This window comes from Vicia villosa, linkage group LG4 (genome assembly GCF_029867415.1).
Source record: "Vicia villosa cultivar HV-30 ecotype Madison, WI linkage group LG4, Vvil1.0, whole genome shotgun sequence".
In the NCBI taxonomy this organism is placed as follows: domain Eukaryota; kingdom Viridiplantae; phylum Streptophyta; class Magnoliopsida; order Fabales; family Fabaceae; genus Vicia; species Vicia villosa.
The window spans coordinates 148450511-148522599 of record NC_081183.1 but is presented as its reverse complement, the minus strand read 5'-3'; the positions used below and the strand labels follow the sequence as shown (position 1 = coordinate 148522599).

At 35.5% G+C, this 72089-nt stretch overlaps 5 protein-coding genes and 1 non-coding gene across 6 annotated transcripts; 3 read left to right on the top strand and 3 right to left on the bottom strand.

Annotated features, from left to right (window-relative positions):
- The first annotated feature begins 27252 nt into the window (after positions 1–27252).
- LOC131599912 (probable serine/threonine-protein kinase PBL23) lies at positions 27253–29377 on the top strand. The gene is made up of 5 exons (XM_058872149.1): positions 27253–27571; positions 27700–27881; positions 27963–28152; positions 28240–28637; positions 28784–29377. Exons 1-5 carry the CDS (start codon positions 27442–27444, stop codon positions 29066–29068), a joined length of 1185 nt encoding a protein of 394 aa, XP_058728132.1. The 5' UTR covers positions 27253–27441; the 3' UTR covers positions 29069–29377.
- Positions 29378–31547: 2170 nt separating this feature from the next.
- Positions 31548–34456, top strand: LOC131595454 (cardiolipin synthase (CMP-forming), mitochondrial-like). Its single transcript, XM_058867802.1, has 8 exons — positions 31548–32037; positions 32122–32188; positions 32278–32352; positions 32454–32505; positions 33565–33650; positions 33749–33823; positions 33905–33999; positions 34104–34456. The coding sequence occupies exons 1-8, from the start codon at positions 31619–31621 to the stop codon at positions 34192–34194; spliced, it is 960 nt and encodes a 319-aa protein (XP_058723785.1). The 5' UTR covers positions 31548–31618; the 3' UTR covers positions 34195–34456.
- Positions 34457–39150: 4694 nt separating this feature from the next.
- On the bottom strand, positions 39151–40779 carry LOC131595453 (small ribosomal subunit protein mS86 (rPPR1)-like). The gene has a single exon (XM_058867801.1). The coding sequence runs from the start codon at positions 40686–40688 to the stop codon at positions 39504–39506; it is 1185 nt and encodes a 394-aa protein (XP_058723784.1). The 5' UTR covers positions 40689–40779; the 3' UTR covers positions 39151–39503.
- A 51-nt stretch (positions 40780–40830) lies between these two features.
- TRNAW-CCA (transfer RNA tryptophan (anticodon CCA)) lies at positions 40831–40902 on the bottom strand. Its single transcript has one exon. It is a non-coding gene; the product is annotated as a tRNA-Trp (tRNA).
- Positions 40903–45276: 4374 nt separating this feature from the next.
- Positions 45277–49413, top strand: LOC131595451 (tobamovirus multiplication protein 1-like). The gene is made up of 11 exons (XM_058867799.1): positions 45277–45547; positions 45635–45725; positions 45825–45877; positions 46600–46692; positions 46844–46915; positions 47411–47483; positions 47604–47649; positions 47778–47841; positions 48439–48492; positions 48693–48770; positions 48864–49413. The coding sequence occupies exons 1-11, from the start codon at positions 45422–45424 to the stop codon at positions 48954–48956; spliced, it is 843 nt and encodes a 280-aa protein (XP_058723782.1). The 5' UTR covers positions 45277–45421; the 3' UTR covers positions 48957–49413.
- A 2437-nt stretch (positions 49414–51850) lies between these two features.
- Positions 51851–55073, bottom strand: LOC131595452 (derlin-2.2). Its single transcript, XM_058867800.1, has 6 exons — positions 54750–55073; positions 54386–54485; positions 52724–52938; positions 52548–52631; positions 52349–52402; positions 51851–52257 (listed from the first exon to the last, which is right to left on the bottom strand). The coding sequence occupies exons 1-6, from the start codon at positions 54846–54848 to the stop codon at positions 52075–52077; spliced, it is 735 nt and encodes a 244-aa protein (XP_058723783.1). The 5' UTR covers positions 54849–55073; the 3' UTR covers positions 51851–52074.
- Positions 55074–72089: the final 17016 nt, after the last annotated feature.

Sequence of the window (72089 nt, the reverse complement as noted above, 5' to 3'; positions counted from 1 at the left end):
ATCTTTAAATAATAAATTTGTATTGAAAAAATAATAAAATTATTAAATATGAATTTGTATTAGATTCCACGCATAATTTTTAAGAATTTTTTATTATATTTATCTCTTAACTTAGATTTGTCTTGCATTTTTTTGATATGAAATTTATTAGAAAGAGAAGCTTATAAAGACAGACAAAGGTAGAACTTCTTATAGTATATTTAGATGGGATAATTAAAAAAAAAAAATAGAAATATTTCACTTTTGCCTCAAACACGAAATGTTTGAGATTATAGAAAGAATTTAGTTTAAACATGTGGCGTTTAAGGTGAAACACATAAAGATAGGATGAAGACGTGAGGCATTTGATATAAATAAAACACATTTTGTTTTGTAATTTGTGTCATACTTAAGGTTTTTTCGTCATTTTTTTAAGATATGAAGTTTTCTAAAAAGAAAAATTTAGAGAGATAAACAAAGAACTTTTTATGACATATTTAAGGTGAGGTAGTTCAAATTCATTTACTTAAATAGGATATTAAAATTAGTTACTGTTAACATTTTGGGATCATTTTCTAATTTATAAAAGTTGAGTCAAATTTTAAATTTGAAAAATAGAAACCAATTTTCTAATTTTAAAAATTTAAAGTAACTAATTTAGAAATGATTAGAAATCAATTTTTATTTATTTTTTTAACTTTAGGAGTCAGTTTAAATATTTTGAAAAGTATGGACACCAATTTTGCAGAAAATAAAATATTAATAATAATCAATTTGACATTTATATTATATGGAGTATGAGAGAAATTTCAAATTTCCATCATTTTAATAATTCTCCCTAATTTTATCCAAATAATAATAGATTTTGTCCAAGTCATTTTTGGATAAGACATATTAATGAAGGAATGTAATGTTTTGAGGAAATTTAAAATAATTTGGACAAAATTTTATGTTTGGATAAAAAAATTTGTTAAAATGAAGGATATCTATAAAGTATTTTATCAAAGTTAAATTTAATGATTTTGAAATGACTCATAAAATTAAAGAATTTAAAATTCCAGTCATACTCCATTGAATTTGAATGTCAAATTAAATACTATTATTATTATTTTAAATTTTGCAAGTTGATCTCTGTTTTTTATAAAATTTTCAAATTGTCCTTTAAATTTTTTTAAAAATTGTAAATCGGCCCTGAATAATCTTTAAATTTGTCCTTTAATTATTAAAAATTGCAATTTGATCCCTATTTTTAAAATTTTAAGTTGTGCTAAAAAATTAAAATTTATAAAAATGACTCCAAAAATTTAACAATGAATAATTTTAATACTCTATCCAAACAAAATAATTTAAAAATAAATAAATTTCAAATGAATCATTTAAACTACTGGAATTTTAAATTGCTTAAAAATTTATGAGGTCATTTAAAATTTTAAACAATTCAAATTATTCAATTGAAATCTATTCATTTTAAAATTATTTTATTTGGATAGGTATTAAAATTATTCTGTTAAAATTTTGGGGTCATTTTATACATTTTAAAAACTTTGGGATATATTTAAAATTTGAAAAATTGGAATCAAACTTCTATTTTTTTAATTTAAAGAATCAATTTGAAAAATTTGAAAATTATTAAGGACAAATTGCATTTTTTAAATTTAAATTATGAGGTAAATTTGAAAATATAATGTTAAAAATATAAAATCTTCCATTTGGATCCTCGTTAAACTATACACATTATTCAAAACTGAATCCTCATGAAATCTTTGCTTGAAATCGTCTTGAATTTTCCATCACCAAGAATGTTGTTCCAAAGTCTATTTTCTACAATGATCCCTCCTTGATCCTATTGGTATCTTGAATGTTGGTATATTCTAAGATTGAGAAGAACTCTCACTTTTTGTGTAGGCTTCCACCAAATACTACTATAGTAATTCGGGAGAAAATAACCTCCTTATTTTGCACCGTACTTATGAAAACAAGTCACGGCCGCACACACTTTGCAAACCTCTAAAAACTCAAGAAATCTTCAAAGAAGTTTTAATCACAATAACATAATCTACTAAATAAAATCATACATATCAAAAGAAGAGATTTAGATTCGTACGAAAATAGAAACTAAATGAGATAGAAGATGAAAGAATTTGTTTGCAAAACACTTAAAGCAGATTCAAAATCCTTTTGAATATTAGAGAAAAAGTGTGTTGTGAAATTTCAAATCAATAATGAAAGTGTGTAATGGAGCAGTGATGAAGCAGTATCAGACACCTTGGAGAAGGTGCACTACTACAAATAACGTTTTTCGTAACGAAGCATTCACGTCATAAAAAAAGGAGATTTTATTGCAAGACGCGCCGTATATATATATATATATATATATATATATATATATATATATATATATATATATATAAACAAGTTGCCTCGATTTTTATAAAAACCGAGGTGATATACTATTCAGGACAAGCTTCGAATCCCAACTAATGCACTTTATGTTTTTATTTGTTAACAACTGTAAAATAAACGATGGAGTAGTATCAGACACCTTGGAGAATGTGCACTACTACAAATGACGCTTTTCGTGACGAAGTTTTCACGTCATTAAAAAAACCGAGGTTTTATTGCAAGGCGCGCCGTATATATATATATATATATATATATATATATATATATATATATATATATATATAAACAAGTTGCCTCGATTTTTATCAAAATCGATGTGATATACCATTCTGGACAAGCTTCAAATCCCAACTAATGCACTTTATATTTTTATTTGTTAACAACTGTAAAATAAATGAAGGATAAAATAATTATATTTTTCTATAAAACACTCTTGAACATATTTTACCCTAATATTATCTTATTTGTAGCTGCTCCACGTCGAATGCATCATTTTTTTAGGATGGATTGCAAAACTAAAAAAAAGTTCTTCTACCTTGAACAAAATATTTTTTTAGCTTTTGCAATCCATCTCAAACAATGATGTTGACGTTGTTGTTGTTGTTGTTGTTGAAGGTTTTGAACAACTATGATTTATTCCTAAAAGTCTTTACTGATGGGTTGCAAGTGCTGAAAAAATATTTTCCAATTTTTGGAACAAACACCTGATTAGAAGTTGGATGCATTCCAAGCTTGCAAATTGTATACGATAGTGAAAGCAGTGATAATGATAATATCAACAATCAATCTTGGTGATGGTATGTTGACATTCAAGACAGATCTCTACAACCTGGTATGGGACTTGGACATGCTGCATTTTTTATATTCTGGATAAACAATCTTGATATTCTGCAAAGATTTGTTGCATACAATGTATATTTGATATTTTGGGTAAACAATGTAACCATTAAAAAAAACTCTAACCTCTCGGTTTTGTTTTAAAATCGAGGGGTTAAATTAAAATAGCAAAAAAAATTAACAAAAATGCTTACATTGTTTACCCAATATTAAAAATACATTGTATGCAACAAATATTGTATGAGACTTGCTCATGCTGTAATTTTAATATTCTGGGTAAACAATATGATATTCTACAAAGATTTGTTTCATACAATGTATTTTAATATTCTGGGTAAACAATGTAACCATTTTGGATAAAAAATATTTTATTTTACTCTAACCTCTCGGTTGTTGTAAAAATTGATATGATAGTTAAGTGTTTTTTTCACTATTTTCAATCAAATATCTTAAACAAATATTTGTCGTCCATTTAAAGGTTATCAATGCTCCAGAATCCACTATTAGTGATCCGCGTTCTCTTATATATGTTCTCTTACAAAATTGGAAATATAAATGAAACATATGAAACCTAAGGAAACTTGGAAAAGTTATCTTTGATGGATTGCAAGAGCAGAAAATCATCTGGGTTTTAGGTTTGTTCTATTAAATGTTTATTTGTACCGAAAATATTTTTTATTATATATTTTAATTATCTTACCTTTTTTTACCAGAAACAAATACATGCAAGATTCGCACATGAAAGAGTTTCCCTATATTTGATCTTGTCCATAATATCAAAGAATTAAAGATCAAACATATGATCTTCGTGGAAAATTAATGTAATATTCTTTACAAACAGTGTAACAAGTTTTATTAAAAAAATGTAATATTGTGGTAAACATTATAACGAGTTTTATTAAAAAAACTAATGACCCCTCCATTTTTATAATAAACCGATTTAAAAAGGCACTAGTTTTTGTAAATAATAAAAGTGGGTTCGATACCCATGCAATAATAAACCTTTACCTCGGTGTTTCAAAAACCGAGGTGTTAAGTCATTACTTTTCACGACGCCCTTCGTTACCTCGATTCTTTTGTCGAGGTTAAATGTATTTCGCGTCTGATGTTAGAAACGAGTTTTGTAGTAGTGATGTATGATAGAGTGCCTAAAGAGATTCTGTGGAAAGCCTTAGAGAAGAAAGGGGTTAGGATTGTGTATATTCTAGCTATCCAAGATATATATATGTGTGTGTGTGTGTGTGTGTGTGTGTGTGTGTGTGTGTGTGTGTGTGTGTGTGTGTGTGTGTGTGTGTGTGTGTGTGTGTGTGTGTGTGTGTGTGAAGGCGTATCGACTAGCGTGCGAACACACGGTGGAGAGACAAAAAAAATTCCCATTACATTAGGTTTGCATCAAGATTCAACCCTAAGCCTATACCTTTTAACCTTAATTTTGGATATTATCACGGAACACATCCAAGAGATAGCACCGAGATGCATGCTTTTCGTAGATAATATAGTCCTACTTGGAAATTCGAAGGAGGATTTAAATGAAAAGTTGAAGACTTAGAGACAAGCTTTAGAAACATTTGATTTTCGCCTAATCAGAAGTAAGACGGAGTATATGGAATGTAAGTTCAACAAAAGAATAAGCATTTCTAACATAGAGGTGAAAGTTGGAGACTGTATCATCTCTCAAGTCACATGATTTAAATATATTGGGTCTGTAATACAAAATGATAGAGAAATAGAAGAGGATGCAAACCATCAAATTCAAGATGGGTGGATGAAATGGAGGAGAGTTTCAGGGATTTTATGTGACGCAAAGGTACCGATCATGCTGAAGGGAAATTTTTATCGGACCACAGTTAGACCCGCGATGTTGTACGCGACAGAATGTTGGATGCTAAAGAATTAACACGGGAATAAAGTAAGTGTAACAGATGTGAGAATGTTGCGTTGGATGTGTTGTAAGACTAAAAATGATAAGATTAGAAATGAAAATATTAGAGAGAGTGTCGAGGTAGCACCTAAAGTAGAGAAGATGGTGGAAAATAGACTTAATTAGTTTGCGTATGTAAAGAGAAGACATGTAAATTTTGTGGTAAGAAGGGTATATCAGATAGAGAGAACTCAAACAACTGAAAAAAGAGGAATATCTAAAAAGACTATAAGAGAAAATTATTAAGAAATATCTTGAGTATAATAATTTAGATAGAAACATGGTTCTCGACACAACATTATGGAAAAAACTGATCCATGCAACCTGTAACATCTCGATTTTATTAGTTATTTTATTAATTATTTTATTGGATGTTTTATTTAATTATTTATTTATTTAATTATTATGTGGTATAATGATTATTTAATTATTTAATTATGTGTGTATTGTGCTATTTTGGTTAATTATGTTATTAGAGAGATATTACTAGTTGGGCCTAAATAGTGAAAATAGAATATTAGATGGATTTGTGGGTTAAGCCCAAAATAATATAATACTAACACTACACCAAAATTAAGATACTAAAGCGCAACTACTAAAGCGCTTTTACATAAAAGCGCTCTCGTAGGTTTCGCATAAAAAAAATTAATAAACAAAGGGAAAATGATGAAAAAAGCGCTCTGGTAGGGGGGTATGAGAGCGCTTCTGAAAAGCGCTCTGGTAGGGGGGTGTATGAGAGCGCTTTTAAAAAGCGCTTTGGTAAGGGGGGGGTATGACAGCGCTTTTCAAAAGCGCTTTGGTAAGGGGGGGGGGGGGGGGGTATGAGAGCGCTTTTCAAAGCGCTGCTGTAGGGGGGGTTTAATGAGAGCGCTTTTTAGTCAAAAGCGCTGGTATAGACCAGGCTATGAGAGCGCTTTTCAGAAGCGCTTTAGTAGCCTTTATTACTAAAAATTAAAAACCAAAACACGCGTTACTGTTTCTCATGTCTCTCTTTCGTTTTCTGCAGAACCCTTCCGTCCACCACTGTTCTTCATCCACAAACCCTCACTGCACGCGAAACCCTTCCGTCCACCACCATCGGCAACCACCGTCGGCGTCCCTCCGTCGGCTTCTCCTCCGTCACTCGTTTTATCCACCGCCGGTGAGTTTTAGGTTTAATTTTCAGTGAAAATTTTATTTGGTATCAAAGATTGAACTTCTGCCTGCAACTTGTTTGATGAAATGCCTGAAAGAAATGATTTGAGTTGATAATTGATGAAATGCCACAATCCTTAGTAGGTATTTTTAAATTCTAAGTTGATTTACTTCCGCTTTTCATGATTCAAAAATCCATGGTTTTTTGGCTGTAGTGTTGATAAAATTCTGAAGTTACTGAATACAAAATAGACTTGCCACTGTTTATCACAAAATTTTGGCATTTCATCAAACAATAGTAACATAGTACGGCTAAACTTGCACCATGAGTATCACAAAATTTTGGCATTTCATCAAACAATAGTATCACAAGTGTAGCTTATTAATGTATTAGAATGAGACTTTTATATTAGAATTGAGTTAACCAAATCTTTGTGCCATCTTCATATCTGGGAAAGCGTATTAAATTATTATGCGTTTCAGGCCAAAGAAGTAGCAGAACTCAGACAAAAAATTGCATTGAAAGAATCTGTTCTTGAAGGTACTGCCTTTTTGCAAAGTCATCGATTTGTTCTCTGAAATATTGGGGCCCTTTTCTTTGAAAAAGTATCTTTTGTTTTCTTTTCCTATTTTCTCTTTTTAATATAAGACTGCCACATTGTTTTCATTCTGTTTCTGTTTTCCAAGATTTGTACAGGAAATTTTGAAAACAAAAAAGAAGTTTATCAAGTGTTTCCTGTACAAATCGTTGGAAATTAGCATCCGTTTTATAATTAAAAATGAAAACGTGAAATAAAAACAAATCACTTTTTCCTCTAAGTAAACAGATCCTGATGTTTCATTTCAACCATTAATTGTGTCATTTTGTGGGGCTCGTACCAAGGTTTATATATTTGTTTCATTTTAACTTGAAAAATATTTTCAAATCTTCAGTATGTATTAGTCTGCGAGCTCTTAATAGAAAATGGCAAAAGATTAGAATAGGCCTATAAAGATAATTTAGGTTAGTAACTGTTAGAAAGCTATGCTAAGTTTGAACTCTTCATTTTCTATTTCTTTGATTCAATGAATAGTTAGTTACAAGAATCTACTTCCTTCACTTTTATGATATTTGTATTTAACTGCATCGTGTGTGTGTGTGTTTAATTTCACAGTTACGTACTTTGAAGTATCTGGTTTCTACTTGTACAACGCCGATTCAAACCTACCCATCTCCCACATCAAGTCTATAACTCAGGTTACTATCCCTTTCTTCTTGCTTATAGTTTGTTATATTCTGCTTATAGTTTATTGTTTATGGTTCTATTTAATATCAATTTAGTGTCTCTCAACCAGTTTTTTGGTTTGTGGACTTATATTACCTTGAAATAAGGTAATGTCTTCTTTAAGAAATCGGGTATTCTGATTAGGTATTCTAATTAGGTATTCTATTATGATGATAGCTATTTATTATCTTGACAGAATTCCTTATAGAAACGAAGAAGCATTTGTTTAGCTTAATTAAGTCATGGATAAGACATGGATGAGATCAAACCGATTGTCGAAAGAGTACGAGAAAGGGGTATGGGAATTCGTTGAGTTTGCGGTTAAGCACTCCGAAGACCCGCTTCGAATGCCGTGTCCTTGCTTGGGTTGCTGTTATGGGGATAAGGTTGACGGGAAACAGTTGGGATCCCATTTACTACGGTTTGGAATTGATAGAAGTTATACATGTTGGACAATGCATGGTGAGAAAAGTAACGGGAATGCTGGGTCGAGTTGTAATAGGAAGTATGCTTCAAACGACGATTGCACAGACACATACGATTGCGATCGAGTCGAGGAGATTGCAGAAGCGCTTGAAGAAGATCTTGCGGATTGTCCCAAAATGTTTGAGAGGTTGGTAAGCGATGCAGAGAAACCGTTGTATGATGGTTGTTCAAAATTCACAAGATTGTCTGCGGTGTTAAAGTTGTACAACTTAAAGGCGGACAATGGATGGTCGGATAAAAGTTTCACAGAGTTATTATCCCTTATGAAAGATATGCTACCAGAGGATAATGTTCTTCCCAATCGAACGTATGAAGCCAAAAAGATGTTGTCCTCTATTGGCATGAGCTATGATAAGATACATGCATGTCCAAACGATTGCGTTTTGTTTCGAAACGAGTATGCAGCGTTGAATGAGTGTCCTAAATGTGGTGCCCCTCGATATAAGAAAAAGTTGTCTCCTGCTAAAGTCTTATGGTATTTTCCTATAATTCCGAGATTTAGACGCATGTATCGTAGTGAGACCGATTCAAGACACTTGACTTGGCATGCAGATGAAAGAATTATTGATGGAAAGTTGCGACATCCGGCAGACTCACCACAATGGATGAAAGTTGATACTGATTATCCTGAATTTGCAAAAGAAGCAAGAAACCTTCGGTTGTCATTGTCTACTGATGGAATGAACCCGCATGGTATTCAAAGTATCTCGCATAGCACATGGCCTGTGATTCTTATGATCTATAACCTACCTCCGTGGCTATGTATGAAGCGTAAGTACATGATGTTATCAATGCTAATTTCTGGGCCTAAACAACCAGGGAATGACATAGACGTATACTTGGCACCGTTAACCGAAGATTTAAAGTTTTTGTGGGACAACGGTGTGGAGGTTTACGATGGGTATAGGAAGGAAAGTTTCAACTTGAGGGCGATGTTGTTTGGAACAATTAATGATTTTCCAGCATACGGAAATCTATCCGGGTACAGCAATAAAGGTCAAAAGGCGTGTCCCGTTTGTGAAGATGAAACCGATACGACACGATTGGATCTTTGTCAGAAGAATGTCTTTCTCGGTCATCGTAGATTCTTAAATTCTAATCATCACTACCGTGGGTGGAGAAAAGCATTCAACGGAAAGGCCGAACATGGTATAGCCCCGCCTTTTTTGTCAGGTGATCAAATTTTTGAAAAGGTGAAAGATGTGAGCACTCAGTTTGGCAAGCCTTTTGCACATTCACTTGTCAAGGGTGGGTGGAAGAAGAAGTCCATTTTTTTTGAACTTCCATATTGGAAGTCGTTGTACGTAAGACATTTCCTGGATGTTATGCATATTGAAAAAAATGTATTTGACAGCGTTATAGGTACGTTACTCAATATACCAGGAAAGTCTAAGGATGGCGTTAACATAAGGAATGACATGGCAAACATGGGGATGAGAACTGAATTGAGACCCGTGACGAAAGGAAGACGAACATATCTGCCACCTGCTGTTTACACTCTATCTAGAAAGGAGAAGAAAACATTGTGTAAGTTCCTCAGTGAAGTTAAAGTTCCAGAAGGCTACTCTTCAGATATTAGAAGACTTGTGTCCATGAAAGACCTCAAGTTAAAGAGTTTGAAGACGCATGATTGTCATGTTATAATGGAACATTTTTTACCAATAGGTATACGTTCTATTCTGCCAGAAAAAGTAAGAAGCGCAATAACTAAGCTGTGTTTCTTCTTCAGGTCAATTTGCAGTAAGGTGGTCGATCCCGCGATCTTACCAACATTGCAAAAAGAGATAGTTGTTACTTTATGTGATCTTGAAATGTATTTTCCTCCCTCGTTTTTTGACATAATGGTTCATCTAGTCGTTCATCTTGTGAAAGAGACACAATTGTGCGGACCAGCTTATATGAGATGGATGTACCCTGCTGAACGTTATATGAAAATATTAAAAGGGTACGTGAAAAACAGAAGTCGACCGGAGGGTTGTATTGCCGAACGATACGTTGTTGAAGAAGCGGTTGAGTTTTGTACTGAATATCTGTCAAATGTTCAATCAATTGGACTCCCCAAATCTCATATTGTCGAAAAAAAAGAAGGAAAAACGCTAATTGGAAATAAAGTTGTGACAGTATCAATGGTCGAACGGGATCAAGCGCACTTGTATGTTCTGCACAATGAGATTGAGGTTGAGCCGTATGTTGAAATGCACAAGGTTGTTCTCCGAGATTTAAATCCAAATAGAAATGAGAACTGGATAGTACGAGAGCACAATCGAAGTTTCGTACCGTGGTTTAGGGATCATATTTATTCAAAGTATCGTTCAGATCCTGCTTCAGTAACAGAAAGGTTGAGATGTTTAGCCTATGGTCCAACTGTAATTGTGCTTTCTTATAGCGCATACGCTATTAATGGATACACATTTTATACCAAAGAACAGGATGATAAAAGTACTATGCAAAATAGTGGTGTTACCTTGGTAGCTGAAGCAATGCACATATCAAGTGCAAATGACTTAAATCCGAAATTTGCAAATTTGTCATATTTTGGGGTTATCGAGCGCATTTTGGTGTTTGATTACGCGAAGTTTCAGATTCCTGTATTTGGTTGCAAGTGGGTTGAAAATAATAGTGGCATACGAATGGATAAGTCAGGATTTTTGCAAGTGGATCTCAATAGGGTAGGATACTGTTAGGAGTAAATTAATGGTAAATTCATGTGTTAATATAAGTGATTTCTTCTCTAAACTAATGCAAAGTATGATAGATCCATAGGTTTTTAGTAAGAATTGAACTGAACAAGTTTAGTTCGTGCGTAAAGCAAATCGAATCACTTGTGGGTGTTATTGTTGCAGGTTTAGAGCTGAATTGAAGCTTGAGAAGAACATGAGGAGGAAAGAGAGCTGGAAGTCCCAAAGGCAGAAGAAAAAGATGAATTTTGCAAAGGGCGCGCCGCGAGACTTTCTAGAGCGCGCCGCGAAAATATCTCTGTTTTGAAGCGCGCCGCGCCAGTCCGATGCCGCGCCGCGGCCTCGGCGTTAAAAGCCCAAAACTTCTATTTAAAAGCCCTAGCTTCCAAGAGAAAAAAGAACTTTGTGAAGAGCGAAATTAGGAGAGCAATCTGAAGGTGCAGCCACAATCATCAATTGAAGACCAATTCTCTATCAAGAGAAGACATTCCTTTGATGAAGATGAATTCTTCCATTAATCTTTGTGTGTTCTTCATGTCTATGGAGAGCTAAACCCCTTTTGTTGAATCTAAGGTAGTAGTTAACCTATGAATATACAATACCATTAATTAATTCCTGTGAACAATTGTTTGAATTCATTATCAATAAGTAATCTTGTTTTTACTCTTAAATTATCGTTGAATCTTTGATCGAAAGAAAGGATTTAACTTTTGCCCTAGGTTACTATATTGATTCAATACCAATTTGCAGAGATGGAATTGGGATTGAGTTTTCATAATTATCATTCTTAATTACTGTTATCGTTATTGATATTTGGAGAGATCGAATCTCGTACCGGTAAAGGTTTTCTAATTTGATTTGCAGACATGGAATCTTATTTGAGGATAAGTGAAGATAATGATTCAAAAGAGTGTTCAATTGTGAATTAATTGATAATTGTATAGGAATAGGTTGATGAACCCTAAGATTCAACATCTTTATCTATAATCGTTAACAACAGTTCATTACTCGCTTTTAATTTATTGTTTACTTTTGATATTATTAGAATCATAAAACAAACCAACTCAATTTTCCTAACTCAAAATAAACAACTATAGAACGGCAGTGATATTAACCAATCCCTGTGGATACGATATATTACCGAAAATATTTACCCAAAAATACTTTCAACAGGTACAAAGATGAGCCTTTCATTTTAGCCTCTCAAGCTAAACAAGTGTTCTATGTCAATGATCCGACAAGTACGAAATGGTCTATAGTGCTTTTATCTAACAAAATAGTAGATGAAAACATTGAAGATCAAGGTGATATTGGTGTTGGCATTGAATCTTGTACAAGAAACGATCAAAATGAGAATGAATCTTGTACTAGAAATGATCATAATGAGGGTATTTGGATCAATCCAACCGTCCGCGTTGTTAAGAGACGCGTAGAACACAATCCTACCAAGAAAAGAAAGAGACGTTAGTGATAAAGGTAATAGTATACATATTCCGACTAATTTGTTTTATTCAATTTGTACCGATTGTTTTAATCAATAGTATAGTACTTATTCAATTTTGGTGCATATTCTCGTTTTGTACATAACTTTTGAACCATGTATCCGTTTGTCGACTTCTTTACATGTAACTATACTATTTTGACGATTCCGGAGCTGCTCATGCACTTATATGTTCATTTCGGGACTGTTTTTTTTATCGGTTTTGCTTCTGCCCGTAATCAAAAGTCGGGCTTAGGGTCTGAATTTCGGAAAACCGACTTTATTTTTGAGTCCGTGGGGACGTTTTACCATAGCCATGTAAATTTCGTTCAATTCCGACAACTTTATTTTTTGACGCTTATTTTGATTTGTACCGATTTCGTTTCCGATTTACTTGTACATGCATGGTTTGACTTCCATTTTACTTGTATAGATTGTTAGCTTATTAATAGTGTACTAATGTGCTTTAGTTTGTTTGATACAGGTTAAATGGCTCCGGATAGAGATGCTCCACCTGAAAACTCACAAGAAAGAGATGCTCAAGAAAGAGATGCCACGGATACAAATGCTCCACCTGATACTGAAGCAAAAGAAGTTGCACGAGGCATCACTATCATGAAGGGAATCGTTCGACATAGAGACCAAGGATTAGTATACCGATTGGAATGGAATTCTGATAAACAAGCAATTGGTCCTAATTCTGCAAAGTTGACAAGTTATATTGGTACACTTGTTCGTATGCATATTCCGGTCTCCGTAGCTAAATGGAATCTGAAAAGCGAAGACTTGGATGCGAAAAAAAAAGAGATTTGGGACGAGCTTCAGGTATATATCATATATGGTTAATTGTTGTTATTATCTTGACGATAAATTGTTTAAATTACTTATACTAACACACTATGAGTATGTTTTTTTGCAGAGGACTTTTGAGATACCAGATGATCGTAGACGCTACATACTTGGTTTGGCCGACAAAAGATATAGAGGGTGGAAAGCTTTTTTGACAAACACTTATCTTAAGGATAAAGATGGAAAATTTCTTGAAGAGGCACCGGGACGGCCAAAAAAGTATGAGATCTTCATTGGTGAAGAAGATTGGGCTAAGTTTGTAGAGCAAAGAGATGAAGATTTTCGGAAAAGGAGTGCCAAGAATAGTGCGAGAGCATCCAAACCCGCATATCCATACAAAAAAGGGCGTTTGGGATATGCACGCTTGGAGGATAAAATTGTAAGTAAATAGAAATGCGTTTTAATTAATTGTCTAAATGTGTTTTATTTGACGATTTTATCATTTGTGTCAATGCATAGTTAGAGGAGACTAAAAGTGAGGAAACCTCACTTCCTGAACATGTGTTGTGGAGGGAAGCTCGTGTGGGCAAGGATCATGCTGTCGATCCCGAAGTTCAGAGAGTTTTTACTGAATGTGTAAGTATAATACTGTGTCTTTAATTAAATCAAATGTTTTTTAATATATAAATGATTTTTAATGTAAATGAATTACAGGAGACCTTGTCGCAATCGGCATCCACCGGTGAGGGGAGCGTACTTAGTAGAGCACTAGATGCTCCTGAGTATCCCGGTCGGGTGAGGGGTAAGGGTCATGGTGTGACTCCAACCTCTTTTTACAAGAGTCCTAGGAGAAGAAATCCTTCAAATGAAGAAGTGTTGCAAAAGTTGGCGGAATTGCAAGCACAAGTCTCTGAATTGCAAAGAGATAAAGAGGCGTATATGAGAGAAAAGTGCAACACTTCATCGGTGAAAGAAACTAGTGATAAGGCTAGTATCAACTATCAAAGGAAATTTCCCGAGGTAATTATAATTTTTTTTCCTTTTAAATTGTTCTATTTTATTAATGATAATGACTTTATATTTACTATTGGTTTAGGGCATTTCATCTTGCCAACTATACTTATCGGAACCGAGTTATCGACTAGTTGGCAAGGGAAAAGTGCACAACACTTTGGGAGATTTACTTCACCATAGACCGCTCCCGGATGGACACCTGAAAGTATCGGTGGATGTTGTAGTAGATCATGATGCGATGCTACCGGTACCTGACATGGTCTCAGAGACGACATTGCTGCGAGATGCAATAGGATCATTTGTTGCATGGCCCTCGGAGCTCATTACCATTAGTGATGAGGTATATTGAAAACGATTATGAATCATTTAGTTTTCGAATGTCAATTCTAAACCGTTTATTAATTATTTTTTACATTTTAATTTTAGACTGCTCCTATAAAACCCACAGTTAAGGGTAAAGGGATTTTACAGGAGGAGGAGTCCGTTGCATCACTAAAAGAGGTACATTTAAAGTGTTAATAATTAATCTGAATCTAAATCTGCATGATTTTATATTTTACCTAACTTATATGATTTTTAGGCATCCGCTCGAGAGTCACAACAAGTGACGCAGCAAGTTCGTACCGTACCACCCACTGGTCCTCCGAAGCCAGCGGGAAAAAAAGGCGGTGCTTTTGTGCCTCGGTACTGGTCGACGCTCGCAACAATGGTTGATATGTCCGATTTGAAGGATGGTGCTTTACGTGAAATCGTTATGGATGAGAGTGTCTTCGGTATTGAATTCAAGTCACTTATTACACTTGATGACTTGGAGGAGATTTTTAAGCATGATCAACTAGGTGTCAATAACATGCACTCATACATCCGGTAATATTCCCTCATCCGATATATTATTTAATTAGTCCCACAATATAATTTATTTACACATTTCAATGAAAATAATCTAATGTTTATTATGTTTTTATTTAAGGTTGTTGTATGACAGAGTGTTGCGCGGGACTCCGTTGTCTAACAGATTCCGTTTCGTGTCTTCCGCCCACTGCAGCGGAATGGCAATTGCTTCGGAACGGGAATCAGTTAGACAGCGATTAGTCGATAGATTCATGTCCACCGGCAATACAGAATGTCTGCATCTTTGGGCGTATAATACCCGACCAGTAGGGTTAGTTTCTCATTCTTTGTTCATCTAATCTCTGTTTCTTTTGTGTATAGCAAAATTTTCATATAACCTATTGTTTTTATTTATAGAGCACACTGGTTGCTGCTTGCTATCAACCCTATAAGGGAAGTCGTGTATTATCTGAATTCGGTAAATGGTGAATGGACCAATTATCCGGCCATGAAGGACATCGTTGATTTGTAAGTGGGATCGTTCTAAATATATATTCGTGTATATTTATATATATATTTACTTATTTGTGGGATTGATCTAAACATATGCTTTTATATATTTGTTAATTAGATCAATACAAGTGTTCCGAAGTCAACGGGACGCACAGGTATCCCGAACTAAATCTAGCAACATTACTTGGATCCAAGTGCAGGTACATTATTTTTCACAATGTTGCTTATAATATATTTATGCTACTTGATAAAACAATGCACAACTATAGAATCTTATTTGTTTTTCTATGTAGTGTCCGCAACAGAAAAACAGTTACGATTGCGGATACTTTGTATTGAGGTTTATGAAAGAAATCCTTCAGGCAAATCAATTAGAGATTCCGCTCACGGTATGAATTTATAACTTAAGATAATTTCATATAATTTATCACATTTAACTAAATGTATCATTCATATTTTGTTTTTGTTTTGTAGTACCTTGACGAATTCCGTGCCGCTGGATACCCGAAACTTAAGTTGGAAGAAATAAAAGAGGATTTGTGTCATTTTTATATTAAGCGCTTTTTCATGTAGGATTTGTGTCGAATTGAAGTACTATAATATTATTGATGTTGTAATGATGTATATATATATAATTTTGGATATTATAATGGTATTATATTAGTATATATATATTGTCTTACTGATGGCTGAAATAATATCGTCGAAAATAAATTACAGGTCGAAAATATTACAGGCTGAAAACATATTACAGGTCGAAAATATTACAGGTCGACTGGGAGGATTAAATTACAGGCTGCACATTAAAATACCTCATTTAGCTACTAAAGCGCTTTCTAAAAAGCGCTCTTAAAGGCCCACATACTAAAGCGCTTCTTTTTAAAAGCGCTGCCAAAGATTAATAAAAAAGCAAAAAAAAAAAAAGCAACATACTAAAGCGCTTTTGTAAAAGCGCTCTTATAGGGGGGGATATCAGAGCGCTTTTTCTGGAAAAAGCGCTCTTAAAGCCCACCCTATAAGAGCGCTTTTACAAAAGCGCTTTAGTATGTTGCGTTTTTTTTTTATTTTTTACTCTCACAGGGGGGGCTATCACAGCGCTTTTCTGGAAAAAGCGCACTTAAAGGGGGGCCTACCAGAGCGTTTTTTACTGAAAAGCGCTCTTAAAGGGGGGCCTACAAGAGCGCTTTTTCCAGAAAAGCGCTCTTATAGGGGGGCCTACCAGAGCGCTTTTAAAAGCGCTTTCGTAGCCTATGTCAGCGCTGGCTTTGGCAGCGCTTTAAAGCGCTGTTAAAGGCCAAAAAAAGCGCTTTAAAAGCCCTTCCTCGTTGTAGTGTAAGATAGGGTTTTAGTGGAAAAGATGTTTTAGAACACATTATTGTAAAAGAGGAGAAAGAGGCCAGAGGAGAAAAGGGAGAAAAAGGAAGTTTGGAACTAGAAAAAGAAGAAGGAGATTCTTCAAGAGGTAAGGGTGTGATTTCATGTTGTTATGGTTCTATGTGATTTTATGCAAATGGGTAGGATATATGATTAGAATTGGGTATCTTATTTTTCCTAATTTGGAGTAGTTAGGTTTTGGTTTGAAACTTTGGATTTGATGATGAAATAGGAGAAATTGATATGATAGGTTAGTACCCATAAATAGAAATGAATTAGGTTGTTATTGTATGATGATAATCTGGTGTTGATTGGTGTATTTTGAACCTATAACATGTGAAAATCAGATTTGGTTTGGGTTGGAAGGGTGTTGAAAACGCACAGTATTTTTCTGTTTCAAGTGTGATTCGCGGGGTGAGTGTTCTACTTCGCTGGGCGAGCGTTCCCTCAGAATGTCTTTGCCAGGCGAGACCAATGGAAGAGAGGGGGGAAAATGTGACCAAGTTTTTGGAATGGAGCACCGGGCGAGCGAGAGGTTCCGCCGGGCGAAAGTAGTCAGTTTTGTGAATTTTCTAAAGGGGGTAATTTTTTATCCGTAACTCCATTTTTTGTGTCGTTCGAAGCATTAGGAAGCTGATGAAATTATATTTATGATAGAACTAGAATTGTTGGCACTTGATGACTTAATTATGATGTGGTTGTATAATAAGATGTATTTATGTGAATATGTGTTATGGCTTGATGGAATGTGAATACTATGTGTTGGTATGGTATATTATATATGATTCATGATTGTGTGCAAATGAATATATGCTATTTGAATGTATCTTGTTGTGGATGATTACTTGATGCATGTTGTGCAACTTTTGGTGGGTAATTCATATGAGATGGATTATTGTGGTATGCGTATATTATTAAGATTGAGAGATGGTCTTAATTTGCATATGTTGTTGCTGAGTTGCACATGTATCATTTGTGCTAAAAGGCAATAGATGCTAGTCTCGCGGAGACTAGTGACTTGCCCCAAGCTCAGAGAGGGGCTTGAAAGCTAAGAGAATAGGCTTTTGGCAAGTTATCTATCTGGGAAATGGACCTGGTATGTCCGAAAAGGATAACAGAGTTTGTACCACATGTGTAACACCCCATATTTTACATTTTATTAATTTAATGGGAGTTTAAATTAATTTCTTGGATTATTGGTATTTTAATGGGACTTAAATTGGAAATTGTGTAAAATAAGCTATTGGGCCAAGTTGTGGTTAGTAATGGAGGGGGTGTGATTGGTAGGCCCTATTACTAAAGCTATTTTGCTTTATTTTCATAAAATAAGAAAAAGAAATAAATTGGAAATTAGAAGAAGAAAACCTAAGAGGAAGAAGGAGAGAGCTCATGGAGAAAAGAGATTTTCGTATTCATGGTGCAGCCCTCACAAAATGGGTCATAACTCTCTGCTCGTAACTCCAAATCAGGTAATTCTCGAAGATTCGGATTCTACACGAAATTTACTTCGATTTGATATATTAATTCGTGTCAGGGAGGTTCTCAATGAGGGAGATAAGCGAGTTCGAAGATTGGGAATTCTTGCTGAAAGAGAAGAAAAGAGGCTTACGGGTTTGATGGAGAAGAAGAGGAAAAGTCCATATTCTAGGCTAAGGCAAGGGGGGACTCTTCCGATTAACATCTATTATCGGGTTATGGATAATAGGACTGATATAGATATATTATTTCATGTCAATTGAGTCGTATGACAGAGTTGGGATTTTGGGGATGTTTGTTGATAATGATCTATTTTGATGAATTCCATGAATTTGGTGTTGTATGATGTTTGATGATGCATAATATATGTGATATGTGTGTATGATATATGTTGTGTGGCTGTTTTGTGGTGTTTGATCAACTTGAATCGATTTTGTCGAGGTTGAGGAATTTGGGATTCAGGTTCGTATGCTATCAATTGCGATTGAGATCTCTGATTTTTGCCAGTTCGCGCCGCGAAGGTAGGTTGGCGCCGCGAAGGCGTAGTTCTTTTCTCGTTTCGCGCCGCGAACCTTTGTTTGCGCCGCGAAGGCGTGTTTTCTATTCGTTGCGCGCTGCGGACTGTGTGTGGCGCCGCGTACTGTAGCGATAATTGTTTTTTTTTTGAAAACTGTAAAAATGCATAACTTTCAAACCGTTGGCCTGTTTTAAGTGTCGTTTCGAGCAGGATGAAGCTTATGAGGTATTCCTTATGCTAGGATGATGAAATGATTAGTAGCTTGAGATTATTTTTAAATCACGACTTTGCTTGTTTTGATGAATGTTGTGTTGTGGACATATATGATGAGATGTAACCAGTGGGAGACAGGGGGAAAAACGTGACCAAGTTTTTGGAATGGAGCGTCAGGCGAGCGAGAGGTTCCGTTGGGCGAAAGTAGTCAATTTTATGAATTTTTTAAAGGGGGGAAATTTTGATCCGTAACTCCGTTTTATGTGCCGTTCGAAGTATTAGGAATCTAATGAAATTACATTTATGATAGAACTAGAATTATTGGCACTTGATGACTTAATTATGATGTGGTTATATAATAATATGTATTTATGTGAATATGTGTTTTGGCTTAATGGAATGTGAATACTATGTGTTGGTATGGTATATTATATATGATTCATGAATGTGTGCAAATGAATATATGCTATTTGAATGTACCTTGTTATGGATGATTACTTGATGCATGTTGTGCAACTTTTGGTGGGTAATTCATATGAGATGGATTGTTATGGTATGCGTATATTATTAAGATGAGTTAAATATGTTTTTGGTCCTTATAAATATCTCAATTTTGGCTTTAGTCCCTATAAAAAATATATTGACTTTTAGTCCCTATAAAATTACTTTTGCATTCACTTTTTTGGTCCCTCTACAGGAACTAAAACTGAGTGCAAAAGTAATTTTATAGGGACTAAAAGTCAATATTATTTTTATAGGGACTAAAAGTCAATATTATTTTTATAGGGACTAAAAGTCATTTTTGGTAATTTTATAGGGACTAAAAACATATTTAACCCTATTAAGATTGAGAGATGGTCTTAATTTGCATAGGTTGTTGTTGAGTTGCACATGCATCATTTGTGTCAAGAGGCAATGGATGCTAGTCTCGTGGAGACTAGTGATTTGTCTCAAGCTCAGAGAGGGGGCTTGAAAGCTTAGAGAATGGACTTTTTGTAGGTTATTTGTTTGGGAGATGGACCCCGTATGTCTGGAAAGGATAATAGAGTTGGTACCACATGCATGAGTTGCATTTGTTGTCGTCGAATCACATACATTATGTTTATGGATGATATGCGATGATGTGAACTTGTGATAATTGTGTTTGGATTATTTTGGCGATTAAATTTTGGAGCTTTGTTGTATAATTGAATATGTGAAATAGACTTGAGAAAATGCTATTTACATGATTATGCAAGGTGTAATGAATTTATATATATATTATGCATTGCTTGTTTTTACATATTTCTATGATGATGTGAATTCTCACCCTTAAGTTGGAATGATGTTCTATGCGATATCGCTCAAGTACCGAAGATAGTGGGGCTCTGCACGAGGATAGCAAAGAAGCCTAGTTTGGTCTTTGTTGAATGCAGTATAGGGCAAGCAACAAAAAAGATTTGGAAATATTGATCCGGGAATTAGCGTCCTCAGAGATGGAGAGATGCCATTCAATAGTTTATATAGTTTCGAGCTTGAGTTTGAATGACAAAAGTATAAGAACGGAAAAGTAAAATATATGAACAGAAAAGAATTCATTCTTCGGAAAGATAAGACTTATCAAGCTTTGCATATGATCTACTTCTTACAAACGTAAACTTTGTCAACCAGTTATACTCAACCTACAATACTCGTCTATGTCATCACGTATCTCTCACATAAGTGTCCATCTCTGGAGCACCTACGAGACAACTCACAACCAAGATTATCTCTAACGCAAAGTCGCGAGAACATCCGTATTCTCGCGTCGGCGATCTCTCGCGCGCCGCTTAAACACGAAAGCATTAAGAACGGATATACAAGTGATTGTCAGCTCTAAATCTATCTCTAGAGTTCAGAATAATGAATGAATGGATGGAAACCAAAATGATGATTTTAGTCATCCTTATTTTGAGCCTATGGAAGTCCGTTTGACGGTGGCTAAGCGGGCTTGCACCAAAACTGCGAAATCGAAGCCGTGCCTTTGACACTTTATTCCTCAAGGCTCCAATATGCATAACTACCTACAAAACACAGGAAAAACTATCAAATGATATAAAAGTATATGAAAATACAACTATTCACAAAGTATACGTATTTATACACAAAACGGGGAATTATTCAAACGGTATTAACAAAAGTATCGACAAGTGCCACTATTTACATACACAAAATAAGTATATTTTGGCACTTATCAAACTCTCCCCAACTTGAAACTTTGTTTGTCCTCAAACAATGTCAAATAAATCAAATAATTGAAAGTAATAAACCAAAGAATTGTGAATCAACAAGTTTAGAAAAACCAAAAACAAATGTATGGTTCAACACAAAAACGTATAAACAAAGTAAGTACTTACCACTATCCTACAACGAAAACATGTAAACAAAACGAATCCTAAGCACAAAAAGCATACAAAACATTCTAACACAATACATGCTCACATCATGAATCACACCTAGCAAAAATTCATCAATGAATGAAGAACACACAAAGGTGAAGGACTTTTAAGACTCATCCAACAATCTTGCAAACAAAAGATTAAATTATGCATTCATCCAAAAATCACATTGAAGATACAAAAGCAAGATCACAAGGACTTTTCAAGGTTGTAATGTGGCTTGGTTAACAAACAAGGGATATGTCCTAAGGCTAATCAAAACAAAAACTTGCCTAAACCTAAGGGAGTGATCCATCCACCAAAGATTCAAACAACAAAACCTCGATTAAACTTCTTCCATAACCACAAGTTTCTCAAACCAATCACAATACTTATTAGCACAATTATTCACTTCTCTTTTTTTTTTTTCTTTTTCAAAACTTTTTCTCCTTTTTTTTCTTTTCTATTCTTTTCACATTTTTTTCTTTTTCACTTTTTTTTCTTTTTCTTTATTTTCAACCTCATAGCAACAACCACGTAAGTAGCAACCATTTCTCTCCCCAACTTGAATTCAACCACATCATCACGTGAATACTCCATACTTTCTAAGGCAATGTAAAAATTCATACCAAAAATCATGGTTGAGGGTTCAAGAAAACAAAGAATCAATCATCCATGCAAAAATGAGAAATAAACACTCAAAGATAAGCATTTAGCAAAAACAACATGGACATATTGACAAAAAGCTCAAAAGCGTTAACAAATGATCACACACTCACAAGGTGAATTGACTATTTGGTTATGGTGGTTGTGCTCAAAATGAAACAAAATACCTTGATCCTTTTCATGCTTTCATAAAATCAACATAAACAAAAGATTAAGCATAATAAAATCCAGTTAAAACAAAGATTGTGTCCTCAAGCATATGTAAACAATGGAAAGCTTCCTCACATTTATGGTTTGGAAACTAAAGTGATTCAATCAACAAGCAAGTAATGCAAAAGAATGAATGGCATGGTAATTGTACAAATGAAAAGTTTCCTAAACATGTTATGCTATAGAAAGCGATAAATGAATACCTTGAATGATACAACTTCAAAAATAATATCCTACCATACCTCCGCAGGTTGAAACACTCAAGCTTTGGAAAATCACCTCAAAAATCTTCGAATCACCGAACAAAATTAGAGTACAAACAACCAATAAAAGAATTAGAAAAACAAAACTAATATATATTACTAATTAGCCTTGGTGAAAGTGGGAAAAATAATTGAACCAAGTGGAATAGGAACCCCATGGTACAAAGCAAGAAAACAAAATTTTACTGTCATCGCTTAGCGGATGACAGAAAAACCAGAAAAATCAGAACAGAACAGCTGTTCCAATTTTCCTCCACTTCACCTAAATACTTCTTAATCATAAAAATAAACAAAATTTTACAACCGTTGGGGTGCCTCCCAACAAGCGCTTGCTTTACGTCGTTAGCTCGACGCCTTTATTGTTTGGGTGTTTGGAAAGTAGCTTCCTTCCGTCATGCCATGGTGACGTCTCACCGCACAAGCCTAAAGAAAGTGTCCTAACCAACCACTCAATAAACGTTACGGGTACAAATATATACAACGATTATACGAACATAAAAACGAAAATATACAACTATATACACAAACAAACACATATATACAAGTATGGAACAAATACAATTATTATCATATAAAAAGAGAAAATTGGTGAATGTAAACAAGTAAACATATACAAGTGAAAATATACAAGTGAAACTATACAATATATACGATATATACAAAGCTCAAGACCACGGAAACTATTGCGATGCAATTCAAACAACCATCCCCGGCAACGACGCCATTTTGTTGAAGCATGCATAGTGGCAAGCAACAAAAGATTTGGAAATATTTATTCGGGAATTATCATGTCCACAGAGATGGTGAGAATGCCATTCAACAATTTCTATGGTTTTGAGCTCGGGTTTGAATGAACAGAACTATAAAAACGGAAAAGTAAATATGAACATAAAAAGAATTCATTCTTCGGAAAGATAAGACTTATCAAGCTTTGCATATGATCTACTTCTTACAAACGTAAACTTGTCGACCAGTTATACTCAACCTACAATACCCGTCTATGTCATCACGTATCTCTCACATAAGTGTCCATCTCTGGAGCACCTACGAGACAACTCACAACCAAGGTTATCTCTAACGCAAAATCGCGAGAACATCCGTATTCTCGCGTCGGCGATCTCTCGCGCGCCGCTCAAACACGAAAGCATTAAGAACGGATACACAAGTGATTGTCATCTCTAAATCTATCTCTAGAGTTCAGAAACTAACAAATAATCATCCTAGATAAGGATTCAAGAAGTTTATTTCTAAAGCAACTCAAATCCCGAGCACAGAGCAAAAATCTAAGACAACAATCAACACAGATTTGTAAAGCAAGTTGTATATAACGCCATGAACAACAAATATACATGAGTTCAAAGTAAAATCATATACAAAATCCAACCAAAGAGAAGTTGTTTCGACGCTCAATCCACCCCCAATCATCCAAATGCAACCTCCGAAGTTGTTTTCTAAGCTAATCTATCCAAAAAATGAAGGTTGATGGAGTTGGGAACAAATACCCCAAAACCATAACCTAAAAATGTGATTTTTACCCCTAGTTAACGAGCTGCTATCTGTCATGGTCGCTCAGCGAGCTCTGCTCCGCTTAGTGGATGACAGCAAAAGTGAAATCTTGTTTTCGCCATAAGTTGAGAACCGTAACTCCGAATTGCGCCCGGTTCGAAGCGTTGGAAAGCTTATTCAATGATCTATCCAATAATGAATGAATGGAAACCAAAATGATGATTTTAGTCATCCTTATTTTGAGCCTATGGAAGTCCGCTTGCCGGTGGCTAAGCGGGCTTGCACCAAAACTGCGAAATCGAAGCCGTGCCTTTGACACTTTATTCCTCAAGGCTCTAATATGCATAACTACCTACAAAACACAGGAAAAACTATCAAATGATATAAAAGTATATGAAAATACAACTATTCACAAAGTATACGTATTTATACACAAAACGGGGAATTATTCAAACGGTATTAACAAAAGTATCGACAAGTGCCACTATTTACATACACAAAATAAGTATATTTTGGCACTTATCAGTCTTTTCCATTAATTTAGGTAGTGAGTCAATGCTCTGGTCATGTAACACTTGGGGGTCGCTATGTGTTGAACTCATGTTTTATTTTCTTGAGATGTATTATGATGTTTTTCCTTAAAGACTATGTATTTCTGAGATGTTAATGGTTGTTGAGTGGCCTTAGTGCCTAGTATCTTTGGATTTGTTTATCTTATGCTGAATTAATAAGGATATGGAGACATGATCATGGTATGTGATATGATTATTGTTAATACATGAGTATTTGTTATTTTCGCTATGATATGCATTTGTTGAGAAACATAATGTTCCATATGTGTTATGTATTTATGACCAGGTATATCTATGTTCGAGATATTGTATTGTTGGTCTTTGAAATCTTTTAGTTTTTGGGAACGTCGATGTGACACCCTTTGTATGTATGCATGTTAATTTACTCCGATTGTATGTTTTATTTTTGGGGTTATAGAAAGGGGTGTTGCATTGCCGACCCAGCTTGTCATACCCCAAATTTGTCCTACCCTTTATTAGATAATTTGGCTTGTATATTTAGTTATCCTAATATTCACATATCCTCCATGAGGTCATACAATAAATCATGAATCATTGGTCTTTACCTTGACATTGGGATCAAGGACCATCAAGTTATGGTTTTTCTCTTAATTCAAGGTCATTAAGAAATAAGGTATTCTGGCACCCTCATTTCTCAAGTTCACTTAAAGCACAAGAGTTCATGATATATTCAATAATGCGTGGTTTCATTGTTTCAAGGTTAATCATAAGCTCCTATTCAACTGGCACAAGATTAGGGTTTTGGCCAAAGTCAACCTATGGTTGACTTTTTAAGCAAAAATTGACTCCATTGGTCAATATATGATCTGATAGTTTTAAAAAATGATGCTAGCAGTCTGACACCAACGGGATGAAGTTAGTTATTTGTAACTTCTAATATGTTAGTCCTAAAATCTCTTGTTGGCATTCTTCATACTGGTGATATGATGATCCCTATACTTTATAAGTCATTCAGGGGAAAAGATGTTCTAAAGGATCCTCTAGGAGTCCATTGAATGGATCTGATGGTTTTGTCTCAAGTTCTTGCATGGGTCCCACAACGTGTTTGATCAAAGTATGTTAAGTCTTGGCTTAAACTGGAAAAACTCTTTAGAGTCGTTAAAGAACCCACATTTGAATGACAAAGTTCTTTTTTCAATTCATTCGCTTAAAGATAATATAATCACAACTTGGAGCTATCAACCCATTTGTTGTGATGTGAGTTAGAAGTCTCACATTTGTTAGAAAAGTGGAGGTTGAACATTTAATAAGTGAGAGGGTCCATATGCCTAATGTCTTAAGGTTTTTGGTGAATATGTGGTGTCACTCTCACTTGTGCGGTTGCTTTTGACCCAATGCATATGCTTTCCTCGTGACTTATCACTAGTATCAGAGTTGATGGTTCAAGTATATGACGACTCTCTGTATCGAAAGTCTTCCTGACAAAGTAATGGTCAGATGACGTATTCCGTTGAAACGCCTGTGGACGTGGTAAGGGTGTCAACAGTGGTATAAGTGTATGCGAGTTAAAGAGGTTCCGCTTGAGGGAGAGCATATAAGTGGATGAACTCACTTGAGAGGGATATTGTTGTATACAAGTATGAGTTAGAAGTCTCACATTGTTTAGAAAAATGGAGGTTGAACGCTTTTTAAGTGAGAGAACTCATATACTTCATGTATTAAGATTTTAGGTGAATGTGTGATGTCTCTCTCACTAATATTAACTAGTGGAATACCCGTGCATTAGCACGAGTACTGGTGTGGGACGCGGAATTGTAAACCGTTATTTGTAAATTAGAATAAAAAAATTGATAATTAAATTAAAAGTAAACTGAAGAGAGAAAATGCAAAGAAAAATGATAATGATTAAGCAAACAAATTAAAATTGTGACCGGCCATTTGCGATGTTGTAATGATTAGACAGAAAAAAATGATAATGATAACGAAGATCGATTATAGATCTCAATTGGTAAAAACAATACAAATAATTAACTTTATATACGTGGCATTTGTTGTTTACGAAAGTAACATTAAATTTAAATCGAATTTTGTCACCAAATTTAAACAAATTAGATTCATAAAAATCGCTTCATCCGTATACTAATTTAGTGCAGTATAGATCATTAGTGTTTAACAATAATATTAATATAGTTGCATTTAACTCAATAAGTATGTTTCCCTCGTGATCATCACCATCATCTATTAACTTTAACTATCCGTCAACAATAAGTAATAAGTTTTCTCCATTAAAAAATTAATTAAAAAATTTCATATTAAAAATTACAAAAGTTCAGTAAAAAAAAAGTTACAAAATATAATGAAATAGTGCACATATTCAAATTCAACCAAGAAATAAAAACAAATATTTTGCAGCATCACATCCTAATAATAGATAGCTATTCTCGTCAAAGGTTCAACAATAGAAAGAATTTACTTTATTTACACCAAACTTGTTTCCCATTTTCTACTTCATTAATCAATAAAAAGTCTATAAGAAAAAGTACCAAAACGTAGCATTGAAATTCAAATAAACAAAAAATACATAAAATATGGTAAAAAAAACAACTTTTATCATTGTCACATTACCTTAAAAAAATGAAAAACGTGTAAAACAAACCAGCTAAGGTTACCTATGTTAATAGAATGCCATTTTAATCGGAAAACTAAAATAAGCAAATAACAAAATCTATTCTAATTACAAATATAAAATGTAACAATTTTTTTCCAGTATTTGAAACATGCATAACGTTTTTTGTTATAACTGTTTCATCAAATTTAATCAATAACCAGCCACATTGTACTATTCTTGTTTCCCCTTATTGATTCATACGTAAAAAATTGATTCTGGTATTCATTAAGGTATCTGTGGTTAAGAATCTGATTCTTAATCACAGATTCTTTAAGGTTTGTTTGATAACATGATGAATTGTTTTTCATGCTGCAAGTCAGAGGTTGAAACACCGTCTTATAAGAAAAAACGTTCCAAATATGTTTCCAAAGGAAGAAGAACATTCAAATCATTAGCAGCGGCTATGTCACTCAAAACAGGTTCGCGGTTTGATAATTGATTTATTCGTGATTAATTGAATCGTCTTTTCGAATTCTATCATAAACTATTTTGTTAATTACGTGTATATGCGCACGCGTGTGCATGTGCATGTTAATGAAATCTGTAGGTAGTAGCAGACATAGACAGATTACAGCGGAGATATTAAAATACGGAACAGCCCAAAATGATGTTAAAGTATTAACGTATGAAGAAGTGGCTGAAGCGACGAATAACTTCAGTTCGGATAGTCTTATCGGAGAAGGTGGATTCGGGAATGTTTATAAAGGATATATAAAGAGCATTGAACAGGTTTGTGTTTTTTTTAATGATTTTGTTAGTTTTTCTTTTTGTACAGGTTATGAAATTCTTATATTGAATATTTGTGTTTAGACGGTAGCTGTGAAGAAATTGAATAGGGATGGGGATCAAGGAACAAGAGAATTTTTCGCCGAGGTTTTGATGTTGAGTATGGTGAAACATCCAAACCTTGTTAGGCTTGTTGGTTATTGTGTAGAAGATGATCAAAGGATTTTGGTTTATGAGCATATGGCTAATGGAAGCTTGGAGAATCACCTTCTAGGTAAGCATTAGTACCGAAAAACATCGTGTTACAATTTCAAAGACATGATTACCAAAACTAAGACCAGAATATGTTTGTTTGTCTTAGATATAGGTAATGATAAGGAACCATTGGATTGGCAAACAAGGATGAAAATTGCTGATGGAGCGGCAAGAGGACTTGAGTACCTGCATAATTCTGCAGATCCACCGATTATTTTCCGCGATTTTAAATCGTCTAATATACTATTAGATGAAAATTTCAATGCAAAGCTTTCTGATTTTGGTCTTGCTAAGATTGCTCCAATTGATGGTGAGGGTCAGGGCTTGGTCTCAACTCGCGTTATGGGGACTTACGGTTATTGCGCACCAGAGTATGCTGCTACCGGTCAATTATCCTCAAAATCAGATATTTATAGTTTTGGTGTTGTGTTTTTGGAAATTATCTCCGGTAGACGAGTTATCGACCCTGCAAGATCGGCAGAAGAACAAAACTTAATTGATTGGGTATGTCATATATCTATCCTCTAACTTTTACTCTTCAATAACGGCCGGTTTGTATTGAATTATTCAAGTTTATCTACTGGCATAAGCATTTGAGAGATTATTCGTGAAATCTTATGAAACGATTGTCTTTGTTTATGATTTGGCAGGCGCAACCTTTGTTTAAGGACAGAACAAAGTTCACCCTAATGGCGGATCCTTTGCTTAAAGGCCAGTTTCCGGTGAAGGGACTATTTCAAGCTCTAGCAGTGGCAGCAATGTGTTTACAAGAAGAAGCCGATACACGGCCTTACATGGACGATGTGATAACGGCTCTTACGCATCTAGCAGTACACAAGACCGAAGAAAAAGACATAGCTGGTGAATCTCTAAAAATTGCTGGTCATGTTGAATCTTTTAGAGCTGCAAATTCAATTGGACCCGAAAGGGCATAATAATAGTAGCTACAATTTGGCCATAACACAGACTATAGGATTTCACTCGAAAAAAATGACAGCAAAAAATGTGATTAGAGTGTGATTCTGTTTGTGTTAAATGTTTAGTTTTTAGTCATTTGCTTTTGGGATTGGAATCAGGATCCCTTTGATTCATCTTCTTTCTTTTATTTTTTCTCAAAGAAAGTTTCACCTGAGTTTCGGTTTCAATTTCATTTCATCATTGGACATTTGTAAACATTTGTTACAAATGTCCAAAAGTATAAATGTATGTTTCCAAATTCAATTGCATATACATTGTTATTGTTATTTGATTCATAATATACATTGTTTCATATTTTATATCTAACTCATTTCAACAAAATCGGCTTGTAACGCGACTAAATATGCATGAAAATTGAAACACAGCAGAAAAAAAGAAGAAGAAGCATGATCCGAAAAAAGAACGGTGAAGATTATTTAATGATAATTCGGTAAAGGTGTAAATATGTAATGTGAGCCGACATTTGGCCGAGATCGATAAATACATGTAAATGCATACTGGAGTAGATCCGGATCCGACTTAGAGATGAAAGTTGTTGAAATCATTCTTGAGGATCTTGTAGGTGTAACCCGGAATTCTGTTGAATTGATTACTTTCATTCACTTCTGTAACAGAACAAATTTTCCTGAAAAATCTACTTGTTGTGTTTCTTTGCTTCTTCCTTTTCCATGCCATTGGCGAAAACCAAAAACTAGGCTTGGACGTGGAAATGGTTCTATTAGAAACCATTTCCATGTCCGCGAAATGCTGCTGAGGTTTCTGCATAGTTCCTCTTCTATCTATCTCGATCTTCGTGAAATATTCAATTTCCTTTCTTACTAGTGATCCTATAGTGCCTCTTGTGCCTATAGCAACAGGTGCAGCCATTTGGACTTGTGCCAATGAGTTATTTGGCACTAGTCTTTATAGTGCATGAGTTTGATGTTAAAAAACTGAATGAGGCTTGTAGTTGAAGAAAGATGGGATCACGGTTCTTAATTTTCAATTAGGTAGGGCATCATCTTTTTCTTTATTAAACTATACATGATTAAGTGCTTTATGTAAAGCAAATGCATGGAATTTCTCATTAATTGAAACTTTAAAAAGGTGAAATGAGTTGGTTTGTGGACATCATATACTTTACACTTTTTGACACATGTATGTTTCTGCCTAATCAAAAGTTTCTTATGCATACACTAGTGAGTGTTAACTAGGAATTTTTATTTGGTAATGGTATACATATGATTTTGAATCTGAAATTGCTGTTAAATTAGAATTAAAAAGCAGATTTTGAATTTCTCTGGCGCTTAAGTGATGGTTTACTTTCTTTTTTTATAATATTATGTTATGTTAAAGTTATTCTCCACCTTTCATGCCTTGGTTATGGGAAAGAGTGGGAAATGTGTCTTTCATAAACTTTGTGCAATAGTGATTGCAATCATATTCAATCAAAATGGTAATTCAATAGTGATTGATATTTGTTGAGGAGTTGGTTGAGCTTCAATTCGAACTCATCCACTATGAAGCACTATGTCAACATAGGATAAAAAATTATTTTTAAAATTAATTAAATATTTCATATTCAACACTGGACCCACCTTCTATAGAGGGGTTGAACTCTGGCATACTCCATACCGTTCTTCTTTAAGCTAAAGTGATTTCTAATATCAGCAATGGTAAGTTTGAGCTTGTTACCATAACTAATTTTAAGATAAATGGTTGAACCTATAGTGTTATTTTTACATCTTACACATATACCGTATGTACGGACGATATTGTTTATGTACGGACGACGTTGTTTATGTATGGACGAATACTATTCATGTACGGCCGTTTATTTTTAATACCTGGACGTGCATTAACCAACTTCATTACTGCATTAACCAAGTTTGATTACTGCTAAAAATTATTTTTAATACCTGGATGTTGCATTAACCAACTTTATTATTGTATTAATCTAGTTTTTACACTGCATTAACCAAGTTTGGTGACTGTTAAAAATTATTTTTAATACCTGAATGTTGCATTAACTAACTTCATTACTGCATCAATCAAGTTTTTACACTACATTAACCAAATTTGGTGACTACTGTAAAGTATTGTTCATGAATAGAATTGTGAACAGTTCCGTTCATACATAAATAATAGTCGTTCGTACATAAACAGTATCGTCTATACATGAACAATGTCGTCTGTACTTCCATGTGGATGTGAATCTTAATAGATATTGTGATTCTAACACTTCACTATTATACTTTGAATTGAATTGCAAATTTTCTTAATAGATGATGTATGATAATTGACCAATTGTCATACCATTACGAATGCAACCGACAAGCTAGCAATTTAGCAAAAGAAAGTGGCAAGAAATCTTACAATCCATTGGGACAAAACATGTTTATCTAAAACCCAAAACAAAACCCCTCTTTTCAAAGGAAAGTAAAATAAATAAATAAATAAATAAATAAATAAATAAAAAGAGAAGAAAACAAAAACCTAATTCCTCCGTCGAAAGAAATGCTTCAACAATGGTGATTTTCAGGTCTCTCAAATCAATCCTCCGAAACTCAAACACCATAGCTCGAACCTTCCTCATTCCAACAACCTCAACAACAATCACTCTTCCCTTTTCTCCATTACTGCACAACGCACTTTTCCCCCTTCCTTCTCACCACAACGGCCCTCTCTTCCTCGCTTCCCCGCCGTGGAAACTCTCTCAATCCGCAACCCCTCTTTATCACCACCCTAAAGCCGTCGTTTTTCGCCGCAAGGTCAGCGCCATCAACCTCGATTTGATTCGAATCGCAACAAAAACCCCTTTACCACTCCACAACCATGTTGATTCCAGTTCAGACCAATCTCCTCAACACACACTTCTATACACTTTCCTCAATGCCCCAAATCTCATATCTATTACTCGATTGATTTCGGGTCCTTTTCTTGGATGGTAGCTACTATGAAATTCTGCTTGGAATAAGTTTAAAAAAATGTTTTTTTTTTTCATGTGATAATTTGATTGTATTGTTTGTAGGATGATAGTGAATGATATGTATACTTCAGCAATGGTGGGGTTGGCTATCTCTGGAGCTTCTGATTGGGTATGAAAAAAATTACATTTTTTTAATGCACTCTAGGCTGAAATGTAGGATGAAGTTTTCAATTTTTTTATGTGTTTATGTAATTGTAGCTTGATGGGTATGTGGCTAGGAAGATGAAGATTGATTCTGTAGTAGGTTCGTACCTTGATCCCCTTGCTGATAAGGTATGAATGAATTATAGTTTCTTCTTCTAAGGATAGTGCAATGTTAGCTGGAAATTGGGGTTGTGTTTTGTTTGATGGTCTGTTTTCAATCTATGATGTAGGTTCTTATTGGTTGTGTTGCTGTTGCAATGGTTCATCAAGATCTACTGCATCGTAAGTAGTGCTTGACTCAGGTAGCTGGTAAATTTTTGCTTTGTTAATGGTTTAGTTAACGTGATGAAATAGTATGTGTTCTCTATAATGTGTGAGTGAAAACCAAGTTGTGCAACAGCTTTTATCTCTGGCACAAGATCTTCAGTATTCAGGGCTGGCGACTGCGGGTACATTTGGATATAGCTTTTGTAGCAATATACTGTTTGTGTTTAATGAGTTTGGTAGCTGAAAGGGAAGGGAAATGCATGTACATTTGGATATAGTTTTTGTAGTTATATACTGTTTGTGCTTAATGAGTTCAGTAGCTGAAAGGGAAGGGTGTAGTAAGCATTTTGAGAAATGCCAGGGTCACACTCTAGTAATAATTGCCACGCCATTTACTTTTTCTATTCTATTACGTAGTAGCCGGCAAAACAAGTTGAGTAGTCACATTTATTTATTTTATTGAATTTTTCTGCAACATCCTTGAATGATATGTAGCACTGTAGAACTCTCCACAAGCTCGTTCCAGTTAGTTTTATGCACTTTTATTTGCCATTGTTTCAGTCCAAAACTGTTGTGGTTGTTTCTGTAACGTCTATATTGCTAGCTCTCTATCCTCTTTTTTGCAAGATTCAATCTCCCCCGTCTCATGCTATATTGGCAATCACCATATAACGAGATTCAGTGGTCTTTTCCGTGTCTACCATTTGCAAGCTCGTGTCGCCGCCAATTTTCTGGGCAATCTAAACTGTTTTCTAGACATGTATTCCATTTCTCATTTTCGAGTTTGTTCTATTATTGGGTTGTAGATTTTTTTCAGATCATCTTTTGAATTGCTTTTGAGTTGGGTTCAGAGTAGTCAATCCTGGATAGCGGTGCGGAGCAGCCGGCCCCAAAAATGGAATAGCATATAGCAGGATAACTGCTATTTGATAGATAGTGCAACCCTATCATTTCTTAAGCATTTGTATTCATATAATGGTTTCATATATAGCATCTAAACTTTAGAGAAGATATATTACTTTGTATTCCATTTATATGGTGCAAAATTATTCATGTTGGTGTGTGATTTTGAAGCTGGACTCGTTGGACTAGTCGTATTCCGAGATGCCTTCCTTGTCGGTGGTGCGGTATTTCAAAGAGCTAGTAGCTTGGGTTGGAAGGTATGAAATTAGAACGAGGCTCACGAGTCGTGTTTTTTTCCTTTATTCAGAAATTATAGAAATGAAGATGTAACCTTGACTCTGTGTGGTTATCTCAGTGGAAAAGCTGGTATGATTTTTGTAACCTCGATGGGACCGGTCGCAAAAAAGTCGAACCACTCTTTATAAGCAAGGTAAGGCATTATTTGTGTTTTAGTTTATTCTTCAAAGCATGATGTATCCCACTTTCTGAAGAGTGCTACCAATTTGGACAGGTGAATACAGTGTTCCAGTTAGCGTTAGTTGCTGCAGCTCTTCTTCAACCCGATTTTGGAACTCCAGAAACTCAAGAATACATTACTTATCTAAGGTAATTTAAGCATTTTTCTTCTGAGCTGAATTCGGCTAGAGTTTTGGCTACCCATACGCTGATGTTTTTCCAAATTATTGAACTTGATCGATTTTCTGGTGCAGCTGGTTAGTTGCTTCAACAACAGTGGGATCTAGTGCGGCCTATGGTTTACAATACATGAAAAGATCTGCAGTTGTATTAAAGTCGACATAGTTGAAATTTAGTTGGAGTGCTGATTTGAACAGTGTGCTTTTTTTGCAGCCAAATGAAAGTATAATTATCACCTTAGTTAAGGAAAAGATAGAAGAAAATTTACGTTTATTGACCTGTTCTGTCAATGGACTAAACATGTGCGGATCTGAGAATTTTGAGTAGAGATGGTAGCATATATATAACTTTTGAAGCATATATTGTTTCATTTCTCAAGCAAAAATGTACATTATAATAGTTCTCTATAATTTTCATATTTTTGAAATATTGAGTAATCTTTTTGTTCTGGACTGGGCCAAGGGTAGGTCCAACATAGTTTCGGCCCAATAAACCTCAGAGGCCCAAGCTCCTCGGTGGCTCACCTCTGGGTCTAAAGCACCCATCTTAGATGTGCTCGGCAAGACCATCTTCGTGGACCAAGTAGCACCCGGCCGGACTGGACCCCGAGTCGGTCGACCCTCGGCACCACGCTCCCTGCGAGCTGGCTTATGCCCGGCACATGCGCTCCCCGCGAGCACCTTCATCGCCGAGGACCCTGCTCCTCGCAGGGCTCCTTCATATCCAACCCTCCGAATAGTACGGAGCCAACGTGGCTCCTAAAAGACCGCGTCTCCCTTGAACTTCGGAGCGGTTAACCATGACAAAGGGCACTCACGCACCTCCGATATTTCCGCTCAGGAAACCTGGCAGTCTCCTAGTTGGGCTTGGAAGTCCAACCCAGTAGCGAGATCATGGCCCAGCGCTGGGGGCTATAAATACCCTCTTTCACTAGAGGGTCAGGTATTCACTTCTTACTCACTTTAGCTTGTACTTGCGCTCCATCGCTCGTCAACTTACTTTGGCATCGAAGTACCTTGCAGGTACACCCCCCCCCCCCCTCCTCCTTCCTAGAAGATCCAGTCCGAGCAGCCAGCGACGATTCTTCTGATCAGGTATGATCACTTTTCATTTTCGATATCAATAAAAAATATATTTTAGTAATGGAGTTTTTCACCATTAACACAAATTCAAGTGTTAGTTAAAAAAATTAGTAATATATGTTCACTCTCATAACTATAATAAAATTAATGCAACTAAATATTTGCTTGAATAGCTAATACAACTAAATATTAATGTATAAATTACTCATTTGTTCTAAAATAAAAGATATTCAAGATTTTTACACATTTAAAAAAATGGTGAATGTCATAAATTAAAATATAAGGCTTTGAGAGAAGTATAGTGTGGTTCTCATCTTCATTGAATTGAAATATAGTGCTTTGAGAGTAATATACAAATGGAAGGAAAAAAACTATATTGAAAAATGATAAAATTACACATATTTTGTAGGTAAAGCAATATAAAACATGATAAAATTACACATATTTTGCAAGCAAAGACGATCCGAGGAGATGGAGAAGAATTGTCATATCAAATGCTCGTCAAGAGGCGATGGAGGAATTGGCATACCAAATGAGAGACCTTGACCTCTGCCTAGAGAAAGAGAGACCTTGACCTCTGCCTAAAAAAAAGGTTGTTTGATATGAAGATTGCTTTGCCCAATGCAAACGGAGTTTTAGACCGCTCCCTCAATATGGGTTTTGGAGGCTTTGAGTGAAATCTACAATAGTTTGATAAATTGCTCATAAGAAGTTGTAAGAGGCACAGTTTGAAAATGTTCATTTGACCAAAGAATATGTAAAAAGTTGTTGAGTTGTTATTCTATTATGCAAGTGTTCTTTGGGAATGCCTTGACAGAGGTATAACTCTTCCACCTCGAGATGAAAATATCAAAGGAGAAAATTCATCTTGAACATGAAATAGTGGAAGACAAAGTGGTTGTTCTTTGTGAAAAGCCTTCCTTATAGGTCGTAGGATTCTTGTTTTAATTTTTTTCTTTTCGCGCCTAGATATTCTCACTGGCCATTCATGTATCTCTTACTTGTAAGAATTTTTCAATGAATGAAACGTTCTTATTGTTACATGTTCTTTTTGTAAGAGTTTTTTTTTTGTTTCTTGATCTCTTAATAATTTGAAAATGGGCGACGACTCTTTATTATTATAACACAATTTTTTTTCTTATTCGAGGCCGTTGTTCTTGGTTTTTGGTAGCCATCGTGGAGTCGCACTAGGTTGATTTACTGAACGGTTTTGAGAAGCACTCCTGCCCAAGGGTTTGCCCCTTTTCCTTGCCCCCAAGTTAAGACTTGGTTAGAGATCAACGTATGGGGGCTTCACCTTCTGCATTATGGTGTGAAAATCTACCAATAGGGGGTGAGCCCGGATCACCACCTTTGTGTTCAAGGTCCTGGTGTCCTTGATCAAGTGACTTCTTATAATTGGGGTTTGATTAGGATTTACTGGTACACTCACGGTATTTATGATATCACCTATTTATTGTCTGTGATTTAGACTTTGTGCATGTCAAGAATAAACGTGTCTTTCATATTGTATGATTTTTGGTAAAGAACTCATTTATGTTCTTGACCATGAAAGGATCACATTGTATGATTTTACATGAAAATATGAAAAAATATGTAACAAAAGCGACTTAGCTATGATTTTATTCAATCGACTGATATTTTCTTAATGCGAAAATGGTTCCTTGTTGCGGAGTTTCATGGTGTTGCGTCAGCCGTTGGGTTGTATTTTCATGTCCTTGCATTTCTTTGCTAATTATTAGTGTTTCCACCTTCACTAAGTCTTGGGTAGATCTTTCTCCCTTCAAATCATGTCTTGCACCTTTTGTGATAGCTCGTCTGGTGTTGTTCTTTGATAACATGTGCCTAGATTCATCAAATTTTGAGATGCAACATTTTGTGTTGACTTTTGATAACCTTTGACTTTCAGGATCATTTTTCCTTTCATCCCCTTGTGCTTATAATATTCCTTTACTAATCAACTCATTGGGGGTGGCTTTCAGATGGAGACATCACCTAGGTCGTACAATGACTTTTATGAAAGCGATAAAACCTTGACATGTCTGTCCTAGACAACTCTTGACAGGATGTGAGTATCTTACTCCAGCCTCTTTAAATTCAGTGTTGGAATACTCTTGTCAAATATTTTCTCTTGAAGTGTTGAGAGGAATTAATGATGAGAATATGCCTCGAGGCTCTTGATGTGTGTCCATGTCCCTGTCGTCTTGACTTAGGATATCCCCAGACTGGTCATTTAGTGGATTCCATGACACTTTATTGATTTCTATGTCTTTGGGCAATAACTTTTCTTCATATATGGTTTGGCTCTAATGAGGATATCACGCATGCTCACGATGCCATCCAAACCTAACTTCTCACTGAACATGTAGTATATCCTCAATCCTTTCTCGAACATTCATTATTTTAGATCATCATTGGATCTACCTACCTCAATTACCATTTTTATGAACTAGTACATATACTCTCAGAGGATTTCTCTCTTCTTCTAGTGAATTCTGCTAAGGATAACTATTGTGTTTGGTTGAAATTTTGGGGATGTAAGTCGTAATATGAATTCATCACGCAACATCTTCCAAGAAAGTATATAGTCGTCCAGTAGGATTTTGAACTATGCCATGGGGGATCCTTTGAGAGTAGTTTGAACTATGCCATGGGGGATCCTTTGAGAGTAGTTTGAACTATGCCATGGGGATCCTTTGAGAGTAGTTTTCACTTCACTGTTCTCCTTGCATTGTCACAAATAGTTAAAACTCGTACTCTTCCGTTCTCAAATATAAGTAAAAAAATAAAATAAAATATAGTCACAAATATAAATCAAAAACTTCAGAAAAAATTAATTTTTACTTCCATTTGAGACTAGAGATAGTACAACTTAATGTTTATATTAATCTGATATCAGTGTGTAGAAAGTGAATATATCAATCGTAAAAGACAACTCTGGGATTGCACAACTCATCAGTCGAAAGACACAAGTAATTAGTGTGAAATCATAGTCATTTAGTTTATAGGGCACTTGCTTTCTTGATGGAAGCGTGGATGAATCAATTCCTCAGTCACGTGCTCATTATTACCCTTCTAAAGACTTTAAATGAATGCTCTTTCATGTGTAGGATTTTAGAACCCCATATAAACTTCCCTTTGACTAGGTCGATAAATATTAATAAGAGAGTTGATGTTTCAGGCTGCAAATACACATTCATATTTATCTAAACTAGAATAGCTAGTTAGAATATGATAAAAATGACCTAAATGCATCAGATTTGTATATGCTCATATGTTAAAAGCTTTGTAAATGCATTAGATTTGTATATGCGCATATTTTAAAAGCTTAAAGCCTAATTGGTTGATTTGCATATAAACGTTATAGTAGTAATCGGAGCAATGCATTGAGCTTGTGAGCTGAACTGCATCGCAATATGAGTAGGGTTAGTCATTCCAATTCAATTAAGTTTGACAATAACTGATGGAGCACCTCTTGATAAACAATCAGATCTTAAAAGGAACAAATAATTCAGTGTTGCATGCTAACTAGGTACGTTAAAACGTCAAATCCTGTGATGTGAGGCGATAGTATTTTTAAATAAGTTTCACTGGTTCTTTGAACTAGTTAACAAAATCAACTCAGGTCTATGCAAAGTTGGATTATTTGGAGGTCAGGTTTGGTCCAAGACCCTATTTGATTCGGTTTATTTTGACTTGCTGAAGATGCCTAGATATGAGTTGAAGATTGTTAGCCAAAATTTAAAACATCTATTTACTATGACAATGCATATAGTTGCATTATATGCATAGACATACAAATATGAGTGCGTCAACACAGATTTATAATCGACTACCTGTAATCTTGGGTGTATAACAGCAGACAGTGAAGCTATGTCCAAGTTAAACAGAATTATATGCACAATTACAGTAGAGCAGAACAGGCAAACCCTTCAATTGCTGGATTCAATAAACAATCAAGAACTAAAATGACAAGGCTCATATATAACAACAGCAACTATCATTTCCATCAAACTGTAGAGAGAATGGCATAACGAGAAACCAAAAATTGAGTAATAATAATTAAAAAAATATACAGGTCCGCACAAACTCTCATGTAGGTTAGCATTTTCCTCTAAACAAGAAAAAAGACAATTGAGATAATGTAATTGAAAGAAGTAAAAGACAATTAGAATTCTATCGGTGTAAGCATTTCCAATACATTTTATTACCCTGACAAAGAAAGTGACTGTAAACATACAAAATTAATTTAGCACATCATCACCAGCAAACAATGGACTGAGCAAAACGCCGAGATGCAGAGGAAAATGGCAAAACAAAAGAATTCCATTTCAAAGCTGATGTTCCTGATAAAAGTTACCAAAAAATTACAGAACCACACTACAACACTCTTCATTCTTGAGGCAACCCTTCTTCAATTTCACTCCACTGCTCACTGTTTTCAGCAAACTTCTCCTTGATTTCCTTAATAATCTCTTTAGCATCATCAACCTTTGAAACACCAACAAGCCCATTCACAAGCTTCTTCATTGTAGTAAAATTCGGAACCCAACCTTTCCCAATACACTCCTTAGCAATCTCCAACGCAGACTCAAACTCCCCACCTTCACACAGAAAATAAACCATCGTAAAATAACAATCACCATCAACCCTAAAACCTCTTTTCTTCATATCAGCAAACAACCTCTTAGCCTCTTCAAGATCCCCTTCCCTACAAAACCCATTAATCAAATGAGTATAACTAACCGAATTCGGCTTCCTCCCTCTCGTGATCATCCCTTGAAACAAAGCCTTCGCCTCAGAAGATCTCTTCAGCTTACACAAACTCTGAATCCTAACATTATAAGTACTAAGACCCGGATACAGCTTATACCTTTCCTCCATCAAATTCAACAACTTTCCAACTTCCTCAAACTTCTTCTCACTATAAAACCCACCAATCGAATTATTGATCGTTGTCGCGTTAGGTCTAACAGAGTTCCTATCCATTTCATCCAAAATCGAGAAAACAGAACTAGTCGAACCAGATTCAGCAAAAGACTTAATAACCAAATTATACGTATCAACATTAGGTTGAATCGAGTAAATCTTCGGAAACTCAAGGTAAATTCGCGTTACCTCTTTGTGATTCTTCGCAATGAGTGAAGCGAGGATTAAAGCATTGAGCGATTTCACCGTTGGAACAATGTTGAGATTCTCACGCATGAACTTGAAAGTGGTTAAAGCTTGGTTAATCATGTTTGCTTGACCATAGAGAACGATAGCATGAGAGACGAAGCGTTCGTTGCGAAGATCGGACCGAGTTTGGAGAAGCTCGTCGATGAATTGACGGAGTGCGTCGAAGTGTTTCGCGGCGGTGAGTTTGGACGCGGCCCGGGAGAGAGCGAGGCGGTCGAGGTGGGATTCGGGAGTTAGAGAAGCGGCGCGGCAGATTTCGAGGATTGTTGAGGGGTTTGTTTCGGATTTGAGGAGACGGAGGGCGGATCTTGTTTTTTCCTTGGAGGTTAGGGGGGTTGAGGAGTTGGGGGAGAGGATTGTGGAGTAGCGGCGGAGGGTGTGGCGGAGATGCGACGCCATTGGTGGTGGTGGAGGTGGAAAAAAGTGGTTAGGGTTTTGCAGTGGGAAATGGTGGAGATGAAGGTTTTAGAGTTAAGAAGAAAATTGAGAAATGAAAATATATAAAACGATGCGTTTTGTTGAAAAAGTGGAAAAAAAGTTATGAACCTGACGTGAATCGAACACGCAACCTTCTGATCTGGAGTCAGACGCGCTACCATTGCGCCACAGATCCATTTTATTTAAACTTGCATTGTATTGTTTATAAACTAATCAAGAATCTTCATATTGTGTTTAGCATGTTGCTGAGAAGAATCTTTAGGTAATATATAATAAAGCAAAAATAACCTGGAATGATAGTTCTGTGAATCTTAAGTTGGAATCCAATGATATTCCTAACATAAAATAAAGTAAAATGAACTAATCATTTTGCTTTGAGAGTGCTTTCAAAAATATAATCATTTTATTACTTCTAGCTATAAAATAGAACACTAATTTTTTAGGTTGAATTATCAAAACCATGTATTTTTTACTAGTTTTGACACCATGTAGAAATTGTCTTGCTGTTTAATTTATGATACTAATAAGTTTTTCAAGAAACACTATTGAGTAGTTTTTCAATTATAATTTGCTTTTAAAAATAATAATTTTAGAAAGTTTATAATCTATTTGTAGTTATGTTTCAACTCCACTTGTAATGGTTTGCTTGATTTTTTAGAAATTGTTTTGTCTTCAAAGTACATCATCGTCGTATTACTTTGCTTTCACTTTATTAAAAAAACAAAAATTTGTAGCGAAGCTTATTTTTTTAAGAGATTTGTGACTTGAGTACATATTAGTTATATATAAAATCTATAAACAAATAAGAACAAGTGTGATTTAGAAATCTCATGTTGCTTAGAAACATTGAAATTGGGTAATATATAAGTCAGATGATCCATAAACCTAATGTTATAAGATTTTGAATGAATACATAATGTTATTATCGCTTGTAAAGTTGTTCTTGACTCAACGTAAATGTTTGTCTCGTGATTCATCATTTTCAATAAGTTGGGATTTTATACATGTACAAACACGTCTTAGTGAAAGGTGTGTCATCACATGAAGAGAACATGAATGATTTTGAAAGTGGTTAAAGTTTGGTTAATCTTGTTTGCTTGACCATAAAGAACGATAGGATGCGAGACAAAGTGTTCGTCGCGAAGGTCGGAGCGAGAATGGAGAAGCTCGTCGATGAATTGACGGAGTGCATCAAAAAATTTTGTGACAGTGACTTTGGATGTGGCACGAGAGAGGGCGGCGGTCGAGGTGGGATTCAAGAGTTAGAGAAGCAGCGCGGAAAATTTTAAGGATTGTTGAGTGGTTGGTTTCAGATTTGAGGAGACGGAGACGTAAATTTAGTTTAATAGTGCCTATTGTACACTTGCCTGATATTTGCGATATTCCAGAGTCTTTTACACTTCAAGGTTGCAAGTATGTTTTTCGCTTGCACCAAATTCAATGTCATGTCAAAAACACATCTCTTCTCTTCCGACAGGAGGCGGCATACAATTGGATGACTAGCGAACTTTTCACACAAAATCATAATTATGTAAACCACATATCACATTAAATTTCCATTTTTTAGTTGCCAACCTATAACCATGCAACTTAATGGGACACTCGCATTTTCTTGAATTGGTTTCTTCACATTTGAAGTTCCAAAGAAGAGGTATACATTCCCCACTTCTTTCGCATATCAATGTCACAAATGCACCTTTTATATCTGAACCATTATCGAACCTTCTGATTACAACATCAAACCCCGGTTTGGATGCCTCTGTACGAATTCATTGAAGCATGTGATCACGAAATTCAAACTCTTGTTCATTTTTAAAATGATTGTCAACATTTACCTCCTTCACAACTACAAGTGAAGCATCCGGAGACACAACAGGTTTGGAAAAAATATCAGAATGCACCATATCTAATGAAAACAAAAACATTAAATACTAAGAAACATTTAAAATAGAAAACAGAAAACAGATTGATGGAAAATGAGAACAGACAATTTCCAGAAATGCATCTCCTGATGAGTTCATAAATAATTCGAAAATACACTTCTAGAGACGGCATAACTTTTTTCAGCATCAAAACATAAGTAATATGAGCAATCGGCATCAAAACCCTTAGTTCCTTGGAGACTAATGCTTAATAAGCTTCTAATAGATGATATGCTCCAATCAATTAGTTGTTTATTGGCTTTAATGTGCTCTTTACACAAATGCGACTAAGATTCCACTCTTCGTATCTTCCTCTAATGTTCATTTGTTGTCAAACTATGGATTTGACTTAGTAAAATCATTAAAGAAAGTTTTCATTTCAATTATTTGGAGGTTTTATGCTCTTTCTATACAAATGAGAAGATCTCCTCAATGCACCCTGATTCAAAAAGCTGCTTTTATTTTCTTAATCAATGTTGTTTGGTAGGCTAGTAATTTGGGTCAGTTCAAGAATATCTCCCGCCCTTTTAATAAGATCATCTCACATCAAATGGCTAAGTCATCTTTAACCATTAAATCATCTATGACAGATCTTTTCATCATATGCCAACATTAATCTGCCTAGAGCCCAAGTTATTAAAAATGTGCTTTCACATCCTTTTGCTTGATGGAATAAAATGTAATGTTGGTGGAGCTTTTGTCTCAAATTTTTCTTTTGTAGGGATGTTGTGGTTTATTTATGGATAATAATGGTAATTTCATTTATGATTTTGCTGAACCTTTTGTGTGGAAGAACTCTATACCTGCTTAGTTTAGTGAGCAATTGAAATTGCTAAAGATAAATCTTGGAACAAATTTTAGATAGAATGTTATTCTCTTAGAGTGATCAAGGCTTTTGTTAATACCAAATTCGACTTGGTGCCTTGGCAACTAAGTGGCACATTTATATAAAATAAAAAAAAATGTCTTGGCATGATTTATGGATTATTAGAGTCCTATTCTCTTAGAAATCAGAGTGCACAAAGCAAAAAAAAAAAAAAAACTCTTACTACATCCCTTGGGTTCTTAGGTACAATGTATGTTTTTAATAATGTTCCTCTGCTTCCGTAGATGTACCTCCAAAAGCATTTTTTTACATTTGCATGAAAACCTTCCGTAGATGCATATACAAAACATTTCTGAATGTCTATCTACGGAATATATCAGATTCAGAAAACTAGAAAATAGCATTTGCAATGATAAAAACAACATTCATAAATTAAAATCGACATTACATCGATAATTTGAATAACAAATTAAATATTATATTTCAATAGTCCAGTGGACGCTTGCACATCTCTAAGATGAGCTCTACTGTTCTTTGCACAGTCGCTACGAACTCGAGCGGGATTTTATCTTTGAAATCGAAATACGTTCGCCATATTGCCAAAACATCCGCTCGATTCTTGAGCTCAAAGTTGCTTTAAACGACGTTCCCTCCGTTGTCAAATGAAAGTAAACGATACCCGAGCTTCACAACCTTCTGTTTGTCACCGTAAGGTAGGCGGTAATGGAATTTGTCAATGATGACATCGAGCGAGGTGTACTCGTTAAGTTTGAACGTCCGCCTGGGTGTTTTGCCGTCGGAGTATGAGACACTTGCGACATACCAACGGATGTTGTACTCATATTGAGACATATTTGTGTTTGTGTTAAATACAAGATTAGAAACCCCAAATTTCTAGAAAACCTAGTTGAATGTGGACCACCCATTTTCTGTCACAGATCGTTCTGTAGGTATATCCACTGAAAGATCCTAGATATTTTGTTTCCATAGGTGCATCTACACAAAAACCCATAGTTTGCAAATTTTGTACTTTCTGTAGACACATCTACAGAACTTTCATTGTAAGTTATATTACCATAACAGGATAATATAGCAGGGCAGAAATTGGATTGATAATGTGAGCAATGCAACGGATAAGGATGACTATTTACCTTAAATTATGTCTTCTCTTGCTCTATTTGATTTGTTGCACCAAAAAGTTAAAGCTTTAGAGTGAAAAATGATAATGATGGTGCAGGGTTTTTTAGGGTGGTGAGAGTGTGAGTGTTGAAGAAGAAATGTAACAATGGGAGAGTGATCATGTTGGTTCAAACTATATCAGATACTTCCGTAGATACATCTACGAAAAATTTTGGCGCTAAGTCATTTCGTAGATGTACCTACGAAAAAATCACAGAACTGAATTAATATGCAATTTCTCCCAACATACACAACTTTAAAATACTTCCGCCAGGGGCTTAAGAGATTCAATGGGTGCATTGAGCATTTCTAAAAAGAAAAAAAATGACAATAGTCACAAAGATTTTGTGTTTTAAAATCTAAAATATTTAAAAATCAATTTTACTTTTGACTTTTATTTTGAATTTCAATTATAAATTAGTTAAAAAATATATTTTTAATCAAATCATTCTATTTATAAAAAAAATATAGATTATAATTATAAATTGAAATAAAATAAATTTATTAGGGTAAAAAAAGATGAATCAAGTGCAACTACTGAGCATTGACTCCCAGAAACCCCAAACACATGAAATAATATTATACAAAAAATATATATATATATATATCATACTATATTGGTTGCATTATTGAAAAATCTCACTACTACTATTCCACTTACTAAACACACCTAACACCCATTACTAGACTGACAGCGAGACAGATACCGTTAACTTACAGCTTAATCTCGCTTCCGTTCCGGTACTATTGGACGGAAAGTCTCACCGATGTACCTTTTCTTCCCGTTCTCCGATTGGTCATGGTGGAACCGTTTCACCGATTCCACTCTCATTCACAGTCCTTTCTTCTACGCTCTTTGCGCTGTTTACTCTCTCATCTCCTTCATCGCTCTCGTCTGTTGCTTTGTTTCTCTCTCTAGTCTCTTCTCTTTCTCTCATTCATTGTTTCGTTATGTTGAATTTTGGATTTCGATTTTGCAGATTCAACTCATTAGGATTGAGCTTAGAGTGCCGGAATATGGTTGGACTACGCAGAAGATTTTTCATCTGTTTAACTTCATTGTTAGCGGAGGTTTTATTTTTTATTTTTTTTACTTATGCTTTGTATGTTTCAACCTTATTATTCGGTTAATCTCGCTTTTTTTTTCTTTTTTTTTACTTTGATTCGTAGTTCGTGCTCTAGTGTTTGGATTTCACGCTCGGGTTTTTTTCTTGCATCCGAAGGTTAGTTTTGACTTTTGTGTCTTTGGAATATTCAGCTTCACTTTCAATTGCTGAGACTGAGAGTGATGATGCATAATAATTCTGTGTTTGATACTAAGGCGAAGAAAAGTGAGTTTGACTTAATTGACTATGATAAATTTACTCCGGCTAAAAGTGACTTGAAGATTAAGTGATTTATTTATGAATAAATTTTTACAAAAGTGAGTTGAAGATAAAGTGATTTATTTATGGATAAATTCTTGTAATAAATTATAGCTTCTAGTATAATCAATTCTGAAAAACATAATCAATTTTACTTCAGAGAAACCAAATACATCATAATCAATTTTACACATCCAAAATCAATTCTGAGTGTTCCAAATATCTATTGTGGCTAAAATTTATTTTGATCGAAGTGATTTTAGTTAGAATGAGTTTGAAGTGGAGTGTAAAAATCACTTTGAGAGGCAAAAGCTACAAATTATGGCTTTGAAATAGAATTGATTCTAGAAGCAAAATAAATTCTAAACAGGAGCTGCTGCAACATACCAAAATCAATTTGCAGTCTTTAGAATCACTTTTGACTCTCAAAATTGGATAGGAAGATGCATTGCTTGCTCATTTAGGTTTTATATTTGACTTTTGCCCCTGTGGAATGTTTAGTCTTTGAATTGCTGAGATTGATGATTGGTAATAAAGGCTTGAATACTAACATAGAGTGGTTACTTTACTTGTTCTTTTAGGTCTTGATTTTGGTGCTGTTAGATCTGCCAGGGCTTGTGTTTTTCTCAACATACACACTTCTTGTCCTTTTCTGGGCTGAAATTTATCACCAGGCATGTTTTTTTTTTTTTTTGCTTTATTCTATTAAACCTGTTTATTTTGTGCTTTAGTGAATAAGTGATTATTATGCACATTCTTGTGATCAAGGAATGTTTTCTATTTTAATCAGGGAATGGATTATAATTGTATTTCATGTTTGAGCAGGCAAGGAGTTTACCAACTGATAAGCTCAGGATAGTTTACATCTCTGTAAATGGTGCCATGTATTTTATCCAGGTATCTGTCTCATTTCTTGTTGCAAATAACAAAATTGTAAATTTAAGTTTATCCGCTCTTTTTGTCCGTGGGATTCCCTCGGTGTTTGTTTTGATACATTACAAATCCCCCCGCATTTTGGTGTTTGCCCTAACCAAATTTTAGGTCTGCAGCATTCTATTTGGTAAGCTAACTTTTTTTTTAATATTAAATAATGATCTGTTGGTGTGTTGGCAAGGTCTTTTGGTGACTGAAATTATTATGGCACAATAATTTCTAGGACACTTGTTCTTGGTTGAGTAACAATACTGGCTTCTCAGTATTCAAAGTTGCTTTTAAAATATACAATTTGATATCTGTTTTGGGTTGTAATTGTGTGCTGTTCTTATTTTTAGCTCCACAATACATCTTGATTCAGAACAATCTTTCCATAGGTAAACAGAGCAAAAGAGTTAAAAAGACTCTTTGCTAGTTGACCTCAACTATCACAATACTAAACAGTGGCTTTTGATTCAGGCTGGTATTTGGATTTACCTCTGGATATATTACAATGATGTCGTCGACTTCATTGGGAAGATATTTATTGGAGGTTAGCTTTTTAAGCAAAGAATTATTATGCATCTCATGTTTAATAATTGCTTTTGCGACATCTGAAATATTGGTAAAGCCATAGCACGTTTTTCACAAGAACTACTTTACTTTTCTTCAGGTCTATCATTTGTGGTTGCATTAGGCTTCCTAATATTTGGAGGAAGGTAAGACTTCTGCAATTGATTGGATTATCTATGAAATACCTTTTGCAATTCCTCAGTTTTGTCTATTCACTAATGGGTTTTGTTTTGGGTGAAAACTTTTATTTCCCCCTGGTAATTCATGTTTTCAGATTATTTTTCATGCTGAAGCGTTTCCCAATTGAATCGAAAGGGAGAAGAAAGAAGCTTCAAGAGGTATGTCAAATTTATTCTCTGTAAGTCAGTTTAATAAAATTTTGTGGGAAAAATTTGATAATATTGTTGGTCACTTTATTTTTAGTTATTTTCTATGTATGATCGCGTCTTTTCTCTGTTACAATCATCCATTTCTCTTTTGGTCTCATAAGGTCTATTCTTTTCTTTTTTGATGTAGTAAGTTCACTCTTCTATTACAAAAGTTCATATACATTATAGAAAATAACAATAGAGACTTGGGTATTATGGGATAAGTAAGTTTCACATTTAGTAGTATGAAATGCTCGATGGAGTACTAAATGGCTTGGTTCTTTCCATTTGACAACTATCTTTTAAGAGATGGTTCTTCTTGTGATTGGGTGCTTATCTTATAGTAATCTTTGTTTTAATTGGAAAATTACTATGGTTCCTGCCAAGAACATTACTGCATAAATTTTATGTTTTAGGTGCTCTTGGGTTAGATCTCATTATGAAATAAAAAGAACTTATTCAATATTTTCATCTCTTACTCTAGATGACCAAATGTAGATAAACTATAAAATGAAAATATGTATAATAGTATAGTTATACTCACATAAATTTGGTTTTGCATTACAGGTTGGATTTGTCACAGCCATATGTTTCACCTGTTTTCTGATAAGATGTGTGATGGTAACGTCTAACTATATTACTTTTCTGTTATATTAATGTTCTAGTTGGCATTTCTCAATATTATTTCTGATTTTCAGTAAATATGTTAGGTGTAAAAATTGTGTTCGTTTTTTGCTTGGATGCTGCTCATTGTTCCTTTGTTATTCTGTAATACTGTAACCATCTTCCCTTTCTTAATTACCCTCTTGTTACACGTGTAGGTTTTTGTATCTGCATTTGACTCGGATGCATCTCTTGATGTTGTGGACCATCCGATTTTGGACTTCATCTATTACATGGTATTTTACTCTGTGTTCCCTTTTGTTAATTGCTCTTACTACTTTGGAATCACTCTCTAAACATATGGGAATTTACCTATCCCTTGAGTACAGGTGGTTGAGATCCTGCCTTCAGCTTTAGTCCTCTTCATACTGCGCAAATTGCCACCGAAGAGAATATCAGCTCAATATCACCTTATTCGTTAACTGCAAACATCTTGGATCTTCCTGTATTCTTTCACCAATTGGTTATGACTTTAATGGCTCTGCAGTTAATGGTGTTCTTCTGCTCTTGCCCATCAAGTATATATTCTCATGCAGCAGTTCTTTACACGCGTGATAATCAGCAGTTGCTGCTCGGGTAGAGTAATATGTAATCTTATTTTTTTATTTGTGTGTCATCAAGATTGTGACTTTCACACTCCATGTAAGTAAACCGAGGATTGAGGGAAGTTCGTTGAGGGAACTAAACAAATAGAAGTTTTTATGACGTTTAGAGATGTAGGCTTGCCATGATGTATTCATTCTTTCCATATTCAATACTCCATGAAGTTTCTGATGCTCAACTCTGAATGAATGTACACTTGGAGTGAGCGAAAATGTTGAAAAAGTGAATTAGTACTGTTATTTATATGAGGTGGATGCATTTCAAGAATTAAAGCAATTCAGTAGTATTTGTTTAACACTAGAAACATGTTTATTTTTTCTTTCTATTTTTGCTTTCTACTGGACCAAGTATGTTTCAAATTTAAAAGACATGCTGTAAGTCATGGCGTAAATGTTGAATTGCTGGTATCTTTGCTTTCCATTATTTATTGGAAAAACTTAAATTCACTCTAAGTTCATGTTTATTTTGGTCTTTGAATTTTTAAATATCTAATGCCACGCTGGTCTGGAGCCTCACATATCATGAAACTAGTTTTAATCGCATCATATAGTATCATTGTTGCCAACCCTTTGGACTTGCATAGTGCACCAGATACAATTAAAACTGACATTTCATAATAGCAAGGACTGTAGCATGGATTGTTGGTCAGATGTTTTCTGATACACATGAACCTCATTTCTGAGACAAGTGTAGTGCATATTTGCATCTTAATGGAGTATCTATGATGAGAACATGAGAATTAAAGCTTTCAGAGAAAAGAGAATGATTTTTAGAACATGTTTAGAATATAAGCACACAAGGTTTTATTTCATTTGCTTCTGCCAAAATATGACACAAACTTCCCCTTTTATAGTTGGGGAGAGACATAAAAGACAGAAAAGTCAACAATGAACAAAGCATTATTGAAATATTTTATCAAGTGGCAAAGATACTTTTGATTATTTTTTCATAAGAAAATAAAATAACACTATTCATAGTCACGCCTATTATACAAAGTGGGTATCTGTCCACATCAATCTTAACAATATTCATAGTCACGCCTATTATACAAAGTGGGTATCTGTCCACATCAATCTTTGTAGATGAGTTCATGAGATGGGGACATATTTTGATCGCATAAGTTTCCTTCAGAAAAAGCAATCTCCAAATTTGGATGACTCATGCTCCCATATGTCATCTATCATGTAAGTATGGTCCATCATTTTTCTATGAGCTTCTTCCACATCTCCTTCTGAGAATTCAGCTTTCATTGAAGACTCTGATTTTTGTTATGTGGATTGAGCTGAACTTTCTCCAATTTCTAGGCTTTTAAACTTTTGATGACTTATGCAAGTTGTATTATCATTCATGTTCTCTGGTTCATGGAGGTTGACGAAGCAAACATACTCCATTAATTGATTTCTAGGACTAACTTTAATTGATTTCTCCACCATGTTAATGGAGAGTACCATTCAAGAGTAGTCCAAATTAAGGATTTGTATTTTTCGGGATCTATTATGTGTTGATACAGGGCTTCTGTGGGTATGAGAACAGGCATAAAATATAAACTAGTGGCACACTAGATATACCATAAAAAAAAAATTTGTGAATTTAGCATTTGAGTTTATTAGAATTGGTAGGGGAAATTATGTGTTTGGGAAATAAGGAGTATGATCCGGGAAATTATTCCTTATGATTTTTGTCATGTAATAAAAAAGATTATTCCTGACATAGTGTTTGAGTTGTGATGGTGAAGAGGATCTAGTTATTCCTTGAGGAAGGTCCTTGAGCTGGGATGAAGACTTATTCCTAAAACCTTGAACTCAATTAATTTGAAATATTATACTCCCTCCGTTCCTTTTTAAGTGTCGTTTTAGAAGAATTTTTTTGTTCCTATTTAAGTGTCGTTTTATAATTTAATGTTATAATTTGTCATTTATACCCTTATTTTTTCAATAACTCCACCTCAAATTTTTCAATTAGTTATTGGAAAAAGAGAGTGTATGATTGAATTTATTTGGAAAGAGAAAAATAAATAAGGGTATAATAGAAAAAGTAACTCTAATAATTCACTATCTTGGTGGAAGAGCTTTTTGCTAAAACGACACTTAAAAAGGAACGGAGGAGTAACATTTAATTATTTAGTGTTTCTGGTGGAATAAGGCAAAGGCCTTGGCCCTCTAAAGTATGAATCCTCTCAAAGATTTAGTTTAAAGTAACAAAGGTAGGATTACACTCTTTTCCCTTACAAGGGTAGGGGTTTTAATGAGGGGCTCTGCCTTCTTAACCCTATGATGTTGCACCAATTATATTATGGAGCCTTCTTAACCCTATGATGTTGCACCAATTATATTATGGACGAAGGTTCATTGCCACCTATGAGGCAATTATACAATGAACCATCATTAAAGACTCCTTGTCGCCTACGAAGCAGTTATATATTAGACTTTTGGTGAAGGATTCTTGCCACCTATAAGGCAATTATATGTAAGATTTTCATTGAAGGATCCTTTCCGCCGGTAACACATTTATATGTTGGATCTTCATTGAAGGATCCCTTCACTCAAATACAATAATTTTGACATAGTCTTAGTTGCACATAAAGGCCTACCATTGTTGATGATGTGACACAACAGAATTGAAAATCTAGAAATAAAACTATAATCTTATCTATGAAATCAAACTTTTCAAGCTTTCATTCAATAAAGACATATAACTAAACAACTGTAAATAGTAAAAGGAATGATAATATTATATCTACATGATCAGAAAAGAGAAAATCTATCATCTCACTTCTGTAAAAACTTTGGTCATTCGACACGGTGCAACTAAAATCTTAATTAACAATTGCACACGAAAAAAAAAAGTTTGAAAATATTAATATATTACAATGTTTGATGACCACTTTGTTGTGTATTTTCTTCATGTATGTTCTCTCACAACAGTGGAATGGACCACTCAATCTTGGTGAAGTTCGTCAGCTTGTGGGGCAGCAAATCTAACATTGGCAGGTCGTGCCACAACAACTGGGTCATCAGCAAATAGTGCTTTGATGAGTGATGGTGTTTTTAGGGGTCGACGACCAGTCATCCTAGGATAGACATCTTCAAGAAAATAGTATGCATGGCCAGCAATCATTCCCTGGAAAATGTTGTCGAGAATTACATTTGTTGTATAGATAGAAATCAGATGTCCACATCATAGTATATTTATTCTTTGAAAGGAAACATACCAGTAGGTCTACCCAGGCACTAGCACCAACAAGGACAGAGAACCCCAAGAGAACCTACATGTATAAAACTTTAAGATTAGATTTCCTTGATTATAAGCTAGAAGAACTTAAGTCAACGATAAAACGATCTTTCATACAAATCAAACCAAAAACACAGATTAGTGTTAGCCTATCAGTAACCACTGTATAGCTTACGCACCCAGGGAAGGTAGGCCGCGGTGAAAGTAAAAAGTCCTAGGAAGCTCATGTGAATGAAGGGATTCTGTTTGCTCCATACATAAACCTGAAAAAAAAAATCAAGGCTTTGAATTTGAGGTGGATTTGAACACGAGGGAGGTTTCAACAAAAAAAAAAATTACACAAAATGCAACTCACCATCATAAATGTCAAGGAGTTGCTGAGGAATATAATTTTTGCAAATGACTCTGATAAGTAAGGTATCATTCCCCCAAGAAGAACGATTCCAGTCAATACAGATGCACCAAATAAGAGCATGTAAAAAAAATCAGCAGTTCTTCCCCTGAACGAGTTCTCTTCTAGAAGCTTGCAGTACCGAGCAAGAAAAAACATATGAAACAAGAAATCCAAGTCTGCATATTCCATAAGATACCATGATGAAGTTAAATGTATGATTCATAATTTTCAAATTATAAGGATTGAAAATATATTCCATTGATCATCTAGTCCACAAGTAGAAAAGGCAAACGAAATCAGAGGTGTAAGAGAGGAGGGAAGCATCTTGTACACCCATATATATCAAGAGATTATTGATTTCAATAAATATTTAACACCAAGCCATCAATGTGAGTCTCAAGTTTCAATCCTCTTACTTTAGAGTATGCATTAAGAAATTTGCATAGTGTATCAATGTAAATGTACCATGACAAGAAAAGCATTATATCTAATTTGCAATGCAAAAAGGGAGTTCATCAAATGAGGTAACTAAGGTCATGTGTAAATATGAAGCAAAAGCTATGCTATGATCTAAGCCACAAAAATAAGTATGATAAAGTGGTTCTATTGCTTCTGATAAGTAGCATGGGTGCGCGAAAGCTCATATCTCATAGGTAATTTAATAATTGGAACTATCATGCCCACATCCATTCCCCCCATGGTTATATTTGGATCAATCAATCAGATTAACACCATATCCAATAAGTGTGTACATCTCCCCTATAGCAACAGCCTCTCCTCACTCATGTTGTTCCCAAACATAACGTTGATTTTATTAGTGCATTGGTCCTAAAATGTTGTTTGTGATGTAAGAATTAAGCTCATGATGCTTGAAAAAAGTCCCTATTTATCTCAACAAATATGACATAACCAATACTCATTAGTCACATTAACACACATATTATAGAGGGAAAGATACATGCATCAATATGGTCTTGATAATTGGAACTATCATGCCCATAATCATTAGCCCTATGTTTATATTTGGATCAATCATACCCACAACCATTAGCCCTATGTTTATATTTGGATCAATCAGATTGACACCTTACCCAATAAGTGTGTACCTCTCCACTATAGCAGCAGCCTCTCCTCACTCGTGTTGTGCCCAAACCATAATTTTGATTTTATTAGTGCATTGCTCCTAAAATGTCTAAAATGTGGTTTTGCTCCTAATATTTAAGCTCATGATGCTTCAAAAAAGTCCCCATTTATATCAACAAATTACGAATAACCAATACTCCTTTAATCACATGGACACTCACACATGTTACAGAGGGAGAGATAGATGCATCAGTATATAATCTTGATAAAATAGGAGAAAAATGAGTTCCGCACATGTATCAGCAAGTAGAAATGTCCATATTATGACAATTACGAAACAAAAATCAAAGCCACAAGCATGTAAGCCACGCCACCAATCACAATGGACAGGCAGCTCGGTTGGTGAGCAGAGGGATACCAAATGAGTTCCAAGTAGGATGACCAAAGTTCAAACACCAAAAACAAACATAACCATTAACATACTAACCTCTAACATTAGCCAAAAAAATAAAACAATGCAAAGAGCAAAGAAAAATTTACCCATTTTCCTGAAGTACAAGAAATTAGTAACCAAACGCCAAAACTGATATTGCTTCACAACCAGTCTAGGGTTCAAGTACAAATGATACGGAGAAATTATCTGCAAAATCATAAACAAGAACAAAATAATCAACCACTTGCAATTTCCAAATCAGTAAAACAAAATAAGAAATCAAACCCTACACAATGTCAGAAACGAGAAAAAAACCTAAATCACGATAACACAATAGCGTTAACAATCTGATTTCAAATTAGTGTATTAACAATTACAAATCGAGAAATCAAAAAACAACAACAATTCCAGATATCATGAAAAAAGGATTGAAACCCTAAAACCTAGAAAAGGAGAAGAAAATCGGTATACCTCGAGGGAGCATCCGATGGTGGTGACAACAGCCGCAGTGAGATAGGATCTTGTAATCACCGGCATCTGTTTGTACCATTCTTCAACCGCTTGAGCCATTGTTGTTTTTTGCCCTAATCTCTGTCTGATCCTAATTAAACTTTATAATAAGAAGAAGAACGATATGAAAAGAAAGTGAAAGTTTAGCTGTGAAGTTTTCAGGAAAAGTGGGAACGAACAAAACAAAAGGTGAGGTTTGAGGGGAATTTGATGTGATAGAAGAAGCGTGGAAGAAGAGAACGAGAGGAAGAAGAAGAAGAGGTGAGAATACGACGAATGACAGAGGAACCACGAATCATAAAGCGCGTGGTTTGCACGGACCAATAGGGTTATTCCTACTTGTTGTACTTGTTGGGCTATTATTGCGAAATGGGTTGGCCCGAATGTTAGCCCAACATTTATTCAGAAGAAAAAATTTACTTTGTACCCCTACAATTATACCTATCCTTATACAAAAAATATTTGGACCAAAATATCCTCGTATAAATAGTATATATTTTAAAGAATTTCATACATTTCAAAAAAAAAATTAAAACACCCAAAAAGATATAAAGCAGAACACTTTTTTAAAATCTTCCGATTTAAAAAATACACCGGAACACTTAGAGCATCCACATCCATTGAGTTCTTTAAATGGGTCCCACCTTTTTATAATATATTGTACATTTAAATTATTTGAACAACTCAACTAAAATTTTTAAATATCCATTTAACCAGTTTTTTAAAAACCGGACCGGATCGGCCAGTAGGACCGGGAACCGGCCAGGTAACCGATCTGGTTCAATAGATGGATCGAAAATGTCATTGAACCGGTGTGAATCGGTCAAAACCGGTGTAAACCGCTAAAACCGAAAAAACCAGCGGTTTTTGTGAACCGGTGGTTTAAATGTATTTTTTAATTTTTTTAATTTTTTTTTATTTTAAAAAATTAAAACAATGTTATTTTGACTATTTTAATTAAAAATTAAAATAAAAAATAAAATAAAATAATAAAAAAAATAGTTGTAGATACGTTTGATTTTGTTACATATGATTTTGATATTAAAGAAGGAGATTTCAACATTGAAACAATTTTTCTTTTATTGAAATTAAATTTAGTAGACAATGGTTATAAATTATTCAATTAAATTATGTTGCGATTAAACTTTTGTTTATATTTTATAATTATGTACTATTTGATTGTGTGTGATATGTGTAAAATTTGAATTTAAATTATGAATTTGTGAATTTTTTTATAATACGATGTTTTCAAAAAAATGAAGTACTAGTTATATTTTGTAGGGACTGAATCATCCGGTTCGACAGATTTTATACCTATATAATTTTGTTATAACGACTGGTCTATTCAACCGAGTTATCTGGTTTAACCCGGTTTAGTCATGCGGTTCGACCAATGACCCTGTGGTTCGACCAATAAACCAGTGACCCAGTACCCTCACCGATTTGATATCTGGTCCGGTTTTTAAAACACTGCATTTAACCCATGAAAAACTTTAAAGTCGGTCCCACCAAACTCCAAAATATACACCCATTATAACTATTGGCAATGAAAAAAGAATATTTTAATAGTAATCAAATGGTAAAAGATAGTGTAGAAATGTTCCCACATAACAGAACGCTTGCAAAAGAAAGAACGCCTTTTCCTCTCAAATATCCATGTAATTCTGACACTGTAACTTCAAAAACTGTGTAGAAACGCCATTCATGTACCGATAATTATGCTCTTAGAAAAAGAGTTCCGGTAGTGATTTAAAATGGTGTTTGCAGCAACATACTGGAACATTTATTTAAAGTGTTCCAGTGGTTTAATTTTTCTTTTTAAATTCTAGTCTTTAGACAACAGGTATAAACGTTGCCTAAAGTTATTGACCAATAGAGAGAATGTGTTGCCTAAAATCATTGTTTAATAACAATGTTTGCTTTTTACAATTAGTCAACGGTTTTACTTTATTTGCCATTCATTTTAGGCAACGGTTTTAAACCCTTGCATAAAGTCTAGAATTTTTTAAAAAATAAACCATCGGAACACTTTAAATAAGTGTTCCGGTGTGCATGTAACACGGTGAACTGACTTTTTATAATCGAAAAATGTTGCGGTTAAGCATGAGTCGCCACCGACTTTTATTTTATCCAAACAGATTCGGAAAGGCAAAAAGAAACAGAAAAAAACCTTTTAAAGAAAATCTGAGTTCGGGGGGTAATTTATGCAAAGGGAAGGTGTAAGGCACCCTTTGCATCCATGGTTTTCCATGGGCTCTTAATTGCTTTGCTTGCTCGTTTGTTTAGAAAATGTAGATGAAAGAGATAGGGACTTTAGCTTGTGAATAAGCGTTGCCCTTTTGAAAAATTACGAGAAAGAATATAATAAAAAGGTTTGAGCATTGCAAGGCAATTAGGGGCAATTACCTTAAACTCAGATGATAGGTCTCTTTTTAGCCTTTCAGAATGAAAGGGTCTATCCTTGCCATAAGAGGGCAGGAAGCCTTTCGTTTGGAGGTTGAAGGGTCATCGAAGCATCCTTTGCCATAAGACTGTCCCATGCCATAGAAGGGCAGGTAGTCTGAGGCAAGGATCAGAATAAGCCATTTTTGTAGGCAGCCAGAAGATACCTCAGCCTTATTCGTAGGCAACTTCCGAGGGTCGAGGTCATATTGTGTATCGAAGGCAGCATCATTAGGGTCGTGACCTTTTTATCGAGGCAACATGGCTGAGGTATCCTCGTATTCGAGGGACATGGCTTATTCTGCAAAAAACACAAGGCAACAGGCAACAAGGCAACAGGCAACAAGGCAACAGGGAGGTTACCCCAAAAGTGTGCGTGGGTGCAACAATCACGTGATTATGTTCAGTTATGTTATCTTATAAAATTACGTGATGCTAATTCAATTAATAAGTTGCACTCCCTATAATTACTAACCACACAATAATATAACAATAATAATGGGGAAGGGAAATTGTAACCAGCGGAGGAGAGGGGAATTGAAACCAGCGGGATATAAAAATAAAAAGCAAAAGGTTTAACACAAGTAATAATTTGTGAATAGGGTTTAGGGTTACCAATACTCGTAGCTTTGGCAGTTGACAAACCCTGAAAATTGGAAAAGACAGAATAAACAGAGGGGTGAGTGCATTATCGGTTCGGAGGCAAATGAGGTTAACCTTAATAAAATAAAAGATAAATAAATTAATAATGAATGATAAATAATACTTAGCTTTGATTTGGATCTGATCTGATATGGTTGGTTAGAGTCGGAGGAAACTTCGGGGGTAACCCTGAAAAGACAAGGCAGAAAGAGAGGGAGTGAATGTATGCACAGTTCAGAAATATAAGGACAAACCCTAAAATTAAAAAGGAAACGGAATAGACATCGAATAAATAAAACACTTAGCTTTTGTATTTTGATCGGGCGTGTTATCGGAGTGAACCATGTTGATAACCCTGAAAAGGCACAAAAGAAATATTCAGTGTAGTGGGATGTTCGTCGTAAACCCTGATTAGGGTACGAATTTAAATAAAATAAAACAAATGATTTAATTAATTATCGGTCTCGCGACCTAATTAATTAAATCGGGACAAAATAATTCAATCGGGAACAAAAAATATTTTTTTGGAAATTTTTAGAATTTTGGTGAATTAAATATGCATTTTAGTATAAACATAAGTATTTTAATAATAATATAAATACTTTAAAATAAAAATAAACAAAATATAAAAATATTTTTTATAAAATTTTTTATAGTTTTTATATAAGTTTAAAGAAAGAAAAAGAAATAAAAACAAAACATATATATAAATAAACAAAATAAAAGGTTGCATAATTAAAAATAAAAAAATTTGCAAAATACTTAGCTGTGATCGTATGTGGCGCTCGCTTAGGGTCTACCATGCACCTGCAGACTTTGGCGTGTTAGATTTGACGAGCGCGTGATCCAATGGTTGTCTGGCATGAGTGCAGCGTGATCAGGCAAAGAGCGTGTGCACCGGATCTTTCAGCATCCAAACAAAACACGCGCGCCAATTTCATTTAAATTGGACCATTAGCGTGATGACACCTCATCGTCCCTAACCTCCGGCTCATGTGCAGACTCATTTACAGCGCTTTTGGCACGTTAGCTATAATATCTCAAACCTTTTACACCTGTAGAAAATAACGAATAGCACAAAACAGAGCAAAAATACGGCGCACATACACCATTGTTATCGCCCAGTCTCCCCGATCTCAACCATGGCCATATCAAATCCTAATTTTACGTGTGGAAGAGATACCTAATTTGAAGCCGGAACCCTAGCCATGGGGATCTGTTCATAAACGCATCACAACGCACCAAACTTTCCAGAAACAACAATTATAACATTCTAAACATGAATATGCCATTAATTTTGAGTATGGATGCTTGTGCTATGCAAATCGTGATAAAATAGAAAGTGACAAACCGGTTGGTATACCTGCGTGTTCTTGAGGTTCTGCGCCTTGCTATCGATTGGAAAAGCTTCCTTGAAGGTCCAGGAGTATATTGCAATCGATGAATGTCCCTGAATAGCCTTGTAATCCAGAATTGAAGTTTGAGTTTTTGATGAACTTTGGAGCTCGGGTTTGATTCTCTTGGGACTGCAAACTTGTAACCCTAGGGGTCTGCTCTTGTTTAGTACTTATAGATGATGAATTAGGGCAACAGAAATTGGCTTCAATCTTTGTGAATCTTTTATTTGCAATTTTGGAAAATATGATTGAAATAATGTTTCTAAATATGATTCAAATCCCATCTTTTTCTACCAATTAACCCTTGCACGAATTTTGTATGTTTATTGGATATTATTGGTGATTAATGAAGATTGGAGAATAAACACAAATCATATCTTTTATATTTTATACTTTTAATTCATGATTTTAAATGATAAAAATCACAAAATAATTAAAAAATATAAAGTATAAGGATATGCTTTTTTGGAATGTTCATGGGCTTGTAATGAAGATTGGGTGAAGAAATCATAGGCCCATTTGGAGATTTTTGGATTTTGAACCTTTTCTTTTCATATCTTTTTCTCAAAAATAGTCCAATTTTGACAAGGCGTATTTCTCTCAATTCTTGAGGTATGGAGGTGTTCTTGGACTTTTTGGAAACCTTAGAGAGTCTTCTAACCAATGTCTTTGGTTCCATGTCAAAATCATTTTTCATTCTCATTTTATGACCTTTTGAAGAAAGTGTCTTTTTGTTGACTTTTGAAGAGGACCTATAATGTATGAAGCCATATCTCTTGAACCATTGATCTATGAGCTCTGATTCTTGGTCCATTGGATAGAGAGATGAATTCCCTTCAAAATGAGCTTTGGTGGGAATTTTTCTGATGAAGTATGAATATTTGGTGAATTTTCAAAGTTTGGTTGACTTTTCCAGCTCATGCCCAAAATAGTAACTTTTGACTTTTGACTTCTCTGATCTTTCCTTGCATCATCATGATCAACCCTTGATCAAATGATGATTTTAGGGTTATGAGAATGTTGTTGACCAAATATCTTGAGTTTTGACTGTATAATGGCTTGGAATGACTGTTTTACCCTTGAGAGTCGACTGTTGACCTAATCATGATTTGAGGGACTAAGTTTTCTCTGTTTGTCTTGAAACTTTATATGGAGATGTTTTGGGATGTTAGTGACCTTATGGAACCACCTTGAGCCATTAATTCAATGATTTTCCTCTGAATTATTCAAACCCTAGTTTAGAGATTCTGTGTAGGAGACTGTGTTTTGGAGCTTTGTCTTTTGATTTGATTTTGTTTGTGAAAAATGACCTTGGCAAATTTTGGGGTATGACAGCTGCCCCTGTTCAATTATCTTAAACCTGAAGATGTAGAGTGGTTTGCGCGCCAGTCGGTATCTGAAGGTGGAAGATGATTGAACATAAGAATACCAAGAAATTTGCCCTATTTGAAGTAGGGACTTTTGTCGGAGATGGGCTTGTGGATGCCATCTGGTAGTTGAATTTTGAGAAGATGTTGTTTGCGCGTTGACCGTGTCATTACCGTTCGTGGTAGATGAATTAGATCCTTGGGAATTGATCGTGTCAGTATCGTTCGTGATACTTGAATTAGATCTTGGAAAGATGATCGTGTCTTCATCGTTCGTGATGATAGAATTAAATCTGAGGAGATAATCGTGTCTTCATCGTTCGTGATGATAGAATTAGATTCTCTTGTCGTGTCAGCACCATTCGTAGTGACTGAATTAGACCGTGGACGTCAGTGATCGTGTCTACACCGTTCGTGATGATAGAATTAGACCTCTGAAATTTGATCGTGTCAGTACCGTTCGTAGTATCTGAATTAGATCTTCTGTCGTGTCAGTACCGTTCGTAGTAGCTGAATTAGACTGAGAAGGTCAGTGATCGTGTCTACACCGTTCGTGATGATAGAATTAGACCTCTGAAATTTGATCGTGTCAGTACCGTTCGTAGTAACCGAATTAGATCTTTTGTCGTGTCAGTACTGTTCGTAGTAGCTGAATTAGACTTTGAAAGTGATCGTGTCATTACCGTTCGTGGTAAATGAATTAGATCTTTTGTCGTGTCAGTATTGTTCGTAGTAGCTGAATTAGACTTTGAAAGTGATCGTGTCATTACCGTTCGTGGTAAATGAATTAGATCTTCGAGCGTTGATCGTGTCAGTACCATTCGTAGTAGCTGAATTAGATCTTGGAAAGTTGGAGATTTCGTTCATTTGTCGGTACCTGTATTCTGAAAAAGGTAAGGTTAATCTTTATGCTATGTCATGATGCATGGGTTATGTAATGAATCCCTCAAAATAAATGAGAGCTTTTGCATGTTATGTATGAGTTCATTATGAGGTAATGTATGCAGTGTATGAACATGTTTATGACATATGATATGTGAATATGATTTATGTTGATCTTTATGTCCTTGTAATTGTACTGTCTGATCTTGTCTTGAAGATGCTCAGCTGGGAATTTATGATTTCTGTTTGGAGATGATCAGTGACTTGATGTTCCCTGATTGGTGATAAAGATATTGATAAATCGTGTTGGAGGAGAGCGACTGTGTTGAAGATGTAAACTCTGTTGGGCAGCCATGTCTCTATCGGGAGCGTTTGAAGATATCTTCTTAATGATTACTCTGTGGGGATATGATCTTGTGAACCCGGCTTTGTGGGGAGACATGGGTGAAAGTTGCCCCCAGTATTATAGTAACTACTACTCGATTTAGGACACGTCGCTTAAAATGTCAAACTGGACTTGTATAGATTTGCCCCAGTTAGCAGGAACTTTGGAAAGATTCGCCTTGCGAGGACTTCATAAGATGTGCACTTTAGGAGACATGCCCCTAGTAATCATATGCCCAATATGATGTCCTATGTTGGTTGAGAAGTAGCTTCAGATCTTCTTGGATGCGTGCCCCTGATTATTTTGGCATCCTTGAGAGATTCTCGGAATCTTGACTTGATTGCCCCAGATTGTTTGGACAAATAGTTTGAAACCCACTTGAGGTGTATGCTTTTGATTGTTTGGCTTTTGAGAGATTCTTATAATCTTGACTGGATTGCCCCAGATTGATTGGGCAAAGCATGCCATGCCCCTTGTATACGTACGAGACATTGCTTCTCGGAGTAATCTTGTCTGTTGGGATAACTTTTAGTCATTAGTTGTGCCATGTGCAAGTTCTTTCTGATGCTAGTATTTGAAATTATGTAGCAGAATATGTTTAATAATGAATTCATGAGATGCAATGCATACGTTTGTCTTGAGTTTTTGAAAAACATTAAAGCAAGAGATGTAAAAGTGTGATGTTTGTAAAAAACATGATATTTGTAACGACGTGATGTTTGTAAAAACATGATGCTCATAAAAATGAAATATCAACTCAGCATTTTTGATAAACCTTAAGGAGTCAGGATACCTTTGTCGTGACAGTATGCTTTCGAACTAACCATGCTTCAGTTAGGACTTTCAAGGGTTGTAACGTGGCTTGGTTCACGGTTTAAGAAACAAAGGATAATGGCTCAAAATTTATCTATACTCATCCCCTTCTTCGTGATGTTCTTCATTCCTAAGCTCAGTTAATTCGACTTATGCATTCAGGTTCCAAGAGACTTTTGGATTTGCACCTTTGATGATGATGATGGTTTACCAGTAAAGAGAACCTTTGCGATGACAGTTACTTCTTCCTTTTGGTAGTCACAACATTGTGTTGTTCAGGAATTTGTTGACTTCTTTTTTCATCTTTTTGATATCCCTAACTTTTGCCTGAACTGTCTCTTTTGAGCTTACAGTCAGCGGGATGCCTTGATTTTTGCCTAAGTCCTTTTTTTTTTTTTTTTTTTTTTTACTTAGCAGGCTTTTCTTTGTATATATGTTTTTTCCATTTTTTCTTTAAAGATATTGACTGCCTTGCTTAATGATTGATGAACCATCATTGGCTTTTGATTGATGTCTCCAACACTTCTCTAGTGTGTGCGGATGAACGCTTGTGATTTGAAACCTTTGGTGAAAGGTGTACTGAATGATTCTCTTAAAATAGAATGCACCGTCAGATTAATTGAGAACTACCCTACCCCAGGTTATGATCAAGGGTTTTAAATTGTGCAAGAAAGAAAACTTCTACTCCTTAGGCTCAAAAGGGTTGACGAGGGATTAACATCCTTATATCTCCACTGTTTAGGAATTGAAATAATGCCTGTACATCGTCAGCATAGTCCGCTCAAAAGCATACTGTATGAGGCTGCGGTATCGTTTTCGTCATCCTCCCTCAAAAGGCTTACAGCTTTAGCAGGAGTTGAGTATCATAAAAACAACTACGCCGTTCAAGGGCTTTAAAAGCGCTTTTATTGGCCTTTAACAGCGCTTTAAAGCGCTGCCAAAGCCAGCGCTGCTATAGGCTACGAAAGCGCTTTTAAAAGCGCTCTGGTAGGCCCCCCCTATAAGAGCGCTTTTATGGAAAAAGCGCTCTTGTAGGCCCCCCTTTAAGAGCGCTTTTCAGGAAAAAGCGCTCTGGTAGGCACCCCTATAAGAGCGCTTTTTTCAAAAGCGCTTTCGTATGTTGCGTTTTTTTTTTTTTTATGCTTTTTATTATTTCTAAACCTGCACTTTTTGGCAGCAATATTTTAGAACCTGTAATTTACTATTTTTTGGCAGTATTTTTTCATGAACCTATAATTTATCATTTCAAATCGATATATACCATTATAATCGATATCGATTATATACAAAAAAAGTATTATATTATATACCATTAATGTAAATCAAAATACATATATATATATTTCTAAACCAAAACAACTAAACCAATTCACATGTTTCTAAACCAAAACAACTAAATGGGAAACAACTTCCGAGTTCTTATGCAACCAATGTACGCTTCCTGTATTATCTGGAGCTATGTTGTATTGATGCTTTAGTGGAGAACCAGTAGTCACCTGAGCTATGTTGTATTGTGTCACAGAATATGAATCAAATAACTGTACCCCGAACGATCCTGCCACAGAAGACGACTTCGGGGTACATTACTTGATTCATATTCTGTGGAACATAATCGGAAGGGGCACATTGTGTTCTATCCTTTACCAATCCATCCACTGTTTGAAGCTCAACCTACAATAGAAAAACGTGATTATTTACACAACATTCACATTAAACTTAGAAGTAAACTTTGAAGCTCAACCTACAATAGAAAAACGTAATTAGTGTTGGAGCTAAAGGTGCAGAACCTTTGCCTTGCAACTGTGAAAAAAAAAACTATAGAGCATGAATATGTGAAAGTGCTAGAATATGTGAAACTACATTGATATTTTAAAATAGTCCTTGACATTCATAATGACAAATCTACAATGACTAATTTGATTGAGAATATTCAAACCGGGGTTTTGTTAACCGCAAATAGAATCCAACCAACCGGGGTTTTGTTAACCGCAAATAGAATCTGCCCTAACTCAGATTTTAATTCCGAAAAGAATTCCTCGTTTAATCTGCATAACAAAACACTCCATCACAACAGAATACAAGTACAATACAAATCACATTCACTCAGAAAAGTACTACGATACGAACCGAGGTCTCATTCTGGCAATCTCAAATTCAAAATCCTGAGCTTCATTGTCAAGTAAGTATTCAATCAGCTCTTTTGGAGTTTCAGGAACTTTACGTGACTGAGCAAATAAAAAATTAACAAACTTCAGTTACTAAATAATATATAAATGATCACTTTTCAGATTCCTTATATCAAAAAAGGCCAAACACTAAAATAATTGAGTATGAACCATTATACCAAAACAACAAATTATGAGAAGCAAAAGCTGAGCCAACATCACAAAAACCCTAAAAAAAATTCAAACATCATCATCATCCAAATACACAAAACCTTCAGAAATCGTTTGAAGAAAAAAAGAAAGAACATTGTTCATCATATTCATCAAGCATCAAACCTAGAAAAAACCCAGAAATTGTTGAAAGGGAAGAAGAGAGACTCAACGAACAAAAAACCAGAAAGATCTCACCGTAAAATCATCATCATCATCTGCTTCTGAAATCGCGTCACCATCACCAAAACCCAACAACAGGGCCGGGTTTGAAACCTCACACTCTCATCCTTGTTACCTCACTTTCATCTTCAACCTCACATTTCCAGAATTAGGGTTTCAAGAAACAACAAAATAGTGAAAGATGATAGAAGATTTACCTGCAAACGAAGCAGAAGAACGAAGCTGAAGAACGAAGCTGTGAACGAAGCAGAAGAACGAACGGCGACGGCGGCGGCGGTTGGCAAGAAGAACGATGACGGCTGTGTGGAGGTTGGCGGCGACGGTACTGGGTTTGTGAAACAGTGAAGAAACAATGAAGAAACAATGAAGAATGAAATACAGAACGCGCGTTTGTTTTAATTTGTTTTAAAAAATTTAATTTTAAAATGAGCTACTAAAGCGCTTTTCAAAAGCGCTTTCATAGGTATACCTATACCGGCGCTTTTTCTCTAAAAGCGCTTTCGTACCATATACCTAATTTTCCCTATACCAGCGCTTTTGGAAAGCGCTCTCGTATCCATCCTTTACCAGCGCTTTTTAGAAAGCGCTCTGGTACCCCCCCCCCCCCTTTACCAGCGCTTTCTATAAAGCGCTCTCGTAGCCCCCCCTTTACCAGCGCTTTTTAGAAAGCGCTCTCGTACCCCCCCCCCTTGCCAGCGCTTTTTTCCCTTGTTTTTTATTTTTGTTTTTTGCGCAACCTATAGCAGCGCTTTTCCCAAAAGCGCTTTCGTAGATGCGCTGCTAAAGGACAAATTTGTTGTAGTGTATATGCAAAGTAAAGACATAATTTTAAAAAGAGTGATAGCGAAATAATTTATTCAAGACAAACATATGCAATGCACTGATGATGATTATTAAAACAAATAATGTCTATCATAATTGGAGTGTTTAAACAAACAGAACAGAAATTGCAAATGAAAGTAAATCTAATGATCTAAAAAGTTCATCCTTCTAGGTATTAATCAATCTTTTTGTGATTAGGCATGGGAGCAGTGATCACCACAGGGGTCTTGGGATGATAGAATTCAATTTCACCCGCATCGATCATGTCTTGAATCTTGTTCTTCAATGGCCAACAATCATTTGTACCATGTCCAGGGCTATTGGAGTGGTATGCGCACCTCGCATTGGGCTTATAGCTGGGAGCGGAAGTGTTGGGCTTTACAGGAGGACCCCTCACAGTGATCAAGTTTGCTTTCAACAAATGTTGTAATGCCTGAGCCAGTGACATGTTGATCTTCGTGAACTGACGCTTAGGTGCTCCTGACTTGCATCTTTGTTGTGGAACTGGTGTAGAGATCAGAATTGTCCCTACAGATTGGTTATGTTCATCGTGATCTTTCTGGTCGTACACAGTGTGAGGTTTCTCCGGAGAGTGGCAGTCAATGGTCTTGTCATCGATTAAGTCTTGGATCTTATTCTTCAGTGTCCAACAGTTATTAGTGTCATGTCCAGGACTATCAGAGTGATACGCACACCTTGCATTAGGATTATAACGAGAAGAGGAAGTACTAGGATTCCTCGGAGGGTCCTTCAAAGTGATTAGCCCTTTCTTCAGCAATTGTTGCAACGCTTCGGCCAGAGTCATATTGATCTTTGCGAATTGGCGCTTGGGTGTATCTGACTTGTGTCCTTGTTGCGGAACTGGTGTAAAGGTCAGAATTGTCCCCACAGATTGGTTGGGTTCATTGTGACCTTTCCGATTGTTCCCAGCATTAGCCATATGAGGTTCCTCAGGTGAAATGACGTTAATGATCTTGCAATCAATGAGGTCTTGGATCATGTGCTTCAATGGTCCACAATCCTCTGTGTCATGGCCAGGGCTATTCGAATGATAAGCACATCTCGCATGGTACTTATACCCAGGAGCAGGATTTGTAGGGATTGAATATGAAGGTAATAAGGTTATCAAGTTCTGGTTGAGCAGTTGTTGCAGAACTTGAGACATCGGCATGTGCAACGGAGTGAATGATCGCTTAGGTTTGGATTTCCATTTATCTTGCACACCTTGCTCCCTTTGTTGGTCCTTCTCCTTCTCGGACAGAAGTGCCTTTAATTCTTCTTGCCCCTTGGCTAAGTGAAAGATTATTTTCTGGAACTGGTTATTCTGAGCCTGAAGATTTTTGATAGATTGTTCGAGATCCATCTTTCTTACTGAAATAAACAGCGAAAAGATGAGGTATTTGTTTTTATGAAACCTGTGATGCGATGTTTATGAATGATATGATTATGCATATGCAATGTTTTCAAGGACCTTAAAATTTAAATTTACTTTAAACAAGAAAGAAAGAACAAGCTTTCTTAATAATAATAATAATAATTAAATTGTACTTTAGTTTATGGTTTTTTGCCATTTTGGCATACAAAAATAAATATGTAAACAACTAGGAATAATAATAACAATAAACTAGAATTTCTTCAAGCTTCCCATGGACGCTTCCTCTTTGATCTGATGAAGTTGTTGACGTTCTGTTCTGCTTGAAGTAGCCTTGTGAGTTCTAACACTTGTTTCTCTTTGGCGCGGAATTGAGCCTCAAAAGTATCCCTTTCTTCTTTCAATTGGACCCATGACTTTTGTAGTTCTTCTAGATCAGTGGGCATGTCTGGATGGAGAACAACTAAAGGAACCTTTTCTTCACATTCAGGTTCAACAATCACAGGTCTAACATAAGGATATGGCATGACAAAGCGTTGAGCGCGAGTGCGTACCCATCTAAGATAAGGTTCCGAGGGAAGGGAGTTCTTTTGCCCCCAACTTTTGCTATCCACCCTGTACACCTTGCTCCAAGCGCGTATGAACTCTTGGCGTTGATTACGAACATCTTCTTCATAGTTGAAAACAACCCCTTCAATGAGCAAGTGATGAGGACCATCCCTTCGAGCATAACCAAATTGCCGTAGAGCTAATGAAGGATTGTAGGTGATTCCTCCTCTAATGCCAAGGAGAGGCACATTAGGGAATTTCCCACAATGATCGATGATAGTGACGTACTCTTGAGACATAACATGCCAACGGATATCTGAGTGAGAAAGTGACATGATTCTTCGAGACCATTGCATCTTTTGATCGTTTCTGACTACTGAGCGTGGAAGGTGCGAAATAAACCACCTGGCCAACAAGGGTGTGCAACACATAAGAGTCCCTCGCTTCTTCATGACACGAGAGTGAAGGGAATGTAGAATATCTCCAAGTAGCGTAGGCACGGGGTTGTGAGTCAGAAAAATCTTGATTGCGTGCACATCAATGAATTGATCAGGATTAGGAAACAAAACCAAACTATATATTAATAAAGCCAAAACATCTTCAAAAGCATGGTAGCTCATGGCCTTCAGAAATTGTCGAGCTTTTCCGAATAAGAATTTGGCTGAGAGACCTTCTACTCCATTCTTGGTGTCCCAGTTGGAGGCGATGTCTGATCTCTTTAGGTGAAGTGCAGCAGCAATAGTCTCGAGTTTCGGAGTGCTTTCCAATCCAGTAAAGGGCAGATACTTAGATATAGGTACACCAAGTAAGTTTGAGAACTCCTCCAAAGTAGGTACCAACTGATAATCCGGAAAAGTGAAGCAATGATGTTCGGGATCAAAGAATTGGCATAAGACTCTCATCATATCTTCTTCAAATTGAGAGGTGACCAGTCGAAGAAGATAACCATGTCTTTCAGCAAACTTAGAGTCTCCAGGGACTTCCAAGGCGAGCTCCTTAAGCTCAGAAGGTATCCCTACAAAGTTGAGTCGTACATAATCTCTGGTAGAAAAAGCCATGTCCTACAAAACAGTGTAAATATAAATTTCTCGGTCCTTGAAATTTGTTAGTGGTTATGATATGTCATGATGTTATGATGTTATGATGTTATGATGCCAAGTAGATAACAAACACAAACAAGTCACACAATTGCCTTAAGGGTAGGCTTGCATGAAGTTCATAGGTATATACCCTTCTTCCTTTCGTTTAGTTGGTTCAACCTGTCCTAAAAAGTAACCAGGTTCTATGGTGCTCATATCCCTGATCTTTCTCGTGGGCATTGTCTCAACATAGCACTCAATCGGCCAGCCAAAAGCATCCCTTGAGTCCAATCTCAATGAGTGTAGCATCGAGTATCAACCGGCTTCAGTCAGGAATCCGAAGCCAGCCATCTCGCTACTTCTTATAAGTCAAAGTCAAGTTCGACTAAGGTTCTAAAGGCGAATTAGTGCTCATGACACCACGCGGTAGCCAAATGTCTCCTCGATCAGATTCAAGGGCCATCAGGACAAACCAAAGCGTCGCACTAACGGTGGCCACCAGTTCAACCGTAACGATACATGTCGTACAGCCTCCCTGGTCTCATGCCACATACTTAAGGTACACTAGATCCGGGTGTAGGACCTTTCACACAGCAGAATACCCAAAACAGCCCTGCAAAAGTAAAGCAAGCAAAACAAACAATAGAAAACATTTAAGTGAATCCTAAACTTTTAAGGTAACCCCTCTTAATCGAAAAATCCCCAGCAGAGTCGCCAGTTCTGTAACACGGTGAACTGACTTTTTATAATCGAAAAATGTTGCGGTTAAGCATGAGTCGCCACCGACTTTTATTTTATCCAAACAGATTCGGAAAGGCAAAAAGAAACAGAAAAAAACCTTTTAAAGAAAATCTGAGTTCGGGGGGTAATTTATGCAAAGGGAAGGTGTAAGGCACCCTTTGCATCCATGGTTTTCCATGGGCTCTTAATTGCTTTGCTTGCTCGTTTGTTTAGAAAATGTAGATGAAAGAGATAGGGACTTTAGCTTGTGAATAAGCGTTGCCCTTTTGAAAAATTACGAGAAAGAATATAATAAAAAGGTTTGAGCATTGCAAGGCAATTAGGGGCAATTACCTTAAACTCAGATGATAGGTCTCTTTTTAGCCTTTCAGAATGAAAGGGTCTATCCTTGCCATAAGAGGGCAGGAAGCCTTTCGTTTGGAGGTTGAAGGGTCATCGAAGCATCCTTTGCCATAAGACTGTCCCATGCCATAGAAGGGCAGGTAGTCTGAGGCAAGGATCAGAATAAGCCATTTTCGTAGGCAGCCAGAAGATACCTCAGCCTTATTCGTAGGCAACTTCCGAGGGTCGAGGTCATATTGTGTATCGAAGGCAGCATCATTAGGGTCGTGACCTTTTTATCGAGGCAACATGGCTGAGGTATCCTCGTATTCGAGGGACATGGCTTATTCTGCAAAAAACACAAGGCAACAGGCAACAAGGCAACAGGCAACAAGGCAACAGGCAACAAGGCAACAGGGAGGTTACCCCAAAAGTGTGCGTGGGTGCAACAATCACGTGATTATGTTCAGTTATGTTATCTTATAAAATTACGTGATGCTAATTCAATTAATAAGTTGCACTCCCTATAATTACTAACCACACAATAATATAACAATAATAATGGGGAAGGGAAATTGTAACCAGCGGAGGAGAGGGGAATTGAAACCAGCGGGATATAAAAATAAAAGGCAAAAGGTTTAACACAAGTAATAATTTGTGAATAGGGTTTAGGGTTACCAATACTCGTAGCTTTGGCAGTTGACAAACCCTGAAAATTGGAAAAGACAGAATAAACAGAGGGGTGAGTGCATTATCGGTTCGGAGGCAAATGAGGTTAACCTTAATAAAATAAAAGATAAATAAATTAATAATGAATGATAAATAATACTTAGCTTTGATTTGGATCTGATCTGATATGGTTGGTTAGAGTCGGAGGAAACTTCGGGGGTAACCCTGAAAAGACAAGGCAGAAAGAGAGGGAGTGAATGTATGCACAGTTCAGAAATATAAGGACAAACCCTAAAATTAAAAAGGAAACGGAATAGACATCGAATAAATAAAACACTTAGCTTTTGTATTTTGATCGGGCGTGTTATCGGAGTGAACCATGTTGATAACCCTGAAAAGGCACAAAAGAAATATTCAGTGTAGTGGGATGTTCGTCGTAAACCCTGATTAGGGTACGAATTTAAATAAAATAAAACAAATGATTTAATTAATTATCGGTCTCGCGACCTAATTAATTAAATCGGGACAAAATAATTCAATCGGGAACAAAAAATATTTTTTTGGAAATTTTTAGAATTTTGGTGAATTAAATATGCATTTTAGTATAAACATAAGTATTTTAATAATAATATAAATACTTTAAAATAAAAATAAACAAAATATAAAAATATTTTTTATAAAATTTTTTATAGTTTTTATATAAGTTTAAAGAAAGAAAAAGAAATAAAAACAAAACATATATATAAATAAACAAAATAAAAGGTTGCATAATTAAAAATAAAAAAATTTGCAAAATACTTAGCTGTGATCGTATGTGGCGCTCGCTTAGGGTCTACCATGCACCTGCAGACTTTGGCGTGTTAGATTTGACGAGCGCGTGATCCAATGGTTGTCTGGCATGAGTGCAGCGTGATCAGGCAAAGAGCGTGTGCACCGGATCTTTCAGCATCCAAACAAAACACGCGCGCCAATTTCATTTAAATTGGACCATTAGCGTGATGACACCTCATCGTCCCTAACCTCCGGCTCATGTGCAGACTCATTTACAGCGCTTTTGGCACGTTAGCTATAATATCTCAAACCTTTTACACCTGTAGAAAATAACGAATAGCACAAAACAGAGCAAAAATACGGCGCACATACACCATTGTTATCGCCCAGTCTCCCCGATCTCAACCATGGCCATATCAAATCCTAATTTTACGTGTGGAAGAGATACCTAATTTGAAGCCGGAACCCTAGCCATGGGGATCTGTTCATAA

Excerpts from the sequence above, each read along its gene's own strand:
- LOC131599912 (XM_058872149.1), top strand. The coding sequence starts at position 27,442 with ATGATGAATTGTTTTTCATGCTGCAAGTCAGAGGTTGAAACACCGTCT. Across the intron at positions 28,153-28,239 it reads CTTGGAGAATCACCTTCTAG|ATATAGGTAATGATAAGGAA; the intron begins GTAAGCATTAGT and ends TGTTTGTCTTAG. Across the intron at positions 28,638-28,783 it reads AACAAAACTTAATTGATTGG|GCGCAACCTTTGTTTAAGGA; the intron begins GTATGTCATATA and ends ATGATTTGGCAG.
- LOC131595453 (XM_058867801.1), bottom strand. The coding sequence starts at position 40,688 with ATGGCGTCGCATCTCCGCCACACCCTCCGCCGCTACTCCACAATCCTC.
- LOC131595452 (XM_058867800.1), bottom strand. The coding sequence starts at position 54,848 with ATGGCTCAAGCGGTTGAAGAATGGTACAAACAGATGCCGGTGATTACA. Across the intron at positions 54,486-54,749 it reads CCATCGGATGCTCCCTCGAG|ATAATTTCTCCGTATCATTT; the intron begins GTATACCGATTT and ends ATGATTTTGCAG. Across the intron at positions 52,403-52,547 it reads CCGCGGCCTACCTTCCCTGG|GTTCTCTTGGGGTTCTCTGT; the intron begins GTGCGTAAGCTA and ends TTATACATGTAG.
- LOC131595451 (XM_058867799.1), top strand. The coding sequence starts at position 45,422 with ATGTACCTTTTCTTCCCGTTCTCCGATTGGTCATGGTGGAACCGTTTC. Across the intron at positions 46,693-46,843 it reads GGGCTGAAATTTATCACCAG|GCAAGGAGTTTACCAACTGA; the intron begins GCATGTTTTTTT and ends ATGTTTGAGCAG. Across the intron at positions 47,484-47,603 it reads TGGGAAGATATTTATTGGAG|GTCTATCATTTGTGGTTGCA; the intron begins GTTAGCTTTTTA and ends ACTTTTCTTCAG.
- LOC131595454 (XM_058867802.1), top strand. The coding sequence starts at position 31,619 with ATGGTGATTTTCAGGTCTCTCAAATCAATCCTCCGAAACTCAAACACC. Across the intron at positions 32,189-32,277 it reads TCTCTGGAGCTTCTGATTGG|CTTGATGGGTATGTGGCTAG; the intron begins GTATGAAAAAAA and ends ATGTAATTGTAG. Across the intron at positions 33,824-33,904 it reads AACCACTCTTTATAAGCAAG|GTGAATACAGTGTTCCAGTT; the intron begins GTAAGGCATTAT and ends CAATTTGGACAG.